We start from the raw sequence: 66,419 nt of genomic DNA, 5'->3' as shown, positions 1-66,419 counted from the left end.
CCACGCCTCTAATAAATAGTCCTCGAAAAAATATTCTTTAAAAACTCCATGCCTCTAATAAATAGTCCTCGGAAAAATATTCTTTAAAAAATCCACGCCTCTAATAAATAGTCTTCGAAAAAATATTCTTTAAAAATTCACGCCTCTAATAAATAGTCTTCGAAAAAATATTCTTTAAAAACTCCACGCCTCTAATAAATAGTCCTCGAAAAAATATTTTTTAAAAAATCCAAGCCTCTAATAAATAGTCCTCGAAAAAATATTCTTTTAAAAATTCATAAATTATCCACGCTTAGTAATGAGGTTTTTTGAGTATTTAGAATTTAGTGTTTCCAAAAATTTTGTGGTTGTCGTCCGATTATAAATATTTATTAAGAAATATTTTTCAAGGGCCAACTGAGGCGTGGATTTATTAAAGAATATTTTTCAAGGGCCAACTGAGGCGTGGATTTATTAAAGAATATTTTTCAAGGGCCAACTGAGGCGTGGATTTATTAAAGAATATTTTTCAAGGGCCAACTGAGGCGTGGATTTATTAAAGAATATTTTTCAAGGGCCAACTGAGGCGTGGATTTATTAAAGAATATTTTTCAAGGGCCAACTGAGGCGTGGATTTATTAAAGAATATTTTTCAAGGGCCAACTGAGGCGTGGATTTATTAAAGAATATTTTTCAAGGGCCAACTGAGGCGTGGATTTATTAAAGAATATTTTTCAAGGGCCAACTGAGGCGTGGATTTATTAAAGAATATTTTTCAAGGGCCAACTGAGGCGTGGATTTATTAAAGAATATTTTTCAAGGGCCAACTGAGGCGTGGATTTATTAAAGAATATTTTTCAAGGGCCAACTGAGGCGTGGATTTATTAAAGAATATTTTTCAAGGGCCAACTGAGGCGTGGATTTATTAAAGAATATTTTTCAAGGGCCAACTGAGGCGTGGATTTATTAAAGAATATTTTTCAAGGGCCAACTGAGGCGTGGATTTATTAAAGAATATTTTTCAAGGGCCAACTGAGGCGTGGATTTATTAAAGAATATTTTTCAAGGGCCAACTGAGGCGTGGATTTATTAAAGAATATTTTTCAAGGGCCAACTGAGGCGTGGATTTATTAAAGAATATTTTTCAAGGGCCAACTGAGGCGTGGATTTATTAAAGAATATTTTTCAAGGGCCAACTGAGGCGTGGATTTATTAAAGAATATTTTTCAAGGGCCAACTGAGGCGTGGATTTATTAAAGAATATTTTTCAAGGGCCAACTGAGGCGTGGATTTATTAAAGAATATTTTTCAAGGGCCAACTGAGGCGTGGATTTATTAAAGAATATTTTTCAAGGGCCAACTGAGGCGTGGATTTATTAAAGAATATTTTTCAAGGGCCAACTGAGGCGTGGATTTATTAAAGAATATTTTTCAAGGGCCAACTGAGGCGTGGATTTATTAAAGAATATTTTTCAAGGGCCAACTGAGGCGTGGATTTATTAAAGAATATTTTTCAAGGGCCAACTGAGGCGTGGATTTATTAAAGAATATTTTTCAAGGGCCAACTGAGGCGTGGATTTATTAAAGAATATTTTTCAAGGGCCAACTGAGGCGTGGATTTATTAAAGAATATTTTTCAAGGGCCAACTGAGGCGTGGATTTATTAAAGAATATTTTTCAAGGGCCAACTAAGGCGTGGATTTATTAAAGAATATTTTTCAAGGGCCTATGAGGCGTGGATTTATTAAAGAATATTTTTCAAGGACCTATAGAGGCGTGGATTTATTAAAGAATATTTTTTCAAGGACCTATAGAGGCGTGGATTTATTAAAGAATATTTTTTCAAGGACCTATAGAGGCGTGGATTTATTAAAGAATATTTTTTCAAGGACCTATAGAGGCGTGGATTTATTAAAGAATATTTTTTCAAGGACCTATAGAGGCGTGGATTTATTAAAGAATATTTTTTCAAGGACCTATAGAGGCGTGGATTTATTAAAGAATATTTTTTCAAGGACCTATAGAGGCGTGGATTTATTAAAGAATATTTTTTCAAGGACCTATAGAGGCGTGGATTTATTAAAGAATATTTTTTCAAGGACCTATAGAGGCGTGGATTTATTAAAGAATATTTTTTCAAGGACCTATAGAGGCGTGGATTTATTAAAGAATATTTTTTCAAGGACCTATAGAGGCGTGGATTTATTAAAGAATATTTTTTCAAGGACCTATAGAGGCGTGGATTTATTAAAGAATATTTTTTTTTCAAGGACCTATAGAGGCGTGGATTTATTAAAGAATATTTTTTCAAGGACCTATAGAGGCGTGGATTTATTAAAGAATATTTTTTCAAGGACCTATAGAGGCGTGGATTTATTAAAGAATATTTTTTCAAGGACCTATAGAGGCGTGGATTTATTAAAGAATATTTTTTCAAGGACCTATAGAGGCGTGGATTTATTAAAGAATATTTTTTCAAGGACCTATAGAGGCGTGGATTTATTAAAGAATATTTTTTCAAGGACCTATAGAGGCGTGGATTTTTAAAATAATATTTTTTCAAGGACCTATAGAAATATTAATAATCTAGGAACCGCAAAAACCCTTCTAACCAAATAAAACAACTTTTCAAGGACCTATAGAGGCGAACATGTTACCTCCTTCCTTCATTCCTCGTCTACAGCCAGCTAGCCAGCCACAAGTTGCCTTATGTGTGCGTGTGTTGTGCACAGGCTCAAACAACGCTTGTACTGGGCGTACATTACATGCTTTTGTTATTCTAAGATGGTAGCCGGGACATTTCTATCAAAAAAATAATAATATTCCAGCCTTATCACAAGACATGAAGTCAAGTCTTTTGATTTCAGTCGTGGGAACTAGAATTTGTTCAAACAAATAATACGCAGACCCTCGATGATATGTTGTTGCACATTTTTGCCTCGGACATTTGGATTAAATTTGTTATCAATATTAAATTAAAAATATATATTTTTTTCTTTCGTTCAAACCTGACCTCTAAAGTTTTGTATGTTGGAAATTAAACATAAATGTTGGGTATATCTCAAAGTTCTCTTTTTTTTCGTTGGTTTGCTTTTGTGGGATTTTTTTATTCTTATCACCAGTTGCTTGTGTTATGTTGTTGTTCTTCTACTCTGAAATAACACACTGCAAGACATATAAATTTGCGCCAGTTGTATAATTTGTTTATATATAAAAAAGGAACATTTTGCAATAATTCTAATTTGATATGAAGAATTACCAGGAAAGGTGATAAGTACTGTTTGGAGTTGTTGTTGTTGCTATTTTTTGGTTTAGGTTTTTTATTTTTGTTATCGAATGTTGGAACTATCCACAATGATTTTCTCACGATCCGACACAAATCATAATCAGTCATTTTGAAAATGAAAGCGTGTTGTTTCATGCAACGGAGATCGCGCGATTGTAACAAGTTGAAATAATTCTGTGTAATTAGTCTTGAAATAGCTTTAAACAAATCTAGTATTGGACCAAATTCTACGTTAATGGATATTGAAGAATATCATTGAATAAAATCGAACTTGAAGGACCCTGCTCGGAGATATTGTCTTCCACTTAATCTTTGCATCGGATTTGTGGCCTTCCCCTTCTGCGTGAGCGATCACTTGGCTCGCTTTTATATGCCTTTTGAACTGGGGCATCCTCATCCATTCTCACAACATGGCCTAGCCAAAGTAGTCGCTGCAGCTCTATACGAGAATATATGATATAGCTCATGGTTCATTCGACGGCGGTATTCACCGTCGACGCAGATCCTCGATTGATCTTTCGGAGAATTTTTCTCTCGAAACACTCCAGAGCTGTCTCATCCGCTTGGGCAAGTACCCATGCTTCAGATCCATACAATGAGTAGTATCAGCGTCTTCTAGAGTGTGAGTTTGGTCTGGTAATAGGTGGCCTTGGTTTTCGAATTGCTTACTCAGGCCATAGTAGCATATGTTGGCCAACACTATTCTCCTCTGAATTTCAAATTTGCTTGCACAAGTACCCATGCTTCAGATCCATACAACAGCACGGCGTATTGTAGAGTGTGAGTTTGGTCTGGCGAGATGTGCCCTTGTTTTGAATTGCTTACTCAGACCATAGTAGCATCTGTTGGCCAACACAATTCTCCTTCCAATCTAAAAATTGATGTCATTAGTTTTATTTATGGTGGTACTGAGGTATATAAAATCTTTGACCACCTCGAAGCTGTCGTTTTCAATTTCCACAGTTAGTCCGAGTCTACTGGACACCTTACGCGTTGATACCATCAGCTTGGTCTTCTCGCTATTTACTCGTACTGTCAATTCCACTTTGGCCGACTCCTTCTGAATTCGTTTAAAGGCGGCTGCTACCGCTCACAATGTTCGATCCATTATGTCCGATCCATCGGCTTAGGCGAGTAACATATGCTGTTTGGTGTACCGAGTGCCATTTCTGTTCACTTTTGCCTCTTGTATGACCTATTGCGGCAGGACGTCAAAAAGATAACACGACAAAGTGTCACCTTGTCTGAAACCTCGTTCGGTATTAAAGAACTCCGCGGGGTCCTTTTCGACTTTAACTGCTGACCTTGTGCCACTCAAAGTTATCCGGCATAGCCGTATTAATTTGCTTAACGCAGACATGGCTTTAAACAACTCTGAGCGGATTGGGCTGTCGAATATGGCTATGTAGTCGACGAATAGATGGAACATGTCGATGTGTTTTTCGTGGATCTTTACCAGGATTTGGTGCAGTGTGAAAAACTGGTCTATGGTGGATTTGCCAGGTCAGAAGCCGCATGGACCATACCATAATAATGTCATTGATCATTGGCTTCGGTCGTTCACACAGAACGTTGGATAGCAATTTATATGCGATGGGGAGGAGACTAGTTCTTCTATAGTTGGCACATGTCTTGTCTCATTTTTTTGTGTATGGGACACAGGGTGCTGAGGTTCCAATCATTTGGCATGTATTTCTCTAGCCAAATTGTACTGATCAGCTGGTGCATGCTCCTGACCAGCATCTGACCACCCGTCTAGAACTGTTTGGCTGGTAACCCATTGGCACTTGCTGCTTTATTATTCTTCAACCGATTGATTGATATTCTGACCTCATCTTGACTAGATGCTATACACCCTACACCGTCATCTATTATTGGTTCTGGGGTATCTTCTTCACCGCCACTATTTGATAACATTCAAAAAGCTCCTTCTAAATCTTCAACACGCTGTCTATATCTGTCACCAGGTTTTCATCTTCATCTCTACCGGAGGATGAGCCTGCACCGAAGCCTTCGGTTTGGTGTTTTACTCGGACTTCATTCTGACTCCTGTAAATCTCGATTTTCTCACGCAAATCTTCTTTCTTTTGAAAATACGTTTCTTCTCTCTCCTTTTCTCCCGATAATTCTTTTTCGCATTATGTGTTGCTACTGTCTGCAGGGTTGCCCTATACGCTGCGTTTTACACATCAGTAGCATAACGACACTACTGATCGAACCATGAGTTTCTTGATGGTGATTTTTGGTACCCAATTGTTGCTATTGCTGCAGTTTGCAGGGAGTGAGCAATACTTCTGTATTATTATCGCGACAAGGAGTGCTTTCGACTAGCAAGTGGGTAAGTTGGGCGGAGTAGGCTTGTGCATCCTGTTGTGTTTGAAGCTTTCCGACATCGAGATTCCGTGTTACATTAGATCGCTCATTGCTGTCGCGAAGTCAATTAACCTCATGCCGTTGTTTGACGTTTCTTCATGGAGGCTGAATTTTCCGACGGTGAGGCCAAAGATATTTTCCCTTCCGATTTTTGCATTAAAATCTACTAGAATTTTAATGTCATGGCCAGGGCAACGGTCATATGCTTTTATATGGATTATAGCAATTCGCTCATCTACTGGAGTGAATCTGGAGACGTGGTCTTTTATTCTCCTGTTAACCATAAATCCGCAGCCAAATTCACGTCTGTTTTCATGGCAGCTATAATACATGGCGTAATCATCTGATTTACTTAGGCCAGTCCCTTTCCATCGCATTTCCTGTAAGGCAATAATATCGACTTTGTACTTGCCTCAACCCATTTGGCACCAAATCTAAGGATTTAACCAAATCTAAATTGTTCCAAATTTAGTACCATTTAGTACTTTTCATACTCATAAGTACAAATTTCTAAAACTACATCAATTCTACGCTCTAGCAGTAATCTTAAGTAGTGTTGGCGGTTTATTTGGGATACCATTTGTATTTTGTTTTTGCAAAATAGTCAGGCTGAATGCCAGTTTGTTGTTTTTATAAAAAACAACTATTTATTAGTGGGGAATGTATGGCATTGTTTGCCGAGGGGTAAGGCAGGGAAGACTATAGTTTCGGATCACGCCACTGATCCTCATCAGTTCCCTTAGTTTTTTGTTGGGATATTCTCCCCAGAAGCTATTGCTTCTATACAAAAAACCTTTCATACCCAAATGTCTCTTGTAACAAAGCGAAGTACTTAGCTGACCAACGACATAAACTGCATGAGAATTTCGCTGGAGCATCACTTCGAGGTTAACAAGGCATTTACAAACAATACCACACCTTTCCCACTCCAAAATGTTCAAATGGCACCAAATTTAGTACTTTCTTAACTCCAAAAATGTTCAAATGGCACCAAATTTAGTACTTTTCGTACCCATAAGTACAAATTTCCAAATGTACCTCAATCCTGCTTTCAAATAGTAATTGTAAGTCAAAATTTAAGAATTCCAGCTCTGTCTATTCATAAAAACCAAATTATAGCAGAATTGGTACCATTCTGTACTTTCGTACTCATATTCCAAGCCTACCTCAATATTCCAAACTTGCTTTCAAATAGTAATCGTAAGTCCATATTAAAGAATTTCAGCTCTGTCTGTTCACTAAATTGTACCAGATTTGTACCACAGTAACCTAATTTGCAACTTTTAGGATACGAGTTCTACCCACTCACCAAAGTCCAAATTGTACCAAATTTTGTGCTTTACGTACCCATAAGTACGAATTTCCAAAACTACCTCAGTCATGCACTCGAATAATACCAAGTCCGCATTTAAAGATTCCAGTCAATTCAAGTTGTAAACAAATTTAGTACAATTTATTACTTTTCGTATTTATGAGTTCGTATTTCTAACACTGTCTCAATCCTGTGCTGTAGCAGCAAATATAAGTTTTCCATCTCTATCCTTTCACTCAAATCTAAATTGTACTAAACTTAGTACACATACTTACGCATTTTCAAAACTATCCCCATGTCTATTCCTACACTCCAACCTTAATTTTAATTCCAAATTTTAGGATTCCCACTCCCACAAAACGAATTGTACTATATTTAGTAGAATTCTGTAATTTTCATTCCAAATTCAAGATTTCCACCTCTATTCATTCACTCAAATCTAAATTGTATACCATTTAGTACACATAATGACGAATTTTCAAAACTGACATATCAAACCGACATATCTAAATACTGTACTCCAACTATAATATAAAAATTTCAGAATCTTAGCCCTATCCGTTCACACAAAAGCAATTTGTAGACTGGTCCCAAATTTATTATTTTTTGTTTCTATATTTAAGAATTTCCTACACTCCAACAGTAATTTAATTCCAAAATTCTGGAGTCCAGCTCTATACGTTCACACATAATGAAGTTGTACCAAATATAGTACCATTTAGTATACATAAGTACTATGCTTCCATATCTCAATTCTACACTCCAACAGCAACCATAATTCCAAATTTTAGGTTTCCAGCTCTATGAAAATTTGAAATTTTGAGTAGTTCCGATTGTTAATATTTCCAATTAACTATAAATATTTAAGAGAGCTAAGTAGTTCCGACCCCTCACATTAAATTTGTATTGCCCAATTAATGTTAATATTTAAGAAGTTTGAGTAGTTACAATCGCTCCCTTTTAAATAATATTTTTTAATTTTATATATTTATATTGTTTGATCGGTTTACATCCCTTTTTGAGCAATATTAATTCAATTTGTCAGAATGAATTTTATATTGTTAATATTTTTTACATAAATTTACATTGAGAACTGCGACAGGGTGCCTCCTTATGACGCCAGTGGACCATTTACATGAGGAGGCAATGGTCTTACCCGCACATCGTCAAAACAGGATGTTGTCGATGCAGTACCTGTATGAGTGTTATCGCAGGAATCATACGCTGCATCTCTTTAACTGCCCTGCTAAACCCCCCCATCAGTCTTCGAAATCTCTTTGGACGCAGCCGTTACAGATTGCAACCTTCCTGAACCTGGGAACAGATGAGTCAGAACCAGATTAATTTAATACAACAAACATGTAGATAGTTGCTACAACAACAACAACAACAACTCCAATAGTAGTCCTAATTCTTCTTTTGAAGATTCCATCTCTATACACTCAACTAAATCCAAATAGTACCAAATTTAGTACAATTTTGTACTTTTTATACACATAAGTACGAATTTCTTAAACCTTTTTCATACATCAACACTACTTCCAAACTTGTATTCCTTATAAAATTTCAAAATTGTAGTTTAATATATACAATAAGAACTAAATTTAGTAAATTTTAGTACTTTTCGTACACTTATAGGTCGAATTTCTAAAAACCCTTTTGTATATCTTTCTAACATTTCATCAGTGACCCAAATTCCAGAATTCTAGCTCTTCCCGTTCGCCTAATACAAAGAGTACCATATTTGGTACATTTTAGTACTTTTCGTACCCTTCTAGTTCGAATTTCCACAAACCCAATATTATCTCATTTTATCTTTATTTTTGTGTGATTTTCTCGAATATTACTTGTTATCATTAATGTTAATGTAAATAAAATAATCAATAATTGTTATTTTATTACCTTCTTATTTGTGACATCTACTTTCCGTCTCTATTACAGTTTCCACTTAGTCTGTCTATTACTATTACCAAACACATGCAACCGTTAAACAGCTGATCAAAATAGTTTCATTCATATTTCCGTGTTATTGTTGTTGTTAGTGGTGCTGTTATTGCTGTTGTTATTCGTGTAGTAGTAGAGTTGGGGCACACGTTCTTGGTGTTGGTTTGTTTTCGTTTCATTCGGTTTAGGGTTTACATTTTTCAAAATTTTCAATTAACAATACCACCAACATCATGTTAATACCAAGAATATTGAATAGGGCCACAAACACTTTTCTACAAAGTGGATTGGCCACGAAGAAGACACCATTTGTACCACTCTACAAGAAATTCTACACCACAAAGGCTGAGGAAACTGATGCGGAGACAGCAACAATAACAATTGGTGATGTAACCAAGAACATTAAACCACCCAAGAATCCAGAATTGGTGCCTCAAAAATATAGTAAGTTTGTTGAGAAAATAAAACAATTTCCAAGTATTTTATTAAATGTTTTATTCGATTTTCAGTCCAATATGCCGAAGATGGCACCATGGAACTTACCCAGTCAGCTTTACATCATTTACGTTGGATGCTGCAAAAAGATACGCTGAAACAAGACATGTTTCTGTTGGGTCAACCAGGTGCCCTAAGGCGACAATTGGCTATGCAGTTTTTGGAATTGACCCAACGTGAATTGGAATACATTGCACTGAGTCGTGACACCACAGAAAGTGATTTGAAACAAAGAAGAGAAATCAAGAATAAGGCTGCCATCTATTATGATCAGGTGGGTGTCTAGTGTCACTACTTGCAAGTGGACTTTGTACCCGAGAGTCAATTAATTAATTCTATTTTTTTCAATAGTGTGCTGTGCGTGCTGCCATCAATGGCCGTGTCTTAATTTTAGATGGTGTGGAACATGCCGAACGTAATGTATTGCCAATTCTGAATAATTTGCTGGAAAATCGTGAAATGCATTTGGAAAATGGTAAATTTTTAATGGCTCCCGAACGTTATGATAAACTATTGGAGGTGAGTGTAATGAAGGTGACTTTCTTAGTTGGAGGTTTATTAATGAATTGTTTTTTTTTTCTTTCAGACCTACTCCAAAGAGGAATTGGATTCATGGGGCTTATTGAGGGTCTCGGAAGATTTCCGTGTTGTTGCCTTGGGTTGCCCAACACAAAAATATAAGGGTACTCCTTTGGATCCTCCTCTCAGATCACGTTTCCAGTCTCGTAATGTTTCACATTTTTCATTTGAGGTAAGTCTATAGAGCAGGGATGCTCAAAAATTCTTAAAAAAGTATGAATTGACTTAACAAAGAGATCACAGAGTTCTCGAGCATGAGCAGCACTGGTATATAGTGTTGTATGAGGTTTTTGGTCAGGAGGCTTCAGTAAATCTCAACAAATCTTGGTGGCCTACTATGATCACCTGTTCCCACAGCCAATTTGGAAATCTTTTAATTGACACAAAATGGCCCAACAGTTCACAAGAAAACATTGGAAAACATGGTTAACGGTTTGAGTGAATTAGAAGAAATATAGAGGTAGGCTAGCAAAACTTCATGGATTGCTGCCACAAATGAGGTTGTGAATGTTGTCAAACATTTAGAAATGTATCCCGATGAAAACATGTCCGAATTGGTGGGTAATGTTTGAATTTCGACGAATACTAACCTGAAGCCGTAGAACAAACACAGGCCAAACACGGCTTACTCATTGAGGGAACTCTGTGATCTCTCTCCTTAAGTCGTTCTATATGGTAGATTCTCAATAACTATGCCGCAAAGAGTTGTATGCTCTTCGTAAGGAGAAGAAAATGCAAATGACAGAGAATCGAAAAAGTGGTTTAGGTGTTTCCGGACAAATGTCCCATGAAGTTTTGCTGAATTACCTCTGTTCCACACATGAGGTTGTGAATATTCACAAACAATTAGTAAAGTATCCCGATGAAAACATGTCCAAATTAGTGGGTAATTTTTGGATTTCGATAAATACTAACTTGAATCCGTGGAACAAACATGGTTTACCAATTGAGGCCTAGGTCGCAATGAGTTGTATGCAATTCGTAAGAAAAAGAAAATGCAACCGACAGTGAATCGGAAGTGTGGTTTAGGTGTTTTCGGACCAAAGTAAAGTAGAAGCTGGAATTTGACATTCTTGGGGGGATGCGCATCGTTGCCCAATATCATATGGGCAATGATGTGTATGTATCATCCATATAAAGGCCCCACCTAATTTTAGATCGTTTCCTCGACAGAGGCATTTATGACACTACAATTTATCTACATTTATTTATTTCCTTTCATTCCAGGAAATGCTTATCGACTTGAGATCCAAGGCTGCCAATGTACCTGTGGAAAATCTAAAATCCCTGCTATCATTTGGATTGGCCATACAATCAGCTGATTCTGCTGCTAATCTACCCGATTTCCCACTGGACAATGTACATTTGGTGGCTAAAATGATGGTAAGTGGAAATACCCCACATTCGATTTAATAAAAAAAAATTAACTTTCTTTACCTTTACAGAATTCCAATCCAAATTTGACCACCTATGATGCTCTCAATCGCCTCTACCCCTACCGTTCCGCATTGAAAAAAGAACAACAAGATCGTATAAAGAATCTGTTGAAATCATTTAAAATCGATACAATGGCAACCAAGGCTGTTGGTGAAATTACCAACAAAAAATTGGAGAATTCTCAAAATATGGTCGAATTCCATATTGATGGTGTTCAGGTGAATGTTCCCGGTGGCAGCCATGTTACGTTGACACAAAAACAAAAAGATTTTGTTGATCTAGAACATCAACGTAATATTTTGGCACAAATGATACAGGCCATTGCTGTGAGTGATATTTGCCTATTGGGTCCAAAAGGTGTTGGTAAAAATACCTTGGCTCAACATTTAATGCATCGTTTGCAACAATCCTTGGAGCCAATGGTTTTGTATGAGGATATGACTTCGCGAGATTTGATTCAGCAACGTATTACCACACAGGAAGGTGACACGGTGTGGAGAGATTCACCACTTGTAAGGGCTGCTAAAATGGGTTCTGTTGCACTCTTGAATGGTATCAATCGTGTCCACAAGAGTACCATGACAGTGTTGCAACGTCTCATACATGATCGTGAATTGCAATTGTGTGATGGTACCACACTTTTGGGTGGAGAACGTTATGAATCGTTGCTGCAACAAGGTTTTACAAAATTGCAATTGGCCGAGAAGGGTATTCTAAAAATTCATGATAGTTTCCGAATTATTGCCCTGGCAGAACCACCAAATCTAAATTCTCCCTCCCAAAATTGGTTGACACCCGAAATGATGAGTTTGTTTTTGTTCTTGGAAGTACGTCCCTTGCAACAATCCGAGGAATTTACAATTATGAAGAAATTATATGGCAACATTGATGATAGCATCCATAAGGTCATTGATTTATCTCACACCCTAAGAGATTCCACAGATGCTACTTTGCAAAACTTGGCCGGAACATTGTCCACTAGACAATTATTGAAAATTGCCCGACGCATGTCTTCCTACCCCACGGATGTTCATGAAATTATTCAAAATACTTTCCTTACCAAATTTATGCCTGCCCTACCAAGAGCTGCATTGGAGAATGCCATGAGACAGGTGGGCATTGAACCAGATACCTCAAGTCATGGTGGCAAACGTAAGATAACCGTGGAGAATGGTGTCCTTCGGATTGGTGCAACTGAAATGAAATTGGAGCAGGCCACCGAGGAATCCAAGGTGCCCAGTACATTGTTCTATGAAATGCCTCAGCATGTGGCCTTATTGGAACGTCTTCTCCAAGATTTCTTAATTGGTGATCATTTGCTGTTGGTGGGAAATCAAGGTGTGGGCAAGAATAAGTTGATTGACAAACTTCTGCAGTTGATGAACAAGCCACGTGAATATTTGCAGTTGCATCGCGATACCACGGTCCATAGTTTAACGGTACAGTCCACATTGCGTGATGGTCAAGTAGTTTATGAAGACAGTCCTTTGGTAAAGGCAGTGAAATCCGGCCACATCTTGGTCATCGATGAGGCTGACAAGGCTCCCGTAAATGTCACCTGTATTTTGCGCACACTCGTTGAAAGTGGTGAAATGATGTTGTCCGATGGCCGTAAAATTGTTGCTCCCGGTGATAAGGCAGCTGCTTTGGAAGAGAATCCAGCCCAGGAAATAATTGAAACCCATCCCAACTTCCGTTGCATTGTTTTGGCCAATCGTCCCGGTTTCCCATTCTTGGGTAATGATTTCTTTGCCTCATTGGGTGATGTTTTCAGTTGTCATGCTGTTGATAATCCCACACCCGATTCGGAAATCTTTTTATTGGCCCAATATGGTCCCTCTGTGCCAAAGAAGACCTTGGCCACATTGGTTAATGCTTTTGGTGAATTGCGACAAATGGCCGATGAAGGTTTACTGAACTACCCCTACTCCACTCGAGAGGTTGTGAATATTGTCAAACATTTAGAAAAGTATCCCGATGAAAATATGTCCGAATTGGTGGGTAATGTTTTGGATTTTGATAAATACCAACCCGAAGCCTTGGAACAGGTTACCACTGTTTTGGCCAAGCATGGTTTACCCATTGAGGCCTATGCCCGCAATGAGTTATATGCCCTCCGTAAGAAGAAGGAAATGCAACTGACAGTGAATCGGAAAAGTGGTTTAGGTGTTTCGGGGCCCAAATATGGCAAAGTTGATCCCAAAAATGATCCCCATGTAGGTGGTAATACCTGGGCTGGTGGTAGTGGTGGTCGTGACACTGCCGGTCTTGGTGGTAAAGGTGGTCCCTTTCGTTTAGATTCCGGTCATAAGGTTCATCAACTTTCCGACGAAGAGAAAGATGACATCCCCGAAGAAGTTAAGAAGGCTGCCCGTGAAATGAATCGTAAATTTTATGAAGAAAAGCTAAAGGAAATTCGCATGTCAGCTCATGATCATCAATTGTATGCCCAATTTAGTGATCCCATACGCAAGCAGGTACAACAGCTTAAGGCCATATTGGATGCTATGCAAACCAAGAGTAAGGAGAGGCAATGGCAAAAATATCAAACCCATGGCGAGTTAGATGATACTCGTCTTATTGAGGGTATCACTGGGGAGAAGAATATCTATAGACGTCGTGCTGAAGCCAATCCCTGGGCTGATCACGTCCAAGAGAAACCAAATCGTTTGAAATTGGTTGTAGATGTGTCCGGATCCATGTATCGTTTCAATGGTTACGATGGTCGTTTGGATCGTGAACTGGAAGCTGTTGTTATGGTTATGGAGGCGTTGGAAGGTTTCGAAAAGAAGGTGGTCTATGACATTGTGGGTCATAGTGGAGAGGGCTATGAAATTCCATTTGTTACCAAGAATAGTCCACCACGCACAGATAAGGAACGTTTCGAAACGATTCGTATGATGCATGCTCATTCACAATTCTGCTGGTCAGGTGATAGTACTGTGAAGGCTGCCAAAGAGGCTGTGAACACGTTGGCTGAAGAGGATTATGATAATTCGATTGTGGTAGTGTTGAGTGATGCTAATTTGTCACGTTATGGTATCCAGCCAAAGGATTTCGCCAAGGCCCTCATGAATGGCGAACCTAAGGTTAAGGGTCATGTGATATTTATTGGCAGTTTGGCCGAGGAGGCTGACATGTAAGTAAAAAAATCGATTTAATTTTAATTTTTTTTAATTATTCAAGTTTTGAGAATAAATTATTTAAATTGTTTAGATTTAGATTCCAGATTTAAATGGCAAATTTAATGTATTTTTAAAAAATAATTTTTAAAATGTCTTTTAAACGCCTTTTTTATTTAAATTTCTTATTTCTCTCTTTACAGCATTAATTCCCAAATGCCAGCCGGCCATAGCTATGTCTGCATGGACGTATCAACATTACCGCAAATTTTGAAACAAATTTTCACATCATCTTTATTGTGATAGATTGTGTACCTACCTATCTACCTATCAAATGTTAGCTGTTAAGACGTAAAGAAACCGAACCTAGTGGAATTAGAAAAATTTTACAAAACTAAATAAAATGTATATTTAAAAAAAAAAAAAGAAATGTTAAAAATGTGTAAAATGTTGTTATTTATATCTATTTGTTTAATATAAACAAACAATTGTGTGTGTCTATTTTTATATATTTAGAAACGAAAAAAAGATAATATAAAAATTGTATAGACTATAAACCACCAGTAATGCATTTATTTTATTTACCTCTACAACAATTTATACACATGATGATAATGAAAACGACAAAAATAAATTTACAAGTACAAAAAAACACAATTTTTTCAATTGGTTTTAATTTAATGTGTTTTAATTAAAAATAGACTTATAATAGAAAAAAATGTTTATTATAAGACTTGTATCTGTAGGTGTTTGCGACAACTTATGACACATGTAATATTAATTTCATGTGACTTGGTAAAAATATCAAGATCGTGTAATTTCTAACTATTTCTTACTTACTATTAAGATTCACCATTCGCTTTGTGGGTATAAATATTCTGGACGTAAAACCAAGAAGGGGTTCAATTAGGAATTTAAAATTTATCATCGAATAGGAAATATACAAGTTATTGGCCATGAAATAGTCTCTAGAAGGTGTGACAATAGCTTCTGATTGAAACCCGCCAACAAAAAGGAATAGAAAATTAACATTTGACGAAATCGACCAACATGAAGATGCTTCAAATAATCTACGCAATAAAATCTGAAACTTGGGCAAAAACGCCAGAAATTTGGTATAGCACAGGCTGTCCAAATCGTGTAAACTGCATTTTTTTACATTCACTAAAAAAACAAGTCGATATTTAAATATTTTTGAACTTTCACATTTTGCTAATTTTCTCTTATTTAAAATAAGTTTTATATAATTTGTCAATATGGAATAAAACATTAGTGTCTACTTTGTTTATATTTCACAAAAAATAGTCAATATTTTTAATATCTTCGATCTTTCACATTTTGCTAATTCTCTCTTATATAACATAAGTTTATATATATGTTGTCAATATGAAATAAAACTTTAGATTTCCCTCGAACCATGTGTGCAAATTTTATGAAAATCGGTTAAGTCGTTGCTGAGTTATTTGCATTTAAAGTTGACGATCTTCCAAAATATAGCAACTGTTCGGTGCTGTTCGCCTATTACCTGAAAACGAAAAACCACACAAAAATTAGACTTGTAAAAATGGTTATAGCTACTGTACATACACGGCACAGTTGTACAGTTGTGTTACATTCAATTTGCGCCTAAAATCAGTCGCCTACTGTACACACACGGTACATTTGCACAGTACACAAATACTGGGGGTTCGCCTAAAAGTATGCTACAATTTTCTTTATAAACCAGCAGCAGCAAAAAAATTGTCATTTTTTAAGGATGCAATTTTGGTATGTTTTTCATTTTCAGCTAATAGGCGAACAGAACCGAACAGTAGCTATATTTTGCAAGATCGTCAACTTCAAATGCAAATAACTCAGGGACTACTTAACCGATTTTCATAAATTTTGCACACATGGTTCGAGGGAAATCTAAAGTTTTATTCCATTTTGACAAAATATATATAAACTTATGTTATATAAGAGAGAATTAGCAAAATGTGGAAGTTCGAAGATATTTGAAATATTGACTTTTTTTGTGAAATATAAACAAAGTAGACACTATCTTTGCATAGCGTATTGAATTTAGTCCAGAACGACCGGTATCCGGTTGTAAATCGGCCATGTTTTTGTACATTCCGCCTTATGCAGAATGATTGTATACATGTAGACTATGCTTTGTGCCTCATCGAAATATTGGTTTTAGACCTAATGTTGCTTTGGACCAAATCCATTTGAGACAATTTTGAGTCGATTTACAAATGTCCATACGTCCGTCCGTCTGTCTGTTGTTGTTGTAGCAGCCCTATTGTTTTTACACAATGGGCTGATGTGACAGACGTTGGCCGAGAAAGATTCGGGTCGTTTTGGATCGTAGACCCCTCTGTCGTAGAAACGCCGTCTGTCGAAGGGAGTACCGGATTTCATCCAAACTTTGCACATCGTAATATTTCTTTCAAACTAAGTTCAAGTACCGTGATGGGGAATATCGGTTAAGTCCGTATTGTACATCCCACACAAAATTGTCAAAAATGATATATTTGAACCAAATTCAGCACAATCTATTATTTTTGGTACCTCCCCCACAAAAAGTCAACATTTTACTAACCTGTAAATTTAATTTGAAGCAAAATAAATAAACGATCTAATTTTTTGTCTTGCACATCCAAATATGTAACCAAAACTACTACTTTAAATTCGAAGATGGGATCTTAAACCATGCTGAAATCCTCAACACAAAAAAAATATTCAAATAGATTTAACAAAATATATATATATATATATATTTATTTGGTTTTTAAATTTTTTCTTACATGGTATACATTTTTTAAGTCTTTTATTTACAATATTTTGGTTAAAATTATAGCAATATTAATATATTATATGTATATAAATATTTCAATATTATAATATTTTTTCCTTAACTTAATTAAAATGTTTTTTATTTAAAGCAAAACAAAGAACTAACAAATTATGACAAAAAATAATTATAATAACATAGACTGTTGACTAACTTTTTTACATATACGCTGATTTTTATTATCTTCAGTTATGGTTTAACATACTGTTATTACTGTCATATAACATATAACTTAAAGTGTATTTACTGAAGACAATATAAACTAAGCGCTGAAATAATTTGTAATGTTTGTGTGTGTATATTCAGATTCTCTTCGCTAGAGGTATTCTAACTACAAGCCCCTTTAAGGGGTCCCACAGAAAACATATATGAGGTCCTCTGTCTATCTATAGGAGATCTGTATGATTTATTCTGTCTATCAATGATCTTCTGTGACTATAAAGGACCTGCAGAAAACCTGTTGGAGCTATTCAGTCTCTAAGAGAACTGTAGAAGGCCTTTTGTCCCCAGAAGATCTGTAGAAGGTATTCTGTTTCTAAAAGAACTGTAGAATGATCCATAAAATACATGTGGAAATGCCTGTCTCTAAGAGTTTGCCTGTCATTAGAAAACTTTTCTTTTTATTTCTTTTTTCGTTTGAAGAACTGCAAGTGGTCTTCTGACTATGGTCTTCTACTCTTTTAGGAAGGCCAACTCTAGTGGTCCTGTATAAGAAATCCTTCAGTTTTTTTTTTAAAAATTCCTTTTTTCTTCTATAACAAGTCCTTCGGGTCCTTTATGAGGACCTATATTTAGGATGTAAGTGTATCCTTTCAGAAACTGTAATATCGAATTACACCCAACTGTGATTTACCCAAAACTTTCAAATGAAAAACTAAATAGGTTCCAAACACATTCAACGCCCTGCCATGTTGTTATTATTCAGAGACGTTGGATTCAATCTGCTCTTAGCTGTCGTAACCAAAATGGAAATTGAATTGAATTTTTGTTATGACAATGTTATTAGGGCAGTTTCTTTGGGTGGAAGCTGCCCAATATTTAAGAGAACCCATATAGAGCAGACCTTTCTGATGACAGATATACCTAACTGTGGATCAACACTGATCATGTGCAAAATTATATATTCACCGAACAAAGGTAAGATCCTTGGTGCACCATTTACCTCAAAATATCAGAGGGAGTGGACTAGTGGGTCCCATCTTCAAACTTGATATAGGCTTGGTAAATATACTAGGTTGTACAAAGTTTGGTTGATATTGAACTTATAAATATTGAAAATTGTGACCCTTTGTGGGCTATTTCGGGTGAAATCAATTAATCCCTTCTAGAGTTATCGTGTGCACCAGCCGGTCAGGCAGACATATCTATCTATACTAATAAAAGAGTACAGTAATTGACTGACTTAACGATTCATCAACGCCCAGACGAAACGGTTGAAGGTAGAATATTGAAATTTTGGGTGAGGATCACTCTTGGTCCAAAGGTGACAGATAAGGCTGGGTTTTTGGAAATTCGTACTAGAGAACGGTACGATAAGTACTTAATGTGATACCATTTGTATTTGGCAAACCGGTAGAGCCAGAACTCTTAAATTTTAAATGAGGGTCGCTGATGGAGTGTAAAATAGATAAATAACACTTGTGGGTACTAAATTTGGTACAATTTGAATTTTAGGTGAACCGATAGAGCTAGAATCATGAAATTTGGGGTCAGGATCACTGTTGAGGTGTAAAATTGATATATGTAGGAAGTTTTAGAAATTTGTACTAATGAATACTAAATTTGGTACAATTTAAATTGTGAGTGAATCAATAGTTGAAAATAGTTGGAATCCTGAAATTTTGATTTAGGACCAATGTGGAGGTGTAGCATTGGGGTATGTAGGATTTTTTAGAAATCCTACTAAATTTGGTACAATTTAAATTGTGGGTGAATCAATAGAGTTGGAATCCTGAAATTTTGATTTAGGATCACTGTGGGAGTGTAGGATTGGAGTATGTAGGAATTTTTTTAATTTGGTACTACTTTGTACTAAATTTTGTACAATTTGAATTGTGGGTGAACCGATAGAATTGTAATCGTGAAACTTTTAGTTAGGATCACTGTGGGGGTGTAGGTTTGGGTTAAATAGGAAGTTTTGGATATTTGTACTGCTGTGTACTATATTTGGTACAATTTTAATTGTGGATGAACCGATAGATTTGGAATTCTCAAACTTGTATTTATGATAACTGTGGGGATGTGGGTTTGGGTTCAGTAGGAAGTATTGGAAATGTAAAAACATGTATGTGAATGAGAGAACGAAGGTCGACTCGATTCTATCGATATAAGAGGATGTATATGGGGTTTTGCCAGACTATGGATTTAGCTTCAGAGTATGTTAAAGTTCAGTAGTACAGTCGAAAAAAATTATAACAAAGTTCAAGGGACAGGCGGAATTGGTCGCTATAAGTAATAATCGTTATATAAGCTATGAAATAAGGGACAAAACTTGTTTTTGGGTCTTCTGGATACTCTCATTATACCTGTTATGTAGCTAAAAATGGTGTTAATATGAACGAATTCGAATGTCATATGGTCAGACCTGGGCAAATATACTACTCCTCTTACTGGAAACATACATTTTTAATATTTGTTCGTATTTGATTTTTTAATAAAATTTGAAATGGAGTTAATCAGACGGACATACAAAAACCGATTAAAAATATACAATGCAATGATAAATAGAGGTTATGGGTCTATATAAAATATGCAATGCAATGATAGAGGTTATGGGTCTATCTATTCTCATATGTATACATTTTGTGGCTTAAAGAAAAAAAAATAAATATATCCATCATCAAAAACCATCGCTCAGTATCAAAGAATTCTATTTCCTAAAGACTGTACTGGCTTTTAAAAAGGAGCCATCGAACAGCATTCTATGGATCCGTCATTCCAAAATGGTTATTGTATGCCAATTGAATGTAATTGGTTTACGATCAGCACGTAAAGCACAGAGTAATCCTCAGTTTTGAGTTCATTTCCATCCCTAAATACACAAAACATTACGAAACATTAAATTATCCTAAACAAAACTAAACAAAGAACATACATCTCTCCTCCTCCTCAAAATTAACTTAATTTAAATATACATATAAACTTTTAAACTAAAAAACAAATATTAAGCTTATAACGTTCTTATAACCTGAGATCACATTCTTAGAATATTATACACAAAAGATGCAGAGAGAAGACATAGAAGGAAGGGACATCATATAATCTCCTCAAGAAAAGACGGAAGCATAAGAAATGCATTTCATCATACATCACGGCATATATCATTTGTCGATATTATACTTTCCATAAATTCATCTTCCCGTGGTTCATCCGGCTGCATTTCCTCTTCGTCCTCCACGGCCGAATACTATGAATTTTGATTACGTTGTATCACCACCCAACTATCATCAGTTACTAAATCGCCATTGGCATTTGTATCAGAAACACCGGGTACATTATCTTCGGGTGGTTGGGAGGAGGAACGCATAGTGTCCCAATGCTGTTTGAGATTGTTGTACAATTCCAATAGTTCTTGCTGGAAATTCAAAAAAAAAAAAAGGAAAAACAATATTTTATTATATACCTATATTATAAATTTTAACAATTTAGTTGACACTTACCTTCTCTTTGATTTTCTTTAGCAGTTCCTGTTTCTCTTGCCTCTCGCCTGGATCCATTTGCATTAGAATCCGCTCTTTGATATCCTGAGCATAGTATAATTTCGTATTGACTTTCAGATATTCCATTGCCAGTCGCCGATGTTCTTTAAATATTTCCTGTGATTCGGCATTATCTGGTATTGGTTGTTCCGGTTGTAGTTCAGGATCTAAGAGCACCTCTAGTGGTTGACCATTTTCATCATCTTCATCTAGATCGGTGTCATTCGAATCAATGGGTAAATTATTGGCATTGGTGATTTGATCGACAGATTTTATAATCGGTTTCGCTTCGGTAACCATTATACGTTCTTTACCATCACTTTTTGCTGGAAATAGACAAGAAAACAAAAGGAAAAAATGACAAATATTAATATGGTACTAAATTTCTAATAATTGGTTCAATATATAAGTTCTAACTTATTAGACAATATCAATATCAGGACTATTAACTTATATATTTATATATGTGAACTATATCCATATCAGAAAGTGGGTTATGTCTAATGAGGATATACACTGGTGGCCAAAACTAAAGCAACTAAAATTGCAAAGTTAATAAATGACGCATAACATTTTCAAAAATAAAGATATCATGTTAATTTTTCAGTTTTAAATCTGCTACTTTTTCACTGTTAAAAGCGTAAAAAAACTAAAAGTTGCATTAGTTTTGACCAAGCAAAAAGTGTGTCAACTTATTTCTAAAAAAATCCGTTCTTTTAAAATGTTTTTTAATGAATAAATTAGCTATTTATTTCTGAAAAAACTTTCACTATAAATCTATTTTCAAAAGAGTTACCGGTCATTTATTCAGTTTGCAATCTTAGTTGCTTTAGTTTTGGCCACCAGTGTATATATGTGAACCGAAAATATTAGACCCTCATCCTTATGTGAAATGACGGCAAAAATGCGCTTCATCGAAATATGAGTTCATATGAATTCTAAGGGGAATCCAATTCCATCACACAAATTATCAACATTTTCAAAATTTTTAAATCCGAAATATTTTTAACAAATCTAGATGACTTGCAAAGATGGGACCCAAGGTAATGGAACCCATGTCAGGTTTGATCAAAACTTTGCAAATCTTATTTTTGAAAACCTCAAATCAATTCCAAAGATGGGAACCATTGGTTCAAAACTTCTGCTACCTCCCCACATCAAGTGGCAATATGTTGAAAATTCCATATCAAGTGAATGAAGCATCCGGTTTTATCTATAATTAGGGATAGATGGTCGAGTTCAAAAGTCGACTTTTATTTACTTTTTTTTTGCATTTATCTAAAAAGACGAATTTTCTATCTTTCGATTTTGCCAGACCTGTTCAAAATCGATTTTCGACTTTTACCAACTAATGCAAAATTGACCAAAAATTCGATTTTTTTTTATTGAATTATTGTCAACAGATAACAGAAAGTTCTGGAATGTGTAAAACTTATGAAGAAAATCGAAAATCGATTTAGAAAAGTCGACAAAGCCATTTCCTCAAAGATCAAAAGTAAACTTCGACTTTTAGACTTTTCAATACAAAATTTTTTAAATCTGATATCAATCAAATGAATGAAGGGTCCGAATTGATCCAAAGTGTGCTCATCGTAATATTTTTTACCAAACCTCCACTATATCCGACCGTAATATTTACACTAACCATAGATTTAGTGCAACCATCGGTTATGTAGGGCCATCATCTTTGACACCACCCCTCACAAACTGTCAGAATTTTACAAAATTATAAATTTACGACAAAAATTGTTCCACCTCGAAACTAGGCTATTATAAAAGTATGAATAGGTGTATACTATATACGTCATGGGCTAAAGGCAAATATGTCAGTCGGAAACACCGACTGAAACTTTTTTCTTGTTTAGAGTCCCCGATAAAAATTTTAAAAATGTGGAAAGCTTGTGAGAATTTTTAAAAAAACAGTGGATTAATAGGCACCTTCTTTGGACTTGATCAATGGCATGGGAAATATTACGATGTACATAATGGTTGGATCAAATCCGAAACATCAGACGTTCAACATTTTCAAAATGAGTGTAGGATTATATAGAAGACCAGGAGGTCTTCTTCTATAGAAGTATATGAGACATTCTTTCATACAAGACTAGGAGTCAGTGTTCGCAAATAAACGGTACACTGCCGTAGTGTACCGTACCAGGAACACAAATACTAAAAAATTTTTATCGTTAATTTTCCGGTACACAAACATTAAAAACTATTTTAGTGTTACTGTCCCGGAGCACAAGGAAATTCGTAGTGCTTCACATTTAGTACACTAAAAACGTTGGGTACCGCAGTCGGAACACTAAAAATCGCAGTGTACCACGGTCGGAGCACTCACCAGTAAGGAAAGTAGTAAAGTCGGACGGGGCCGACTCTATGATACCCTTCACCACTTTGCGTATATTCAACAGATGGAATCCTAACAGACGTCGCATTTTTGAAGGACCATTAACATGAAATTAAACATGTAATTCTGCAATGTAAATAAATTAAAAGCAAAATATCGAAATCTAAACCGATTTCATCGAAACTCGTCACATGTTAGGTTACACTTATTTCAGTATGTTTTGTGCATTCGGCCACAATTTGAGTTCTTCATATACTTATAAATTCAAATTTCGTGCAAATCGAATGATATATAGGGACTTTGGTGCACCATTTACATAAAATCGGACGAAAATATATATGCGAGCTATATTCACGAAATTTAACAAACATCATTCTAGACATAATTCAGTACGTTATGCAAAATATCGTACAAATCTATGGATATATAGTGACTTTGGTGCACCATATGCATAAAATCGGACGAAAATATATGTGGGAGTTATATCTAAATCTGAACCGATTTTCACGAAATTTAACATACATATTTCTAGACTTAATTCAGTACGCTGTGCCAAATTTCGTGCAAATCGAAGGATATATAGGGACATGGGTGCACTATTTACCTAAAATCGGACGAAAATATATATGGGACCTATATCTAAATCTGAACCGATTTTCACGAAATTTAACGCACATCTTTCTAGACTTAATTCAGTACGATATGCCAAATTTCGTCCAAATCTAAGGATATATAGGGACTTTGGTGCACCATTTACATAAAATCGGACGAAAATATATATGGGAGCTATATCTAAATCTGAACCCATTTTCACTAAATTTAACACACATCGTTCTAGACTTAATTCAGAACGCTATGCTAAATTTCGTGCAAATCGATGGACGAAATATAGGACGAAAATATATATGGGAGCTATATCTAAATCTGAACCGATTTTCACTAAATTTAACACACATCGTTCTAGATTTAATTCAGTACTCTATGCCAAATTTCGTCCAAATCTAAGGATATATAGGGACTTTGGTGCACCATTTACATAAAATCGGACGAAAATATATATGGGAGCTATATCTAAATCTGAGCCGATTTTCACTCAATTTAACACACATCGTTCTAGATTTAATTCAGTACTCTATGCCAAATTTCGTACAAATCGAAAGATATATAGGGACTTTGGTACACCATTTACCTTAAATCGAACGAAAATATATATGTGAGCTATATCTAAATCTGAACCGATTATTCGCATTTTCAATAGGGTTCGTCCTTGGGCCAATTAAGCGACCTGTGCCAAATTTCATCCAAATCGGACGGATGGACAGACGCATCTGGCATAAATCGACTCAGAAAGTGATGCTATCTCGATTATATTTGCCTGTTACAAACATATGCACAAAGACATAATACCCTGTACCACACTGTGGTGAAGGGTATAAATATTACGATGTACAAGAAATCAGAAACATCAGTTGTTCAACATTTTCGATATGTGTCTAAAGATTTTTTGGCCATTTTGTGGTGAACCGTTAGCTAGGATAATATTAGAAGACCAGGAGGTCTTCTTCTATAAAAGAACAGGAGGTCTTCTATAAAAGACCAGTAGGTAATTTTTTTATACGTAGAGATATAGAGATTTCAATCACAACATTTCAAAATTATTATTCTTATTGGTCTTATTATTATTCCCTTCCCTTATCATATAGCCGTACACATTGTTTATATTTTTATTAGATTTGACCTAGTCGTTCGCATTCATGCAACATTTTATGAGTCAGCCGGCAATTGTTGCATATAGTAAGTTGAGCAATAGCAATTAATTTCAGTGTAAGAAAATTCGGACAAAAAAATGGGATCATTATAAATTAACAGAATCGAGTAAACAAACAATAATAATTAGAATAAGAAGAAGAACAAGAATAGAATGCGAAGAAAATCGTAATCCTTCCTTACTATAAATAAACCAGCAGCTGTGTAAATCCGTTTGTTTCAATGGCGCAATCACTGCCGTTGTCGAAGAATCACACATTTCCGAAAATCATTTGAAAAAAAAACACAGACACACATACACCAATTTTGTTGATATTAGAACACCGAGAGGGAGAGTACACTTTATTTCCACGTTTATTAGCTTTATTTAGCAAATTGGTTTGGGACACAGGTGATCATCTGTGGTCGTCATTTGCAAGATATAACAATTACAACTGTGCCACAAATAATACACATATGTTATTAATTATTAAAATACAATTCAAAATGTTTTGATTTTGTTTTTTTTTTTTTTGGTAATTAAAAAATAGTTTTAAAATTCAATTTTAAATAAATTTCGTTTCTTGGAATTTACAAACATAAAATAACCACTTAGTTTTTTTGAAAGAGTTTTTTCCCCGTTTTTGCATTTTTTTCCTAAATAATATTTTATTTCTTGTTGTTGTTGTTGTTCTTTTGTCGATTATGTTCTGAATTGAATTGGTATTGATTGTTGTTATAAACAATTAGTTTGTTATTCTTTTTATGGTTTTTGTTTTTTCCATATTTATTGTCTTTATAATTTGTTTATTATTGTTACGTTTCTTCTTTCTAAATATTGCGTATGTTTTGTTAACCAATTTTTTTTTCTTTTGGTTCATTCACGTTACGAGCCGCAGTCGATCGCGTCAATGTGTGATCTCCAACTGATTTTACTAACCAATACAAAATTTGTTCGAAGCAGCAGCATCCCACCACCAAACCATTAACATTAATTTTTTGAGAACAATAGAATGAATGAATCTTTCGGTCGATCTCCCTCTCTATGAATGAGAATAAAGAATATTCTCTGGACGTACGTATTTATTTATTTATATGTAAGTTCATACATATGTGTACATATATATAGAGAGAGGGAAATGTAAATTTGTAAGAGAATAATCAGATGGTGAAAAACAATGATGTTATTTTAGCGGTTTGAAAAAATCAGTAGTGTTGGCGGGTTATTTCGAATACGATTTGTATTTTGTTTTTTGCAAAATAGTCGGGCTGAATCCCTGTTTCTTGTTTTTATAAAAAACAATTATTTAATAGTGGGGAGTTGAAAAATTTTTTTTTTATTAATTCGAACCCATATTCAAGTATATAACATTAAAATTACAAATATTCGTGAAAATATAATCGATTTATGGTGGGAGCGTTTAGAGCGTTCTTATATACAGTGGTAGCCAAAACATATGCAACAAATATTAGTTTTTTAAGAAGTTCTCTAAAAAATATTTTCTAAAGGAAACAAATGGAACTTTTTATACATTTTTTACTTCTTTTTATTGGTTAACAGAAAATAAAATTGAATCCATACTTATAACAAAGAAAACATAGAAAATTTATAGATATTTAATATAATCTAATATTTGGTTGGTCAAAACATATGCAACCAATCATTTCGTCAAATTGTTTGTGCAAGAATCTTAATATTTTGTAGCAAATCCCTTATTTTTAATAACAGCCTGACATCGGCGATGCATGGACGATAAAAAGTTGTTAATAAAATATTGAGGAATCGAGGCCTCTTTTAACCTGTTGTACAAAATATTCGAATTTGTACAATTTTCACGATTGATTCTTCGATTTACGATTTCCCAAACGTTCTGCAACGTTATTTTGTGCTAACCACGATTTAACAACTCTTGAAGAGTGTTTGGGATCGTTGTCGTGCTGCAATATCCATCGCAATGGCATCCCATACTTTGCATACGTTTCCAATATTCTATTCTATTCCATTAATTCTATGCAATGGACCAGCTCCTGAAGCAGAAAAACACCCCCACACCATTACGCTGCCTTCTCCATGCTTCACTGTCTTTGTACCGCTTATTAGGTGGTCGCCGTACATAACACATACCATAGCTACCAAATATGTTAAATTTGGAATCGTCGCTTAACAATACAGTTCTCCATTTCATTTCTGTTCAATGTAAATGCTCCTTTGCGAACTGCAAACGCTTTTTTGATTACGTATGGAATATAGAGGTTTTTGCTGGCTGGCGTGCAGGAAGGGAGACGTCATTTAGACGTCTACGAATAGTTCGATCAGAAATTTGTATTGGGAGTGTTGCAGCAATTTTTGAGGATGTGATAAAAGGATCTTTTTTCACTTTTTGGATTATAAAATTGTCCATACGACGAGTTGTTTTACGAGGTCGACCTCCGCGGTATTGTACCGTAACATCCGAATTCTTTTAAAAATTAGCAATAATGCGAGAAACCGAACTTTTATGCACCTTGTAATTTAGTGATATGTTTTTTTGTGACATCCCTTCGGAAAAATCGGCCACAATACGCTTTCTTAGCTCGATTCCGAACATATCCCGCGCCATAATTAAATATCTTTTTTTACTTTTAATCCAAATTCCATCCATGCACAAATAAGCATGGTTATGCGTGATTAATGCAGTTTCAACAAATATATTATGAAAACACGTGAGAAAAAGTGGTAAAAATACCGTTATCCGAAAATGATCGAAGAGTTGCATATGTTTTGTCCATATCGATTTTTAGGTTATCGATAAACATGAAAAAATCGACAAAATCAAAACCAAATGTTTGTTCTGGTACATATGATCGGTGTCTAACGTATTGTCCAGTTGCATATGTATTGGCCACCACTGTATACCATTCATTATAATAGTCAGAGACTCCATAAAGTATTTTCACTGGTGCTCAAAACTGAAGCAACTGAAATTGCAAACTGAATAAATGACCTGCAACTTTTTTGAAAATAAAGTTATAGTGAACGTTTTTTTCAGCAATTAATAGGTAAATTATTCATAAAAAAATATAAACTCAAAATGTATTTTGAAATAAAGAAGATCAAATGGAAAATTAAATTGACCCAATTTTTGCATGGTCAAAACTAATGCAACTTTCTTGATTTTTTTCTTATAAGTAAACAAATTTTGCTTGTAGTAGTAGTAGGTAATTTATTTTATTTATATAATAGATGACGATATAGAGCCAAGATGAGGTCAGAATGGCTATCAATCGGCTGAAGAATAATAATGCAGCAGGTGCCGATGGGTTAGAAGCCCAACTATTCAAGACTAGTGGTCAGAGATGCTGGTAAGGAGAATCCACCAGCTGATTAGTACAATTTGGCTACAGGAATACCTGTCCAATGATTGGAACCCTCAGCATTTTGAGAAGGAGACAAGACGATATGATATCAATTATAGAGGAATAAGTTTCCTTCCCATCCAGCGTGCTGTGTGTGAACGACTGAATCCAATGGTCAATTACACTATTGGACCACACTAATGCGGCTTCAGACCTGTCAAGTCCACCATTGACCAGATTTTCACTCTGCGCTATTCCAGAGTGAAAAACACATCGACCGATACCACCTATTCGTCGACTATAAAGCCGTATTCTACAGCCCTATCCGCGTTCAGAGGTGTTTAAAGCAATGTCTGCGTTTGTCATTCCTGCAAAATTAATTCGGCTATGCAGCATAACCTTAACTGACACAGGGTTAGCAGAGTTTAAGTCGGAAAGGACCTCTCGGAGCCCTTTAATAACGAGGAACGAGGATTCAGACAAGATGACAGTTTGTCGTGTGATCTTTTTAACATCCTGCTGGAAAAGGTCATACAAAAGGCAAAGGTGAACTGAAATGACACTCTGTACACCAAACAACACATGTTACTCGCGTACGCCGATGACATTGACATAATGGGTCGAGCATTGAGAGCGGTAACAGCCACCATTGAACAAATTGAGAAGGTATCAACACGCAAGACTTCCAGTAGACTCGGACCAACTGTGGAACTTGAGAACTACAGCTTCGAGGTAGTCAAAGATTGTATATATCTTGGTTCCGCCATAAATAAAACTAATGACATCAGTTTTGAAATTCGGAGATGGATAGTGTTGTGGCCAACAGATGCTACTATGGTCTGAGTAAGCAACTCAAAAGCAAGGTCACCTTCCGCCAGACCAAACACTGATACCACCCGTGCTATTATATGGATCTGAAGCAAGGGTACTTACGCAAGCAGATGAGGCAGCTCTTGGAGTGTTTGAGTGAAAATTTCTGACGTTGAATATCGCCGTCGAATGAACCATGAGCTGTACCAGATATTCACCGACATCGGCATTGTTAGACGTATTGAGCTGCAGCGACTACAATGGCTAGGTCATGTTGTGAGAATGCCCAACAGGCATATAAAAGCGAACCAGCTGATGGCTCACGCAGAAGGTGAAGGCCACGAATAAGATGGAAAGATCAATTGGAAGACAACATTGCGAATATGATCTTTCAAACTGGAAAACCTGCGCAAAAGACCGACGCGCCTGGAAATCTTTTTTAAGCTTGGTTTATGGAATGAAAGTTCTGTCACAAGCCAGCTAAGTAAGTAAGGTATTTTATTTATTTTTAAAACACTATGTGCGTTTAAAAGAAATTCTTGAGATGGAATCTGAGAAAAAGTACCAAGGACGTGTATTTTGGGTAGCTAAATCCAAAGTGCAGCTATGTAGATGGTAGCTAAATTAAAACTACTGTTCTCCAAAGATTTGTCTGTAGGGTAAACATGTTTTTGGTGTATGTTTGACGGTTATTGTCAAGCGAAGGGAAAATAATTTTTTCCAACACATTTGTATAAACAATCCGATCCATGACATCATAAATCTTGTAAATATTATATATCGAAATTGATAAAAACAAAAACAGCCCAATACCATTATTGACCCTGCCTCCACTCCATGCTTACCAGTACATGGCATGAGCCATTAATTTTTGGACTTTCTCACGGTATTTATACCCTTATGCATAGAATCACTTTCTAAGTCCATTTATGCATGTCCGACCGTCCGTCTGTCCATGTTAAATTGTAAACAAAGTGCAGGTCGCATTTATGATCCGATTTGGATGAAATTTGGCAAAACTCACTTATTTGGCCCAAGGACGAACCCTATTGAAATTGGGAAAAATCGGTTCAGATTTAGATATAGCTCCTATATATATTTTTGTCCGATTTTATGTAAATAGTGTACGAACGACCTTAAATTTCCATCGATTTGCACCAAATTTGGCATAGCATACTGAATTGAGGCTAGATTGATGTGTGTTAAGTTTCGTAAAAATCGGTTCAGATTTAAATATAGCTCCCATATATATATATTGGTCGGATTTTATGTTAATAGTGTACGAACGACCTTAAATTTCCTCCGATTTGCACGAAATTTGGCATAGCGTACTAAATTGAATCTAGAGTGATGTGTGTTAAGTTTCGTGAAAATCGGTTCACATTTAGATATAGGCCCCATTTATATATTCGTCCTATTTTATGTAAATAGTGTATGAAAGCCCCTACATTTTCTTCGATTTTCACGAAATTTGGCATAGGGTACTGAAGTAGGTCTAGAATGATGAGTGTTAAGTTTCGTGAAAATCGGTTTAGATTTAGATATAGCTCTCATATATATTTTCGTCCGATTTAATGTTAATGATGCACCAAAGGCTCTATATATCTTTCGATTTGCACGAAATTTGGCATAGGGTAATGAATTAGGTATAGAATGATGTGTGTTAAGTTTCCTGAAAATCGGTTCAGATTTGGATATAGCTCCCATATATATTTTCGTCCGATTTAATGTAAATGGTCCACCAAAATCCCTATATCTTTCGATTTGCACGAAATTTGGCACAGCGTAATGAATTGGGCCTTCATTTTCATTTTACAGGTCCTTTAAAAATGCGACGTCTGAAGGGAATCATATAGTCGGCCCAGTCCGACTTTACTATTTTCCTTACTGGTTTCATTTACTTTTGTGAAACAGTGTATCGAAAAAATCCGTTTTTTCGAGTGTAGTTGGCTGCATGTTAGCATCACTTAAGTCGTTTTGAAATGAGTGAGTAAGCAAACATTTTCAAAACAACGACATAGTACCAGACAAGAGTGCTACATTGTGCTGATGATCTTTCTACAAAACTGCTGCTGTTTTCGTTGACAGAGCTGTTAAATCATAACCTACGACACCGATTTATTTATTGATAAATGAAGCTACGAATATTTAATTTTTTTATAAAAATTCATGTTAAATTTCTATTATAATATCTATAATATTTGACAGGTTATTATAAATTCAAATTTTTTAATAATAAGAAAATTAATTAGATACCATTAAAAAAAATTACTTATCGGAATATGAAAAACCCCAAAGCTCAAAACTTCCACATTAAATGAAGGCTGGATTTTTTGGTGTGTAATGGAATTTCCATTTGTTTTGAGTTGCCGCTTAAATATAGGTTTTGTGTTTAGAATATCGCCATCCCGGTGTTGTGTTAAGAATGGCATGTTAGAGCGTGATGCAAAAAAAATTCCTTGAAATTTTTATGGATCAGCAAAGCAGCAAGAACGACGCAAACAAGTAAAGAATTTTGTTCCCACTGCTGCATTGTTGTTGGGTGACTTAAACAATTCGCTTGAAAAACTAATCGTTCGTTCAACTTGAAGCTGTTGTTTTTGCTGCTGGAATTTTTGGTCGTCAAATCAAATAAAAATAATTTATTATTTCATATTATGAAATTTGACTCAAAATAGTGGGATTGAATGACATCATAACGCATTGAGCAGAAATGCAAGCGTCAAGGACCGTTAGACCAACAAACGTGTGGATTTTGTAAAGAATTATTTTTTCAAGAACTATAAGAGGCGTGGATTTTTTAAAGAGTTATTTTCAAGGACTATAAGAGGCGTGGATTTTTTTAAAGAGTTATTTTCAAGGACTATAAGAGACGTGGATTTTTTTAAAGAGTTATTTTCAAGGACTAGAAGAGGCGTGGATTTTTTTAAAGAGTTATTTTCCAGGGCTATAAGAGGCGTGGCTTTTTTTAAGAGTTATTTTCAAGGACTATAAGAGGCGTGGATTTTTTAAAGAGTTATTTTCAAGGACTATAAGAGGCGTGGATTTTTTAAAGAGTTATTTTCAAGGACCATAAGAGGCGTGGATTTTTTAGAGTTATTTTTCAAGGACTATAAGAGGCGTGGATGTTTTAAAGAGTTATTTTCAAGGACTATAAGAGGCGTGGATTTTTTAAAGAGTTATTTTCAAGGACCATAAGAGGCGTGGATTTTTTTAAAGAGTTCTTTTCAAGGACTATAAGAGGCGTGGATTTTTTAAAGAGTTCTTTTCAAGGACTATAAGAGGCGTGGATTTTTTAAAGAGTTCTTTTCAAGGACTATAAGAGGCGTGGATTTTTTAAAGAGTTCTTTTCAAGGACTATAAGAGGCGTGGATTTTTTAAAGAGTTCTTTTCAAGGACTATAAGAGGCGTGGATTTTTTAAAGAGTTCTTTTCAAGGACTATAAGAGGCGTGGATTTTTTAAAGAGTTCTTTTCAAGGACTATAAGAGGCGTGGATATTTTAAGGATTAATTTTTCAAGGACTATAAGAGGCGTGGATATTTTAAGGATTAATTTTTCAAGGACTATAAGAGGCGTGGATATTTTAAGGATTAAGTTTTCAAGGACTATAAGAGGCGTGGATTTAAAAAAAAATTTCAAAGACTATAAGAGGCCTGGATTTAAAAAAAAAATTTCAAAGACTATAAGAGGCCTGGATTTAAAAAAAATTTCAAAGACTATAAGAGGCCTGGATTTAAAAAAAAAATCAAAGACTATAAGAGGCCTGGATTTAAAAAAAATCAAAGACTATAAGAGGCCTGGATTTAAAAAAAATCAAAGACTATAAGAGGCCTGGTTTTAAAAAAAAATTCAAAGACTATAAGAGGCCTGGTTTTAAAAAAAATCAAAGACTATAAGAGGCCTGGATAAAAAAAATTCAAAGAATATAAGAGGCCTGGATTTAAAAAAAAATCAAAGACTATAAGAGGGCTGGATTTAAAAAAAAAATAAATATATTGTATTTATTCAAAATATAAGTTGTGTTCTTGACATCCTAATAATCATTAATCATCTTTGTTTCTAATATTTCCCTTAACAAAAATAATAATTACTGTTTGCACACGTTCGCAACACTAGTCACGCCTACCCTCTTCGTATATATGGCAAATTTTCAATAATTTGGATAATACTGATAGTATGGATAATAAGAATAGTATTTTTAGATGGTTATAAAAAATACATTTTGTATTGTATTTTTTATAACCATCTAAAAATACTATTCTTTCAAACCAATATAAAAGAAAATCCGCAACAACAACATTTAAAGATTAAATTTATTTGACATTAAAAAATCAACAAATAAATAAACACGAAAAAGTAAAAGTGAAATGACACGTGTGTCATTCAAATAAAAAGAAAAGAACATTAAAAAATAAAAACGTAATCCGCCAGAATTCTAAGAAAACAAATGCTAAACCGAAATGAAAACCAAAAAGTATAAACTTATAAAAATCGTCTTTATTATAAACATACTTTGTATATTCGTGTGTCCATCTGTTTGCTGGCTCGTTTGTCTGTTTTTTTCACTTTTCCCAAATATTGTTGTTATGATTTGGGTCAAATCCCATAGCCGTAGTATATATACATAAGAGGGTTGAGTATTATATGAGAGAAATGCGAAATTATTATATTGCCATTGAAAAGAATGTTATAGTTACTCAAAAATAATATTCAAAAAGTTCACGCCTTTTATAGTCATTGAAAATTAATTTCTAAAAAAAAATCCACGACTTTTAGAGTCATTGAAAATTATTTTTAGAAAAAAATCCACGCCTTTTATAGTCCTTGAAAATTAAGCTTTAAAAATGTAACGCTATTTATAGGCCTTGACAATAAATATGTGAAAAATCAACGGCTTTTATAGTCCTTGAAAATTAATTGTTAAAAAATCCGCGGACTATAAAAGTCCGCAAAAAAATCCTCGAAGTTTATAGTCCTTGAAAATTCATTTTTAAAAAAATCCACGACTTTTGCAGGCCTTGAAAATTAATTAAAAAAATTATCGACGTGTATAGTCCTTGAAATTTCATTTTTAAAAAAATCCACGCCTTTTATAGTCCTTGAAAATTAATTTTGAAAAAATTCCTATCCCTTGAAATTTTTTGAAAGAGTACCACATATTGGTCCCATATAATTCTACAAAAACATTCTGAATATTCTTGAAAGTCATCAACATTTAACGAACAAACCACGAGAACGATGGCGATCCAAAGAGGAGACATGTGGTCATTGAAAATGAATACTTGGCCGGCATGACTCATCGGCACCATAATTTTCACTTTTATTTTGATTTCTGTTTTTTTTTTGTTTTTGTTTTTTGAAAACCAAAAAAGAAAATGAAAATACAAATTTCTTCTAAAAGCCGAATACACACAGTTAGTCATATAGGCCTTCGTTCGATACGTAAACAGTATTCGCCGAGATTTTTATTGAGAAAATAATAATAAGAATATACAGCAGCAACAACAACAACAAAAAGATATATGGCTGACACACTGAGATCATTAGTGGTTGCCAAAAAAAAAAAAAAAACTGAAACGAACATATTTTTTTGGCATAGGAAATGATCGGCTTTTATTTGTGTATTAAAATTTTATACCGAACATTATGTCGAGGCCTGAAATATTTTAGATTTTTTTATTCGTTTGACTTTGTAGGCCTCACATTTATACACACACATACACTTACGTTTTGTACATATATAGGGCAAATGTTTGACAAATGACTGCTTGAGTATATTACCTAGTTAGCCTTGGATACGAAAAATGGGGATACCCCTTGTTTGGCCAAGAGATTTATGATGGTGGTGTTGATGATGCTAACACACATAGCTATGAAATGTTGGTTCTCCTACCGTACGACCTCTATTGAATTTTGTCATCGACAGCTTCTCCATGTCATTGAAGGAAACAAAATGATATATATTTTCATATTCCTCAATAATTATTTTTTTTTAAATTTTCCGGACATGATTTTCCTTAATTTCCATTTTATAAATAAGCACAATAAATCCATAACATATGACCGATCGATCGACAAGTGAGCAAGTCTAGGGAGAAGTAAACAAAACGCGTCAATGGCCACTGTGACGTCTGTATTTGTGGCCGCAATAAAATTCTTTTAAGGGAACCCCCCCCATTCTCGATTTTTTATTTTTAAGATTTTAAATGGGCTGGTAAATGAATACCAATGCTTGTTAAGGTTTGTAACTTGGCACATATATATTTGAAGATTTAAAAAGGAAGAAAAATAATTTACAAAAATTTGTTGTTGTTGTTTTGTTGTTGTTTTTTGGGTGCAAAGAAAAGTCCACATTTTCGATGGCGGGCATGATAACTCCTCACTGAAACATCGGAATCCGAAAATTCCAACTGTGTTAGAAAGAGGACATGTCTGGCTCTCGTATGAACTAGGATTATTGACTTCGCTCTAAAATTAACAAAATGGTGGACCTTTGAAAATTTTTTTTTGGAAAATCGCCGATTTTTTACCAAAAACCATGTTAAAAAATAAGGAAGATCTTCACCGATTGGCTTTATCCTAGTTCATACGAGAGCTATACACTCTCAGAGAAACGCTGCAAAATTTGGAACCGATTGGATTATTGGTTTTTGAGTTATCGTGCCCGCCATTCACAAAAAAATGTTTAGAGTAAAACGCGTTTAAAGTTTGAGAAGCCCTTTAGCCGTCACTTAATGTTGATACAATAAATCGGATATATCTTCAAGACTTCTTGAGATTTTCACTTGAAATTTTGTTGAGACATTCCTTAATCAGTGTAGATTCGAATTATATCAACAAAAATTTTGACACCGAGAATGGGGGGGTCCCCTTAAATAAAATCATCTGAAGTGGTGCAAATGCATTGGCGTAGATATAGGGGAAGCTTCCCTTGGGAAATGTTGAATTAATAAATATATTTGTTGTCAAAAAATATATATGATAAAAATATTTTTAAAAATATTCTGAAATTTGTTTGTTCTTTAGATATATTAAAGAGTTTTTAAAAAATTTACACCTCTGATAGGCCTAAACAATACAGTTATCTAAAAATTATGTTTAAAATCCACGCCTATTATAGTTCTTGAAAATAAGTTATTAAAAAATCCACGCCTTTTATTGTTCTTGAAAATAAGTTATTAAAAAATCCACGCCTCTTATAGTTCTTGAAAAAAAGTGCTTAAAAAATCCACGCCTCTTATAGTTCTTGAAAATAAGTTATTAAAAAATCCACGCCTCTTATAGTTCTTGAAAATAAGTTATTAAAAAATCCACGCCTCTTATAGTTCTTGAAAAAAAGTCTTTAAAAAATCCACGCCTCTTATAGTTCTTGAAAATAAGTCTTTAAAAAATCCACGCCTCTTACAGTTCTTGAAAATAAGTCTTTAAAAATAACTCTTGAAAAAATACACGTCTCACATAGTCCTTGAAAATAAGTCTTTAAAAAATCCACGCCTCTTACAGTTCTTGAAAATAAGTCTTTAAAAATAACTCTTGAAAAAATACACGTCTCACATAGTCCTTGAAAATAAATCTTAAAAAAAACCACGCCTCTTATAGTCCTTGAAAATAACTCTTTAAAATCCACACCTCTTATAGTCCTTAAAAATAACTCTTTACAAAATCCATGCCTCTTATAGTCCTTGAAAAATAATTCTCAAAAAAAATCCACGCCTCTTATAGTCCTTACAAAATATTCATCTGATTTCTTTCGATTATGATTCACAACAATTAATCATAAATATTTTTTTTTTTTTTGAATCGCGAAAATTACCATTCAAATTAAAAATTGTAATGCGTTCTCTGTGGGAAAAAACTGTTTTTCTTGGCAGGCATTTATTTATTTTTTTTCTTTTGTTATTTTTATTATTTTGTAAACAGAAAAATAACTCAACAGAATAGTCGAGACAAGAAAGCGAAAAAAACAAATAATTATTATTCTTGATTTTACATCTTCCACCACCACCACCTTGGTGTGAATGAAAATAAAACATATCGCCGCCAAGAAATTAAGTGCTAAATATAATTCGGAACGCAAAAATACGCACCGCTGAACGATAATTATAAAATTTTATTATTAAATATTGTTTATAACAAATGAATGAGCAATAAAAATAATATCTATTGTTAATTACAGTCAAACATGTTTATAATGGCCGAGGGTTATGAACATTTTAAAGGCGACTTGCTCCTTATAGAACATTTATGTTTAAAAAATGTACGCCATTTATAGTCCTTGAAAAATAATTTTTAAAAAATCCACGCCTCTTTTACTTCTTAAAAAATAATTTTTAAAAAATGTACGCCTTATAGTCCTAGAAAAATAATTTTTAAAAAATCCACGCCTCTTTTACTTCTTGAAAAAAAAAAATTAAAAAATCCACGTCTCTTTTGTTGCTTGAACATTTTTTTTAAATCCCCGTCTCTTCTGTTGCCTGAAAAAATATTCTTTTAAAAAATCCACGTCTCTTTTACTTCTTGAAAAAATGTTTTAAAAAATCCACGTCTCTTTTACTTCTTGAAAAATAATTTTTAAAAAATCCACGCATCTTTTACTTTTTAAAAAATCCACGCCTCTTTTATTTCTTGAAAAATAATTTTTAAAAAATCCACGCCTCTTTTAAACCAGTAAGGAAAGAAGTAAAGTCGGACGGAGCCGACTATATGATACCCTTCACCACTTTGGGTATATTCAACAGATGAATTCTAACAAATGTCGCATTTTTAAAGGACCAGTAAAATGAAATTGGATCCATAAACATGTCATACTGCAACCTATAATTTTTCATTTGGTCAGATATAGAAGCTATATCTAAATCTGAACCGATTTTCAAGAAACTTAACACACATCATTCTAAACCTAATTCATTACGCTGTGTCAAATTTCGTGCAAACCGAAAGATGTTAAGGGACTTTTTTGCACCATTTACATTAAATCGGACGAAAATATATATTGGAGCTATATCTAAATCTGAACCGATTTTCAGGAAACTTAACACACATCACTCTATACCTAATTCATTATGCTGTGCCAAATTTCGTGCAAATCGAAAGATATATAGGGATTTTGGAGCAGCATTTACATTACATCGGACGAAAATACATATGGGAGCTATATCTAAATCTGAACCGATTTTCAGGAGACTTAACACACATCATTCTATACTTAATTCATTACGCTGTGCCAAATTTCATGCAAATCGAAAGATATATAGGGACTTTGGTGGACCATTCACATTAAATCGGACGAAAATATATATGGGAGCTATATCTAAATCAGAACCGATTTTCAGGAAATTTAACACACATCATTCTAGGCCTAATTCATTACGCTTTGCCAAATTTCGTGAAAATCGAAAGATTTATAGGGACTTTGGTGCACCATTTACCTGCAGCTATATCTAAATCTGAACCGATTTTACCCAATTTCAATAGGGTTCGTCCTTGGACCAAATAAGTGACCTATGCCAAATTTCATCCAAATCGGATCGTAAATGTGACCTGTACTTTATTCAGAAAAATACATGGACGGACAGACGGACGGACATGCGTAAATGGACTCAGAAAGTGATTCTATGCATATTCTCAAAAGGAACCATGTGTCTCTCTCGTTTCCTTTTGCCTGCTACAAACATATGCACAAATACATAATAGCCCTGTACCACAGTGTGGTGAAGCGTATAAAAATCCACGTTCCCCAGAATTACCTAGATACCACATAACCAAAAAAAAAATTGCGACTATTATTAATATTTGAAAACGGAATTTGTTTATGTCTGGCCGGTCATATTTAAGATTTTCAATATTATTTTTATTATTAGAAAAAATATTTTGTTGTTGTTTATTCTATAGCATCACAATATTTTTCATACGGCCCATAAAATATTATTGCCGTGAATCACACGAATGAGTCTGGTGCCGCACAAATTTCTCCTCTTATCTGCTTCTAAAAATTGAATTTGCCAAAATAAGACATTTTGATAAATTCTAAAATACAAATCATATTTTTGTTTAGAGAGAGATTGCTGCTAACCATCCAATATTTTAATGTGTTTTTATGTCTGTCTGTCTGTCTGTCTGTAGGACTCTTCTCTTGGTCGTATAATAAATATTTCTATTTTACTAATTAATCGATAATTTATGTTTTGAAAAGAAGGTGTTGAAATGCCATAAATTACAATTGAAATAATTGATAAATGATGTGTTTAAAATTTTACGATTGTAATAATTTTTTTGTATATATTTGGTGTCTGGGATTTGTTTTAGGTATTTAAAGGAATCGAGAATCTTAAACGTATCGTTGTTTATGAAATATAAAAGGGGCACTGATGAAGCCGTTTACTTCGGTTGAAGTCGGTTGCATTGTTGGTGTTCCTATTGGCCGGAAGCCTATAAATTCCATTCAGTGTTGGTCTCATTCCTACGCATGATGCCAATATATTTCTCTCCCACATTCTAATTCTTTCCATTTGGGCTGACGATATATCTGCCCATGCAGCAAAGGAGTGATGATGGGACGAATCACTTGCTTGTATATTAGCAACTTTACCTCCGAAGAAAGTAATCCTCGCATTCGAAAGATAGGCAAAGTTCATCTTTTTGGCCTTTGAAAACACATAATCCACATGGCGACAGAAGTCTAATATTTCGTTGAGGATGATTCCAAGGTATTTAATCTTGTCTGAAACTCCAATGAATTCATTTCAACCTTTATAGTTGGAATGTACTTTCGGAAGCCCTTCGCAATGGACTTGGGTTTGCCAGCAACTTCTTGTATATTCTTCGCTCTTTTTTTAAGTACGAAATATTCGTCGGAGATCTCATAAGGTATATTTATTACTCTAAATCGAGATCATCAAAAGGACTTTTCATCGTCCTATTCGATTCGAATATCGACTTCATGTCTTTGAGGACCCTATCTAAAATCTTATCAGCGACAAGTTTTTAGAATCTCTTCATGTAGTATTTAATTTAAGGTTCAATAAGTTAATTGGTTAATAACATCACCACTGGTCGGTTTAAATACAGTAGATCAACAATATATTTGCTATTGTTGTTGTATCAAAATACATTGAAATTTATATGTTGTTGTTGTGGCGTGTATTTTGAGTCAGCATCCGAAAGAAAAACAAATGAAAATAGAACAATTATCCTATATTTAATTGTTTTTGAAATGTGGGTGTTAAACCAAGACAAATGATTTGAATTTATATTTGTCACAAAGTGACACAAATATGATGAGGTAGTCGTGAGGGTTACGTTTATGGACACACCCTGTTATTTGTTTTGTTTTTTCCACAGTATTGTTTTAATAATTGTCATTTTCATTCCAAATCAGAATGACAAATTAACATTAAAAAATTCTTCCGAGTTGTGAGCTCAGTTCAAACACCCAAGCACCTAAACAGCGACATCAATCACGGTGGATTCTATGTTGATGTCATACAGTATACTGGGAAATTCAAATCTTAAAGCAGGCTCCTCGTTGGGCGTCAATGTAACAGACCTCTTGTTGGAAGACACTGAAAGCGTAAAGCGTCAATAAAACGCGTTCCAGGTGCGGCGTTAATGAAACTGGCCCCATGTTGGGCGCCAATGAAACGTTGGCTATATTGAATGTCTGCAAAATGGCATTGCTTCGCATTTGTAGCGATTCATAAAGAAAAGCGAGGGTTTTGAAATATACACTTTATTACTACTCTGCGCAATCTTATCAGATGGCTACTATGCATCCTGTTTGAATGGAGATTGCGGAATGAGCCGCTCTAGGTAATTTATTCATACTCTATGGAATCTTATCAGATGGATACTATTCAAAATTGACATTTTTTAGAATATGTACTTTCGGGAGCTCTTCGCAATGGACTTGGGTTTGCCAGCGACTTCTTGTATTTTCTTCGCTCTTTTATACCCTTTTCTGGGTTACAAAATGTATTTATCGTTATAGATAATATTCTTAAAATCTACTTCGGTTGAAGTCGGTTGCATTGTAGATGTTCCTATTGGCCGGAAGCCTATAAATTCCATTGCTATTCAGGTTGGTCTCATTCCTACGCATAATGCCAATATATTTCTCTCCCACATTATAATATATTTAAATTTGGGCTTACGATATATATGTCTGTCCATGCAACAAAGGAGTAGGTGATTATGGGACGAATCACTTGCTTGTATATTAACAACTTTACCTCCAAAGAAAGTCTCTGATAGGCAAAGTTCATCTTTTTGGCCTTTGAAAACACATAATCCACATGGCGACAGAAGTCGAATCTTTTGTGCAGGATGATTCCAAGGTATTTCATCTTGTCTGACACTCCGATTAATTCATTTCCAACCTTTATAGTTGGAATGTTCTTTCAGAAGCTCTTCGCAATGGACTTGGGTTCGCCAGCGACTTCTTGTATTTTCTTCGCTCTTTTTTAACCTTTTCTGGGTTACAAAATGTGTTTATCGTTATCGATAATCTTCTTAAAATCTACTTCGGTTGAAGTCGGTTACATTGTAGATGTTCCTATTGGACGGACGCCTATAAATTCCATTGCTATCCAGTGTTGATCTCATTCCTAGGCATTATGCCAATATATTTCTCTCCCACATTCTAATCCTTTCCATTTGGCCTGACGATATGTCTGCAAAAGAGGTGATGATGGTTGCTTGTATATTAGCAACTTTACCGCCGAAGAAAGTCCAGTGTTAGTCTCATTCCTACGCATGATGCCAATATATTTCTCTCCCACATTCTAATCCTTTTCATTTGGGCTGGCGATATGTCTGCAAAGGAGTATTTTCTTCGCTCTTTTATACCCTTTTCTGGGCTACAAAATGTGTTTATCGTTATCGATAATCTTCTTAAAATCTACTTCGGTTGAAGTCGTTTGCATTGTAGATGTTCTTATTGGACAGACGCCTATAAATTCCATTGCTATCCAGTGTATCATTCCTACGCATAATGCCAATATATTTCTCTCCCACATTCTAATATATTTCAATTTGGGCTGACGATATGTCTGCCCAAGCAGCAAAGGAGAAGGTGATGATGGGACGAATCACTTGCTTGTATATTAGCAACTATACCTCCGAAGAAAGTCCTCCTCGCATTCTAAAGAGTCTCTTATAGGCAAAGTTCTTCTTTTTTTAGGCCTTTGAAAGCGACAGAAGTCGAATCTTTCGTGCAGGATGATTCTAAGGTATTTCTTCTTGTCTGATACTCCGATGAATCCCTTTCCAACCTTTATAGTTGGAATGTACTTTCGGAAGCTCTTCGCAGTTGCCAGCGATAATATTCGATATTCGATTCGCAGTCGATAATATTCTTCAAATATCGATAACATTCTTATATTATTTACAGAGTGGTAGTTACATAATTTTAAACTGGAGTTGTATTAAATCTAATCGGAAATGAGGTTTGCATAAAATCGTCGTAATCTCGATTTGTTTAAAAATAGTGAATTGCTTCAATTTGTTGAAATCGTTCTATCAAAATGGGTCTAAAAAAATTAAGCCCTCGCCAGAACTGCCCAATTAAGGATTTTTACTATATTTATAATAGACCATACTATTTATAATATATATATATATATATATATATATTCGATTCATCATAGATCATACATTTTAAATGCAAACAAATTGTAATTAGACCAGAAATATTTAAAAATTTTAAATATGTACGAAAACAAAACTTTATATATTTTTTATAATTACAAAAAAATACACATTTTTTTTGTCCCAATTGTGATTGTGTATTTTTAAAATTCTCATTTAGTTCAGTAATTATGACACATCAGCAGAGATCATTCCTCGATAGCACAAAACCATAACAGCAGCCATAGCTTTTGCTGCAAAACTGTTTACAAAATTGCAATGGTCTGAAGTGTAAAAAAATGTAGTCGAAACACCATCGAGAAAACTGGCCACAATATGGACGGACAGGCACCATCGGACTATTTCGTCCCCGTTACCCTAACCCACCTCAATATTGGTTCAAAACATTTGACAACATTTTTTTTGTTTTTTGGTTTTGTACTATTTTGCAAACAACACATCTGTTGAATATGATTTGTGAACAGAAAAAAATACAATATAAAAATATTCAAATGCAACAATTTTCATTTAAATTTATGATATAGCTGCAACACATGATGATTTTTCATTTCGTTGTTTTTGTTATTACATTTCAAGGAATTGTTAGAAAATAATAAAAATAAAGAAAATGCAGAGAAATAGCAAATGCTGTGTTGAATGGCTTTAGAACGATTTCATCATCATCGTCTCAAAATAAATTGCATCAAAAAAAAAAAGAAGAGGTTATTTTTTTATTAATCAAATTGAAATTTTGGAGCAAACTTTTTTATATACCCTGCACTAAATTACAGCCTCCAATATGCGCCTTTGATATTCAAAATGCTAGAGTTGGGTAGTTCGGGAACGAACTAGTTCATTGGAACTATTCCGAGAAAGGAACGATCGAAACTAGTTCCAGCTCTTTAATTAATATAGTTCCTTTTTCTAATCTCGGTTCTTTTTGACCTCGTTATTTTGCTCTTATCTCGTTCCTTTATTCCCATATTCGTTCGTATTTCAACTATTTCAAATTGTGTAAATAGTAAAATTTAATTTTTTATTTTTTTGTTTTAAATATTTTTATTTATTTATAAAAAAACAGTATTTTGTGCTTATCGTCCTGCAGTTGAATTCTGTAGCTTCATTTCCTTTTTTTTTTTTTGCATTTTTGCACAATTTTCAATTTTTGCATTTATTAACAAATCAACACGGAACTATGTGAGCGAAAAAAAAAACAAAATGAACGATGAAAGAGAGAGATTCAAAGGAACTATGTAGGAGTCGGAACTATATGGAGCAAAGGAACTATATATGGAAAAAAACGAAAAAAATAACCATGGAAGAGATTGGAAGGAACTACGAAGGAGTCGGAGTAGCAAATGAACTATTTGGATCAAAAAAATTGTATCGAGTAATGGAACTATATGGAGCAAAGGAACTGCATTAAGGAACTAGTTCCTTTTTTAAAAAAAGGAACGGGAAAGATCGATCCGCTAAGTGAACAAGATTGCCCAACTCTACAAAATACTTTAAAGATGATAAAATCGTAATCCCGAAAAGACATCCAGAACCTTCAATATTCCTACGGTACCTTTATTGTGAACCATTGAGTGGAGCCGTAAAATCGGACATTTCCCGTCTATGTCTTTTCGGAATAAATTTATTTGAAAATCCGTACTACAAAAATATACGTAAAGTATATAGAAAAGAATGTTACTGTATATTTTAATTCATAGTAAATTGTTTCCCATTGTACATGTACATCACAATTAAAAATTATTAAATCATCAATATTATTTCCAATATATGTAAACTTGTCATTAATATCACAATTATTTTTCTACTTCGCTTTATGTTACTACTGACTTTCCTCTCACTCGATAGTGACTAGTTTTGCATTCCATTGTTTCAGACACTCTCTCTGCAATGCTGTTACAAAATTCGCATATGTATTTTCCAAATTATTTCGATATAAATGCTAAATACAATATATCAAATAAGTGTTGATACTAACGACAATCTTAACCGAATATTTATCATTGTATCTGGTTGTTCTATTGACGTAGAATATGAACATGTAAGTAAATAAGAATAAACGAGACAAGACATAACGATAAGTAGAGATAAGTAAATCGACTTTGGATTAGTCGATTAATCGATTTTTTGTATTGAAAAGGAGTCTGCCAAAGTGGGTCTGGCAGTAAACGGCGAGAAGACCAAGCTGATGGTATCAACGCGCAAGACGTCCAGTAGACTCGGACCAACTGTGGAACTTGAGAACTACAGCTTCGAGGTAGTTAAAGACTTTATATACCTTGGTACCGCCATAAATAAAACGAATGACATCAGTTTTGAAATTCGGAGAAGGATTGTGATGGCCAACAGATGCTACTATGGTCTATGTAAGCAGTTTAGAAACAAGGCCACCTCCCGCCAGATCAAACTCACACTTTACAAGACGCTGATACTACCCGTGCTATTATATGGATCAGAAGCATGGGTACTTGCGCAAGCAGATGAGGCAGCGCTTGGGGGGTTTGAGAGAAAAATTATCCGAAAGATCTACGGTTCGATCTGCGTCGACGGTGAATATCAGCGTCGAATGAACCACGAGCTTTACAATTTATACGCGGACATCGATGTAGTCAGTCGTATTGAGCTGCAGCGACTACGGTGGCTAGGCCATGCTGTGCGGATGAATGAAAATGTCCCAGCTCAAAAGGCATATAAAAATGAGCCTACTGATGGTTCCCGTAGAAGGGGAAGGCCACGTATTAGATGGAAAGACCAAGTAGAAAACAACATCTTAGAACGTGGTCTTCCAAATTGGTGGACTTGCGCACAAGACCGTCGCGCTTGGAAATCTTTTTTAAGCTTGGCTAATGGAACAACCGTTCTGTAACAAGCCAGCTAAGTAAGTAAGTAAAGTCGACTTTTCAAGATCGACTTTCGATTTTCTTCATAAATATTTGGCTTACTATTACAAGGCCTAAATAACCCCAAAACAACAATTTGACAACTAAAATTAAATTTTTAGTCTATTTTGCATTAGTCGGTAAAATCGATCGAAAATCGATCGGGCGTGAGTTTTATGCTTATTTGGGGGAAAGATCATTCATGTAAATGTTTTTATTTATTTCTCTTTCGAGATGAGCTGCATGGCCGAAGAAGTTGCTTTTTGCAATACATTTTCAGAAGCGTCATTTGATGAATTCCAATTGGAAATTTGTATTAGAATTATTACTAAAATCGACTACAAAAAATCACGAATTTATAACAAAGTGGATTTTAGTCGAGTGTTTCTTAGGTAGGATAAGACGAATGTTTGACTTTTGGAACCCACATTTTATGACGATATCAAAAAATAATTCTCAACATATTAAGTTCGATATTGTCGCACAGTGTTTATATCTAAATATCTCAACAATCTTAGTCATAAATTTTTTGTTTAAAAATAACCTATTTTTTTTGTTTTCACATTTAGTCATGTTTAGATGAAAACGCAAAAAAAAAATATATAAAAAAAAATTCAAAAATATTTCAAAAAATCACAAATTGTTGAAAACAAATATTTAAAATATTATTTCTACTCAAAATGTCATTCAGCATTCAAAACAATCGAAAAAAATATTAAATATAGACGTTTTTCTAAGAATCAATTTCACAAACACACACAGATTCATAATCGTCACAGTGGAGGTTAGTGGTACGGAAAGTGAATAAAAATAAAATTGAAATCTACAAATGGACTCTTTGGATAAAAGAAAATGAAATCTCAAGAAATACTTATTACGATTTGTCGATTTCCATTCCAGGAAATTCCAGGAAAGGTTGTAGAGTTTAACCTTGATAGAGCTTCAAAATTTTGCTCATACAAATTATCCAATCCTAATTTCCTAATGAGGCTTACAAAATTTTACTTTTCGGCTTTTTGCAAAGTTAAAACAGGCTCGCCAAAAAATTTAAATATAGGCCCACATTTGCCTTGTCTTAGCTGGCTTGTGACAGAACATTTGTTCCAAACGCCAAAGATTTCCAGGGGCGTCGGTCTTGTGCGCAGCTCATTCAATTTGAAAGACCACCAAGATGTCGTCTTGCACTTGATCTTTCCATCGAATTCGTGGCCTTCCCCCTCTACATGAACTATCAGTTGGTTCGCATTTATATTCCTTTCGAGCTGGGGCATCCATCCACCCATTCTAACAACATGACCTAGCCAACGTAGTCGCTGCAGTTCGATGCGTCTGACTATGTCGATTCGTGGCCTTGCCCTTCTACGTGAACCATCAGTTGGTTCGCCTTTTGAGCTGGGGCATCCATCCATCCATTCTAACAACGTAGCCAACGTAGTCGCTGCAGTTCGATGCGTCTGACATATGTCGATGTCCGAGAATAGATTGTCCAAAACACATAGTTCATTCACCGTCAACGCAGATCGGTCCATAGATTTTTCGGAGATTTTTTTCCTTCAAACACTCCAAGAGCAGCCGCATCTGCTTACGCATGCACCCTTGCTTATGATCCATACACCTGCATGGGTAGTATCAGCGTCTTGTAGATTGTGAGTTTGGTCCGGTGAGAGGTGGCCTTGTTTCTAAATTGCATCTGTTGGCCGACACGATTCGCCTCCGAATTTCAAAGCTGATGTCATTAGTTTTATATAGGGCCTCATCTGCCTTTGGGCAGAAGAAGCTTCTTTCGTGTCAGCGGGTCGTCATGTTAGCATGTTTGCCTGTGTGTCGCAATGTTTCCACAGAGGCGTTGCAAGTGCTGCTTGGCGCCGAGCCGCATGATCTTGAGGTGAGATGTAGGGCTATACGTATAAGCTTAAGCGTGGCTTGCAATTGGGATATTAGGCGGTACAGCACTATCCTTCGGGAGTGTGTTGTTGATAGGTGGACGACCAGTGACAAAGGGAGGGTGATGTACGAATTTATTCGTGACGCAATGTTCGTAGTGGGCCGGCCAGACTTTCGATTCGGCTTAAGTACTGGTTTCTTACTGACGGGGCATTGTTCTCTCAATGTGTTTCTGCAGAAAAGAGGCTAGTCCCAGAGGGATTTATGTGGAGGAATGCAGTCACTATGATAACATTAGAGATTTAGCAAATATGGGTATATCGAATGGAGGGACGGGTGGGATTTCAGTAGGGCTCTTGATGACAATCGGACGTTTAGTTGTTTAAGTAGTTTTGCTCGTGAAGCACTTCGGAGAAGGACAGCACTTAGTGGAGGTGGTCCTCGTGCATAGCCCTCTTGCAGGTGCGCTCGGCCGGTTGCACCGGGTGTTGTTGCGGTAGGTTGTGAAGAGCTTGTGACTGCTGATGTTTTGCATCGTGGGTGGTTTGCGGTCTTCCTGCTTCACGAGGTTCACTCCTCTTGTGGATGTCGTGAAGGGGAAGAGAATGCCTTCTGACTGCTCTCCGATTGGTACATCACTTTGGTGCTGCTACGTTGGTGGGCGTAATTCCGCCTGTGGCTCAACCACTGTGAGGGATGCCAATAGACAGGTACTCACATAAAACCTCTCAAGATATGGCGGTACTAAGATATATAAAATCTTTGAATACCTCGGAGCTGTAGTTCTCAAGTTCCACAGGTGGTCCGAGTCTACTGACGTCTTGCGCATTGATACCTTCAGCTTGGTATTTTCGCAATTTACTGCCAGATCCACTTTGGCAGATAAATTTCGACCCTTATGTCGATATCATCGTATGCTGTTTAGAGTACAGAGTGACATTTCTGTTCACCTGTGCATCTCATATGCCCTTTTTCAGCAGGATGTTAAAATGATCACACGTCAAACTGTCACCTTGTCAGAATCCTCGTTCGGTGTTAAAGAGCTTCCAGAGGTCCTTTCCGACTTTAACTGATGACCTTTTAAATTGCCCTCATATAAACTTTTAAAGTAAGTAATAGGAAAAATTTCCATCCGAAGTATCTGTAATTTAGTATTTCGTGTCGTTTTAAATTGCCCTCATATAAACTTTTAAAGTAAGTAATAGGAAAAATTTCCATCCGAAGTATCTGTAATTTAGTATTTCGTGTCGTTGCTGGATAGATTTAAAATGCATTTTCCAACTGAAGTGACTATAATTTCTTATTTGATATTCTAGTCTTCATCGCAGAAAATTTTTAAAATATTTCCGCAACATTTTAGGTTTTTTATGTTGATGCATTTTTTATTTAAAATTTAAAAATATTTTTTTTTTAAATTTATAAATTTGATATTAATTCAAAAAATTGCAGAATAGTTCCTTCCATTTATAGTGGTGGTCACGCTCTATTGGCCATTGAATTTTCTTTTATCAGCCATACACGCTATGAGTCATACACACTACTAAATTTCTATGATCGGGAGAAAAAAAACAGCCGCAACAAGCATTTCAGTGGTTTTCTTAATTTTTTTTACGATCTACGCCAAAAAACGAACATATTTTTGATACAATGGCAGTCGCTAGCAACAACAACAACAACGAAAAACTACAAAATATCATAGTTTTCCCGAACATGTTGTTGTTGCAATGAATTTGTTCTCAACTCGTGATATTCTTCTTCTGACGCATAAAATTCGCCGAATATTTAATTTGAAACGACACACATAATTCGCAATTCGCATCTATCAAAATATGAAAAACAGTGATGAGCACAAAAACAAACAGCAGCAACAACAACAACCGAAAGAAAATCAACATTAATTGGATGAAAATCTCAATGATGTTTCGATGTGTTCATTCTACACATTTTTTATGGTTTATGAGTCGTCTAATGCGTTCGATAATGGTCGATTACGCATTTATTTCAAAATCGTTGTTTGTGATGTTTCGAGTGAAATATTAATATCAATTTCAGATAATGTGATGACGATGTGGACTGAAATTTGTTTTTTTTTTTTTAATTTACTTTGAAAATGCATCAATATTGATGATTTTATGAAAATATGAGTCAAAGTTTGATTATTTAAAAAAAGTTTTGATGCTAAGAAGACCATCTGTATTCCATATAGAATTGTGCTTCCATTTTTTGAAAACCCTACCATTCATAAAGGATGTAGTATAGCTTTCAAGGGTACCAAACATATTCCATATTTTTATTTGCATCCTATTATCATATCCATCAACAGACCACCCAACTTCATAACTTCTGAAAGCCGTACTTTCATTAATCATGGGAAAGCCAATTGGCAAGAGTTCAGATATTTCACCAATCGTCGCTTCAGAGAAATGCCCAATCGTTCTGATGATCATCACTGCTGCAGACGCTCTCTATATACCTGCGGGGAGTGTACTCGAATTGAGACCAAACTTCCCAGCAAAGGTAGCGGGATTAGTAAATTATATTTTTAATTGTTTCCTATTATCATAACCATCAACCTACCACCCGACTTCATAACATCTGAAAGCCGTACTTTAATTAATTATGGGAAAGCCAATTGGCAACAGTTCAGAAATTTCACCAATTGTCGCTTCAGAGAAATACTCAATCTTTCTGATTGTCCGGGTATCATTGACGATATAAGTGCAAGAATTTCCAACTATTTAGCCACCAACTTCTTCCGGGAGCGCAATCTAAAATTATCCACTGCACTTTTCACTTCCTGGACGCAAGAAGTCAATTTAGAACTTGACATTTCCGTTGAAGGTGGGCGCATCCCCGCCGTCCATAATCCGAAAATCCTTGGGGTGATCTTCGATAACCTCCTTCATTTCTCCTCGCATTACAATTACTTCAATCAGAAGGTAAAAACTCGGAATAAAGTTCTGAAAGCTTTGGCTGGCAAGGATAATGAAACGTTGATAACGAAATTATGCTGCCCCTGTCTGGACTTCTTTCCTTAATGACACACAATGAAGATCATTGCAAACAACTCAAAATAATGCACTCCTAATTCCAACCGGCTGTGTCCAGATGACGAGCGTCGATCACACTCATTAGGAGGCCAGGATGCAACATAATATGTTGTTGACTAGACAGTTTCTTCTGACATGCTATTTGTCAACAGTGATCACACAGTGATGGCAAATCCACCTCCGTGACACATAAGCCAGGACTTCAGGCTCTATCGTGATGGCATCCAAGACGTCATTCCATGAAATCCGTGCATCAATTGGCGGTCTCCGAAGCCATAAAGGCCTAAGCATAATGCTCGCGTTGAGCCATCCGTCGCGTTATATATTATCGAAAATACAACAACCACAAGGAAACTATATGCGTTTGTGTTATCGTTTCCTTGTGGTTGTTATATTTTCGATCAAATATAACGCGAGCATTCTGCTTAGCACTTAAATGGCTACAGATGTAATAAAGTCCTACAACAACATCCTACTGCAATTTCGAAGAGTAAGAGGCTTCTTCCTAGGCAAACCCGTTCAATTCTGGCACAACTAAGGTCCGGGGATACAGCAATGTTCTCAACTCGTATCGAGAGCGCATTGTCCCCGAAACCCTAAAATGGTGCCCCTCCTGCCTTCGATCACATTTCCTAATATTTAATTAATATATTTTCCTTCTTCCGTTTTTCTATAAATATTTTCAGGAAAGAAATGCTATCAACAGCCAACCTGTTACAACAACATCGAATCAGAGTTGTCTTGGCACACTTGAGATCAGGATCGTGTAGCCGCCTAAATTCATATTGGGCAGGAATTGACGGCACGGTCAATAATATCTGCCCGGCATGTGGTAATGGTCCACATGACACGCTACACCTATGCAACTGCCCAGCAAAAATCCACTCACCTAACCCCATCCTCACTTTGGACACATTCGATACATGTCGCAGCCTTTTTGAACATGTAGTTAGAAGCAGAACCAGGTTAAGAAGAAATACACCGCAGTACAAGCTGCTACAACAACAACAAACCAGAGCGGTCTTGGCACAATTGAGATCTGGATGGTGTTGCCACATCAAGTCCAAACCCACTCATCTAACCCCAGCTTCACAGGTCGCAGCTTTTTTGAACTTGGACTTAGAAGCAGAACCTGATTAAGAATAAATTTACAGAAGTACAAACTTCCACAATAAAAAATCTTTACTAATGGATCTTCATGATCGGGTGAGAGAGGTCCAAATGTACATAAGACAGCCTCTAGATTAACAGGCCTAACAAGCAGGATTGAGTCGTATTCAGGCGGATGCAGTTGAGGAAGCAATTTGAGAATATCTTGTGAATACAATCCTCGGTGATCATCCGCCTACGATAGCTGCAGCTACTTTGACAAACCGCCTCAATTCATATTGGGCACGAATTGACGCTGCGGTCAATAATATATGCCCGGCATAATAATATATAATATATGGTAACGGTCCACATCGCTTTGGACACAACCGATACAGGTTGCAGCCTTTTTGAACTTGGAGTTAGAAGCAGAATCAGATTAAGGAGATTAAGTATACACACCAGTACAAGCTGCTACAACAACAAGAAACCAGAGCGGTCTTGGCACAGCTGAGATCTGGATGGTGTAGTTGCATCAATTCCAAACCCACTCATCTAACCCCATCTTCACTTTGGACACAACCGTTACAGGTCGCAGCTTTTTTTAACTGGGCCTTAGAAGCAGAACCAGATTAGGGATAAATACACAGTAGTACAACAACAAAATTATGTAAATTGTTCCTGGTAATTTAGTCTGAGGTGCAGCGACTAGGATGGATGGATTGCCTCTTTAAAATTTCAAGTGAATATCTAAACAACGCTTGAAGGTAGTATAGACGATTTATTGTGTCAGCATCAAGCGACCACAGTAGAGCTTCTCAAACTTTAAACGCATTTTTACAGATGACGGGTAGAAGATAACTCAAAAACTAATAATCCTAACCGTTTCATATCGTATATACCTATCGCTTTAATAGATTTTGTCACTGAGTAAGGGTCCATCTTCTTGAAATTTTAACTTTTATGTCACAGACTGATGTTGTGTACAAGAGTTCTCAACATATAACAAACAATAAAATTAATATATTTACCCATTGTGCTCCAATTCAATGAAAATTTGAATTCTTGGGAAGCCACGATGATATCCAGAATTAATTTTTTATTTGGAAATTCAAATTTATTTATATCGATTTAGTTACGATGAATAATAAAAACCAAAAGATTAATATTTTCTTTTTAATTTTTCTTAAATTTTTGCCAAACAGAAAAATATTTAATTTTTATTCCGAAATCATAAAAACTTATTGAATTATTATACAGAAAAATAACATGTCAAGAAGGCGCGATGAATTTCAAATAGTTCACGTGAATATGTAGCTATTGTATTGAGAAATGCCGAAAATTTCTCGAAAAAAATGCAACAATAAATTTGAATAAAACAACAAACGATTGCACATTTAATTGACGATATGAAAAGCGTTAAAAATCGCAACAAAGTTTTCTATTTCGAAGAAATAAAACAACGCGCGAATTCATGCAGTGATTATCGGCAACTGAAGGCGGCAAACAGTATTTAAATCTGTGACAGCGGAAACAATTGCACGGCGGACGAACCCCCAACAACTAAAATGTCTCAGATGAAAATGATTTTGAAGCCGGCAAAACGACGAATGTTTAAACGACAATTGTAAATCGATTCGATGGGAGTGTTGTTGGCGGGGAGTGGAGGGAAGGGTCAACACATGGTAAATATAGGAAGAACAAATGGCTAGAAATCTATGGCTGGCTGGCTCGCCGGCAGACATAAGGCATTTACTATGAAAATGACGCATCCCACCAAACAATGCCAACTTAACCGACTATCCTGCTTGCCTGCCTGGTTGATAGTCAGTCATCTAGCCGCCAAGCCACCAGCTGCTGCTACCACAGCAATTGTGGCAGACAAACAAAAAATAAATGTGGATACCAAATTGCGAGACATCAAGACGTTGGTGCATCCCACACAGATTGTTTGGCGTTGATATGTAACAAAAACAAGTCAGTGGTGTCAACAAATGTTGACCAAATTGTAAATTGTTGTTGTTGCTGTTGTTGTTGTATGAACAACAATGTTTTCTTTTTTTATTTGAAGAATATGGACGCACTTTTATTTACAAATGATCATTTGGAATCTGACTGAATGATTCACTGAAAGAACTGGGGATGCACGCAACACCCCACTGTGTTACTCATTGCGTTTTATTATGCGTTGTACAAAGTCTAAGAAATGGGCCACCAGGTCGGAAATATAATTAGGTTTTTGAATAATTTTGAATTCCAACTCTCAATATGTCGAGGCAAATCCAAGCAGATTCTGAAGTAGAGAAGGGCCAGTTTTTGAGTTATGACGAGATACATTTTTGAGGTTAATTCTAAAACCCTTGAAGAAGGTTTTCGGATAAAGGTTGAAAAGTACGATGGGAACATATCGAATATCGATTTCTTGCCTTTGGTGCCCCTTAAAAATTTGTTCTCAAGGTATATTTCTCCTTCTGGGTTATTAATATACTCCCCATGACCTTTCATACCCATAAGAAATATTTCACCCTCTAAAATCTTGTGGCACAGCGTAATATTTTCTAATTTGGAAATGACAAAATAACTTGCGAACCTTGATACAGATTTATATGCTGCTGTTGGAGCAGTTTATATGAATATTGATCGACGAAATTTGATTCAGCCAGGTTCTGTCTCCAAGTTATGAAATGCAGCTATTCTAACTGGCTGCAACCACAGATCTTCAGGAGTAAGTCGGGTAGATTTGACAGAACAATTGTGAATACGTGTAGTGTGGTATGGGGGCCCGTAGCACATGCTAGGCAGACATTTTGCACCTGGTCATCAATCCGTGTCCAATACGAATTGAGATGACTGCACTATCCTAGACGTAATTGAGACAAAACTATTCTGGTTTGTCTGGGCAACTGACGTTCTTCAGCTGCGGTAGGTGGGGGTGAGCTCCGAGAACTGCATTCACCCTGTATTCGTTCAGCGCTGCGGCAACTGTATCAGTATGAATGCTATTTAGACCTGCCCAATAGGCAACTTGATCTAGAGGTTCCCTTTTATAACGTTGGACCTCTCTCTTTCTCTCTCGCTCTAGATCATGTACATCCTTCCTTCCAGGCCTGTGTGGGGGAGTCTTATCCACTATATGATTGTTATATGATTCGGGTTCCTGAATCACCCGAGGAGGTACTACATATTGCTATGCTGACGTAAAGCTGGACCTCTCTCTCTAGATCATGTAGATCCTTCCTGACAGGCCTGTGTGGGGGAGTCTTATCCACTACATGATTGTTATATGATTCGGGTACCTGAAACACCCAAGGAGGTACTGCATATTGCTATGCTGACGTAAAGGAAGGATCTTCGTATCATCATGAAGATGGTGCACTGGTGTCATGAGGAGGCACCCTGTCGCAGCTCTCAGCGTAGCGTTCTGACAGAGGTCTGAATACTTCTCCATTGCCTAACACTATCATTCGCAGATCCCATTGGTATCGCATAGCTAGTCACAGACCGCCCAAAGTGCTACCGGCAAGCGACTTGCGGACCTTGTTCCTACTTTTCAACTTATCGCAGATAGATGTAGTTTGAGCGACCGATTTGAACATGTTGTCGAATGTGACCCCGAGTATTTTGGGGTAGTTGGTGGTAGGAATTGTATGCTCCTCGACCTGCATATTCAATGGCATTCTCATCTCCGCAGTCCATGTGGTGAATAATATGACCGACGACTTCGTGACGGATATTTTCATATTTTTCGCTTTAACCCTTTGTGGCCCAATGTTGCCCACAGACAACAAAATGTTTTAGAGGTTATATTTTATATGCAGCCAGTAGATATGTGTTACTTGGATTTCATATGTCAAGACCTGATTATGGACGACACATATCAAAAGAAAAATCAAAAAAATTCAAAATTTTGGTAAAGTTATGAGCTTTTCAATATAGAGAAGAGGGTAAATTTGTGTACAGTACTAATTTGTGTATACAGTCCAAATTATTTAAATCGCTTCGTATTCAAATTGTACAAATTCTACGCTCAGAATTATTTTTGATTCTTGTAAAATTGAATATAGAGAATAATTTAAAATGATTTTGCATTTGGTTTTCTTGATATTGGACTTTATTTTTTCCGAAAGAATGTACTGTATCTCCTGAATGCAGGTATATATCGATGTCAAATTTTGTACATATCCTATTTAGGATAGTTGCATTAAATCCGTGAACAGAAATTTGTTCTAGGATTGCGGAAAAAAAATCGGGGCTCAAAGGTTTAAAGAAGGCTGTTCATTCGGCAAGATAGGCGTTCAACCTCACACATATGTCCTCAACTATAGAACCCAACGTCATGATCGTACAATCATCTGCATATGTAACAACCTCGATGTCGTCTGAAGGGCGTGGAATACCGGCAAGGTTGTGTCTGGAGATATCACTCCACACTGGGGAACACACTGCTTCACTCTATGGGGTTTGGATTTCTTATACCGGAACTCCACATGCGACTGGCGTTTCAATCTTGGCCGGAAGGAAGTACTCTCGATGTCCTAAAACAGCGTGGCATGTTCGACTGACTGTATCAAAGGTTTTTTGATAGGTCAAGCGCTACCAACACTGTTCTATGGCACGGCCGGGTCATGTTCAGTCCTCGATTTATATGTTGTTGTTGTAGCAGCCCTATTGCTTTTACACAATGGGTCAGTAAGCCTCGGGACGTTTCGGATCGTAGACCCCTCTGTCGTGGAAACGCCGACTTATATGTATGGAGATAGCGTGCAACGCTATTGTTATGCTGTGTTGCTTACGGAATCCATGTTGATGATTAGCAACTAACCCCCTAATGCAGGGGAGGATTTGTTAGCATAGTTGACTGGCTTCAGTAGCGAGACCACTCTGCCCATTGTGCAGGCTTCGGGAACGACGTGGGTGGCTATCGACAAATTGAGGACTTTGGTCAGGTAATCAAGTATATACAGTATATACATAGATATTCCGTCAGGGCCCAACGCTTTGGATATCTTAGCGCTACGGATGACACATACATTATCCTCGGCGGGAAGAGATCTTAAACCACGCCGTCGCTCTTGGGATATTCGGACAACTGTCGCTTAAAATAACTTGCGGCGTTCAGAGATAATAAAATCGGTCGGTCTGCTTATAGAGATTATGGGTATGGTCACCAAAAGTGACCATACCCATAATAATTTCTTGTCGTCATACACACAGAGCGTATGAGTAATGAGTTGCCGTGTTGCTTTGGAAATGTATGATCTAAAATTGTTATTGTTTAATAAATATAAATTTGTGCCACTGCCTGTCCCACCCATTAACTCTCATGTAGTCTTTAAATTATTTGCATAAATAGGTGCAATTATTTATGAGGTGTTAACAAAAATAAAATACACGCCCAGTTTTATATTTGAATAATTTAATTTCAAAAATGTTAAATTCAGAGCTGAACTGTGCAAACGTAGACACAGACTAATCGGACTTTCTCCACATAATTCAACACAGATCCCATTGAAATGATTTCAATGATCTAGAATTTTTTAAAATATTACTATGTTCATTTATGGGTCTTCAGTGAATATTTCGAGGTGTTATAAACATAAGTTCACTCCTCCCCATGTTGAAGAGTATAAAAGATAGGGGATCACCATAAGAATTGGATAATATACTGGTTATAGTGATCCTAAAGGGAATTATTTTGAATTAAAAAAAATGCACTTATTTTAAATTTTATATAACAGCCAATCTCCCCCAATCTAACACTTCTACACAAACAAGACAAATTATTCAATGATTAATTAATTTTCTCACCATATATCATTGAAAATAAACAAATGTCTTAAAATTGCATTTGAATCGATAATTTTATGCAAATGAAGTAAATTGTTGGCACGACGACGACACAACAACGATCAAAACAACAACACACCATTCATTTGCAACAAATCTAAATGTAATCGACAGAATGCATCAGTAATTATGGCAAAAGCTCGTGCACGCATACAAAATTGTCGTAATTGGAATTTCTAATTGCAGTGGCGGCGGCAAATTCGATACGATGCGAGGGCATTCCTTACAAATGACAAATTTACAAAAACAACAAAAAGCCGCCGAAAAAATATTTCAAACTTTTTTCGCCGACGATCATTGATTTGCAGGAGATAAAATGAATCATCACTCATTGATAATTTAGTTTTGTAGTTGCTGTTTTTGATTTGATTCGTAACGCGGCACGATATGTCACGATACCAAATGTCGACATTAATAATTGAATAGTTTTGTTTGGATGTGTGTGGGAGGGTGATGTGAAGTAGCTTCTTACCTATTGACATATGGGATTTCAAAATTTTTGCGTAATTTGAAATTATTAATAAGGAATTAAAGTATATGGTATCAGCTTGAAGAGAATTTTAAATTAAGGAGTAGTTAATTATTGTAAAAAAAATAAATATAAATATTTTTTTCAATAAAAAACAAACTTTGATTTTGTTAAGAGGGTAAACAAGTAGAGATTACGCCACTACTAACCAGTAAGGAAATATCAAAAGTAGGACGGAGCCAACCACCTATACCCTTCACCACTTTGGGTACATACAAGACATGATAATGTGTACAATATCGTGTAGATAGTGTCTCGGCTATCTACAGGATATTGTACACATCTCTTGAAGACCATTGAAATGGAATCGGGGGAAAATTTGTGATCCACATAGATATTTGAACCAATAAAAACCATACACATATTATTCCGAAATCTATGAAAAATTGCATGCCAATCGGGTAGACTTGGATTTTTTTGGTGTAACATTCGTATGAAATCCATCAAAATTATATATTGGAGCTATATGTAAATCTGAACCGAGTTCAACAAAAAATCACAGACGTCAAACTAGACTGGATTCAGTACGCCGTGCAAAATTTTGTCTCAATCGAACAAATATTGAGAGTTTGGTGCACCATTTACCTAGAATCGGACAGAACTATATATGGGAGGGATGTGTAAAACTTAACCGATCTAAGCAAAAAATCACAGACGTCAAACTGAACTTAATTCAGTACACTGTACAAAAGTTTATCTAAATCGGAAAAATATTGGGGTTTTGGTGCACCATTTACATAAAATCGGCTAAATATATATATATGGGAGATATATCTAAATCTGAACCGATCTAAACAAAAAATCACAGACGTCAAACTGGACTTAATTCAGTACGCTGGGCAAAATTTGATCTAAATCGGACAAGTATTTGGAGTTTGGTGCAACTAAAATCGGACGAAACTATATATGGAAGCTATATGTAAAACTGAACCGACCTAAACAAAAATCACAGATATCAAAACTGGACTTAATTCAGTACGCGTCAAAATTTTGTCTCAATCAGATAAGTATTGAGAGTTTGGTGCACCATTTACCTAAGCTATATCGAAATCTGAACCGATTTCAACAAAAAAATCACAGACATCAAACTGGATTTAATTCAGTACGCTGTCCAAAATTTTATCTAAATCGGAAGAATATTGGGAGTTTGGTGCACCATGTTCATATAATCGGACGAAGCTATATATAAGAGCTATATCTAAATTTAAACCGATTTCAAAAAACTTTACAGACATCAAAATGGACTTAATATTGGGACAAAGTTTGGTGCACCATTTACATTAATTCGAACAAAAATATATATGTGAGCTATATCTAAATCTGAACCGATTTTCTCCAATTTCATCCTTGGGCCAAATACGTGATGCGACCGGCACTTTGTTTTTAATTTAACATCAACATATGGACCGACAGGCGGACGGACATGCATATATCGACTTAGAAAGCGATTCTATACACATTCTAAAAAGGAACCATGGGCCTATCTCGTTTCCTTTTGCCTGTTACAAACATATGCACAAAGACATAATACCCTGTAACACAGTGTGGTGAAGTGTATAAAATATGGAAAAATTCCAGCTCTTGGGGAAAAGTGAGAGATGTGAATAATAAAACCGTTGTACGTCGCTGAACAACTGGCTATTTAAATTCCAACGCCAAAACACACCAGGGGGTTTACTCTGTATTGCGTTGCGAAAGCTAAGTGCGTTAAGAGTACGATTTGGTACTCTGTAACGCTCACGCAAACGCATTCGCAAACTAAATCGAAAATAGGACAACACTGTCGCCACAAAGTAAACAATAACGAAGAATGACAAAAGGAAACGTCAAAAAATTTGAAATGAAAACATATTTTTGTGTGGTACGTGTGTTTTTTTAAACAAAAATGATGAACGAATTAAAAACAAAAAAAAAAAAAATTATGAGATCGATCAAATATATTCTCCCTAAGTGACCACGGGTATTAAAATAGAAGTACGAATTATGTGACAAACGTTTTCAAATATTTATAATACATTACTTTTTCCAACCACCGACATCTTTTACAGGATGTCAATTTGAATTGAGGTCATCAGACAGTTTTGTCCACAAATTGTTGGCGCGTTGTTTCGCATTTGAACTCTGCAACTGTCCCTTTGCCAAATCACTGTGTTGCCCCATAAAATCTACTTAAGTTGGGAACTGACGTTGCTGAGTCTACATCTGTGACTTTTTTGCCTTTTACTTAAAATAATTTACAATTTATATATAAATAAAAAATTTAATTGAGCTTACTTATATGTTTCGCTTCCTTTGCGTTTGCTATTTTGTTAACGCAAGATATTTGCGCTTAACGAACGAGTTTGACATGCGTTTTCGTATTACAGAGTGCGGTGATGCCACATTTGCGTAAACTAGATGCGAAAGGAGATACGAAAACGAATTAGAGAGTACCAATTACGCGAAACGTTACAATTTTTCTCACGCATCGCAATACAGAGTAACCCCCCAGAACATCATGTATGATCTGTGGAAAGAAAACATTCCGATTTACCTCTGGGATGATTTCTTTTGACAGATGAGGATGGCGACATGGATACAACAATGGCTTCGAGGTGGCTTCTACAAATCAAGGAGAATCATCGAAGGCAGTAGGAAGACTGACATCAACATTTTTTATTTTAGGTTCTTCAAAACACCCTTAGAGATCGCAAAATCTATTAAACTCAGACTCTCAAAGAATTTTCAAACTAATATTTCATGTCATACATATATTAAATGTTAATATTAAAATCGTTATATTCCTACATGTCAATGCATTAGACACATTGGTGCCAAATAAACCAACTCATCGACCCAAAAGAAGAAACATGAATTTCTATTTTAGCTTTTCTAGAAGCAGAGTCGACAGACAGCATGTCTTTTGGATTGAAATAAAAAAAAAGAAAATAAAATATAACATGCAGTCATTTATTATTCGCTATTCTATATTTAGTTGTGTGAAAATCTGTTTTTAAAACAATGCAATAAATTAATTTAAATTAAATATGACATAATTTGTTGCTGTTGCTGCCTTAACAACAGCAATTTGAAAATTTGGCAAATCATCATTAAGTTTGTTTCTATTTCTTGGCTTTGTGTATTAGCCAATGTCATGCTAAAGTTAATGCACCATTTGCCACATTTTATTTTTGTTTGTATAAAAATAATGCAGTGGGAAATTTGCAATATATTTGAAAAATTTAATGGCCTAGGAAATATAGTTGTCAGCGATGTTGTGTCAGTTACAATTGTTGTGTTGTTATTAGTTGAAACCCTTACGTGTTGGATAGATAAAAAAGCAGAATTATAAATTCAAATGTTGGGGAGACAAAAAATCAGGAAAAAAGAAACTAAAGGTACGTCTCAGGGCGGTGTGCTCCCACCGTTGCTGTGGCTATTGGTAATCAACAATATAATGATGGAGCTGGACAGGTAGGGTATCAAAAGTCTTTGCTTATGTGGACGCGCGGTGATATTGATTTCCGGTAAATTTCCGTCAATGCAAAGAGCCTTATCTACGCTGTCATGTTGGGCCAAGGCTAACGGCCTTGGAGTTAATCCAACAAAAACAGTAATGTTCACCAGAAAACGTAAGTTCTACGTCTTTGTTTCGCCAACACTGGATGGAATGCAGCTTCATCTCTCGCCAAAAGCAAAATATCTTGGCACGAACCTGGACAGTCAACTACGCGGGAACAGGAATGCTGAGGTGAGGGCAAAAGGAGGGCAGATTGCACTCTATATATGCAAGAATTCCATTGGAAAAAGTTGGACTATATACTGGATATATAACATTTATCCTATGGATGTCTTGTATGGTAACACTGCCTACCCCATAAGTCGACATCCAGCAAACTAGACAAGGTACAAAGAGCAGCCTCGATTCCTATAACTGGAGCCCCAAGTAACTCTGAACGAAATGCTGAACTTAAGGCGTAGTGCCCTGAGGCTGCATGAACAAAATCTTTGGGGAAATTGTGCTTATTGGCATGAATTTATCCTGTACGACCAACGTGGAAAACTAAGCGACTATATACCACCAACACTGAGATGTTACGATATAGATGATGTCGTTATCATCAGTAGAGACGATTGGGAATAGTAGTAAGAACCCTCTGGACGGTCTGGCTTTTTATACAGACAGATTAAAGATGGAAGAATGTACAGGGGCTGTCGCCTACTGTGAAAGACTAGACCTTGAGCTTACCTACAAGTTGAATAGCAAGTGTAGTGTTTTTCAAGCTGAAATCTTCGGGATTTTGAAGGTAGCCGAATTGATAAAAAGTCTGGATGCAGAGCTCGTTGAACCGGTGACTATCTTTGTAGATAGCGGGCGGCTCATAAAGCCATCAAATCCTGTAACACCAAGTTTGAGGTTGCCCTCGAGTGTAGTTTTGGAAACACTAACAGCTATCGGCTATGCTGTATACCAGGACACAGTGACAGCATGGGTAATGAAAAAGCAGACGAACTAGTTAGACGAGGATCTTAATCTACAGATCTAGCAATTTATGACTTAATTAAACCATCCATCTGTCACCTTTTCCGGAATTTTGAGGGGCTCTTTGGCGAACGAACTTTGGCACAACGAATCTAGGTGCAATGTGTCAAGATATATCTGGCAGATTCTGTCAGCCAAAAGAACAAACTCACTGCTGAACCTGAGCAAAGCTGAAATTAGAGTAATGGCAGGAGTCATTACTGGTCATTGCAATATCAGGGCAATGATATATAAGTGAGACCATGATGTTACTGATTACTGCAGACTCTGTGACGACGGAGTGGAGAAAGAGACAATTAAACAGCTCCTGTTACCCCTCCAGTTCAGTCCTACAGACGGCATAGATCGACATCGACACTTTTTACTACGTACTTCTTTATTAGCTACTTGTCTTCTCTATGAATAACGTAACCTATGCATGGACTGAACGGTTTGGTAGATATTTTCTACATCATCCGTTGTTCCTCTCACTCTTTGCTACGACTTTCCATAGTTATTTAAATTAGTATACCAATATAATTTTCGATCAATCCATACTAACGTTGTAAAACATGAAAGAGGTTCAATCATGCCTTTTTTCAGGGCTCGGAACCGATGTTGATCGGTTTATAAGGAGAAACAAAACCCCATGTTCATACCCACAGCTTTATGGCTGCTACGACTAAAAAGGTGCCTCAGAGAAGTATTGGATTTGAGACCCTACATACCTTTTGAGCAAATTCGTTTTAGACATTTTGGACTCGATTTTCACATTTTTACCAGTCCTGGAATATGTCCGATGATAGGTCTCCTCTGCCACAAATCTATATTTTTTGGGTTAATTTGTATTTTAATTTTTTATTTTGTGCGATAAGCCCTTGGTACTAGTTCTGCACTATTCAATTTTTTCTTGAAATCCGTAAAAGACTGTCAAGACGTTCTCTTGCAGATTTGATTTAAATTTTTGATAATTCTCTTCTTAATGCATTTTTGTTCTTATTTAATTCAGCTGATTGTAATATCCCCTACCTATATTTATAATAATATGTATAATTTAAATTTCTTCACTTACCAAAATTACTTGCAAGATTGTCATTATTTTCTAGTTCCCAAGCATTCTGTGAAACAGAAAAAAAGGAACGCAAAAAAATAATTTAATAAAAAATTTCAATTACCAATTAAAACTTACCGGATCAACATCAATACCCAATGGGCCCATTGTTACATTGGCATTATCCAACATATTACTGCGTATGGTTTCATAACGAGCCTTTGATTCCTCCGATGTAGTTAAATTAAATGTTTCCACTGGTTTATCCGATTGATCACCTGTGGCCTGATTCGATGAACTTTCGGAATTTTCTTCTTCTTGTATTACATCCCAACGCATAGAATTAATATGAGCTGGAGGTAAAAATGGATTAGTGGGTGTAATAGATGTGGAACGATTGCTACTACTACTACCACCAGAATCGTCGGTGGTTTGGCGTGTTGTCACTTGTGTATTCGATGTACCAAAACTAGTTGAACTATAATCACTAAAATCTAGCACAAAACTATCATCATCATCATTTGTTCCATCAACACTGGGACTGATAATCTGAAGGAATGAGAAAAAATATTAATATTTTATGATAGTATCGAAATTTTGTTTGTTTACCCACCTGTTGATTTACAAATTCATATTCCAGTGGCTCATCTGCACCAGGAAATGCCTGCACCAATTCATTCATAACCTCCACAACCAATTGCATTGACGGCCTTAAGTCGGGTCGTGTTTCCCAACATGAAGTCATTAAATTCTGTATGGGCAATGGCCATTCGGGTACAATGGGTGGTCGTTCGCCTTTATGTATTTTCCACATAATTGAATATGTATTATCGACATCTTTAAAGGGTTTTTGTCGTGACAGCACTTCCCACAATACGATGCCCCAACTGAAAATATCACATTTTTCGGTATACTTGGAACCTTCAAACACTTCCGGTGCCATCCATGCTGCTGAACCTTTATTATTTGTCATGAGCGTTGATTTATCGGCTACTGTACCGAAATCACAAATTTTCAAATGGCGTCCCTTATTGGTAAGCAGTAGATTGAGAGGTTTTAAATCACGATGTATAAGAGGTTTTGGTTTCATAGCATGTAAATAGGCGACCCCCTGTAAAGAAAAGGGGAGAGTGATTGCAGGTGTTTGAGGAAATGAAGATTTAGATTTACATATATTTTATTGGTCTCTCATCATCAGCAAAAATTAAAATATAAATAGGACCGTTGGTCTAAAACCTTTCAGACTTAGTGTTCCCGACTGTTAATAGCATCTATCAATTACTTCTAAATATCTGCACTTCAATTTTCTTGTGCCATACTTGTTCCTACTTTTACAAATATATTTAACGGCGATTCTGTGATGATCCTAAAGGACTTTGTAAAGAGAGGATGGTAGAAAAGAAAAAGACTGAAGGGAGATTTAGATGTTGGGGTTCTTAGCTCGTTGCTATTTTCTGCGGCATTCTGACGCTAAAAAATTGCATCACTTTTCCGACAGTTCGCAAAGCAGAACCAATCGAGCAGATTTATAGATGTGCAATAATCCTATGCGCGAACTACAATCGTTATCCTTCACGTCAACGATGTAGATGAAATAATCCCAACCCAAAAGATATTCCTGAGATAGTGGTTGAAAAGATGCCGGGTAATGCTAGGTCCTAGTCCACATGCAAACACTCCTTCCGCACCCGGAATCCTATCCATGACGACAATAACACAGATACAGGTATTGATCATCTCTCTTTCTCTCTAGATATGTATCTTCTTCCGCACCCAAAAGGGGGAAGCCTATCCATGAGGTGACGACAATAACTCCGATACAGGTATTGAATCGACAGCAGCTTGTTGTGCGGATGTACGGATGAGACCCCTTACGTCCTTATTTTAGTATAGTAATGTAAGTGGTCTATCAGCGTAATGAGGAGACACCCTGTTGCAGTTGCAATGGAGTATCTCGCCAAGGACTTACGTTAGACCGCAGATCAGTCGATCGCTTAATAGGTTGCCAACAAGGGTTCTTTTCTGTCAGCTCTCCGAATACTGCCGGCTAGTGACTTGATAGTTGTGGTGTTCGCGGTCGAAATCTAGAGACTATCGTATGAGACATGCAGTGAAGAAATGTCTAAACATGCCAATTCCTTTCGTTCCTAATTTGCAAGGAGTTTAGTCCCAATGACGAGCGACAATCACTTTCATGAGCAGACCTTTCTGGTCAAATAACATAACTGTGTGAAAATCACGTTCTCCGATTTATCCCCATACTCTATGGGCAATATTAGAATTTCGCCATCTATTATCTTTTATTTTCCCCGTTCATAATAGACTTTGCTCAAATTTTCGTTTCATCTATTTTTCAAACGAATTAATCTGACCTCATCTTCATTATTGGTATTGGTAGCCTCATGGCCAACTAGGGTAGATACTACATGCTACGAAATCTTGATTTTAGACCTTAAGTTTCTTTGGACCAAATCCATTTCTGATCATTTGGATTAAATTTGCAAATGTCCCTCGGTATGATGTAATCGATTTCATCCAAACTTTATGCATTGTAATATTTTTTCGAAACATAAATCAACTTCAAAGTGGAAAATATCAGTCCTCTCCTTCTGGTACCTTTTGAAAATTAAGTACCCTGACACTTCCC

General features: G+C 35.7%; 2 protein-coding genes across 2 annotated transcripts; one reads left to right on the top strand and one right to left on the bottom strand.

Annotated features, from left to right (window-relative positions):
* Positions 1-9,127: 9,127 nt before the first annotated feature.
* On the top strand, positions 9,128-14,837 carry LOC133332966 (von Willebrand factor A domain-containing protein 8-like). The gene is made up of 7 exons (XM_061541330.1): positions 9,128-9,338; positions 9,404-9,663; positions 9,741-9,908; positions 9,976-10,140; positions 11,196-11,351; positions 11,414-14,544; positions 14,731-14,837. The coding sequence occupies exons 1-7, from the start codon at positions 9,128-9,130 to the stop codon at positions 14,828-14,830; spliced, it is 4,191 nt and encodes a 1,396-aa protein (XP_061397314.1). The 3' UTR covers positions 14,831-14,837.
* A 5,827-nt stretch (positions 14,838-20,664) lies between these two features.
* On the bottom strand, positions 20,665-64,883 carry LOC133332965 (mitogen-activated protein kinase kinase kinase 7-like; the record flags this gene model as incomplete). Its single annotated transcript, XM_061541329.1, has 6 exons — positions 20,665-20,769; positions 20,818-20,937; positions 21,023-21,387; positions 63,794-63,839; positions 63,911-64,266; positions 64,382-64,883. Coding segments are annotated over 6 exons (1,494 nt in total), but the record flags the coding sequence as incomplete, so codon positions are not given.
* Positions 64,884-66,419: the final 1,536 nt, after the last annotated feature.

The sequence above is a fragment of the Musca vetustissima genome, unplaced genomic scaffold, assembly GCF_032173495.1.
Source record: "Musca vetustissima isolate MV318-11 ecotype Yass unplaced genomic scaffold, APGP_CSIRO_Mvet_v1 utg56658, whole genome shotgun sequence".
NCBI classification, from domain to species: Eukaryota; Metazoa; Arthropoda; class Insecta; order Diptera; family Muscidae; genus Musca; species Musca vetustissima.
The sequence above is the reverse complement of the archived record's forward strand: the minus strand, read 5'-3'. Positions and strand labels throughout refer to the sequence as shown.

Bases quoted from the DNA above. Each gene is read 5' to 3' on its own strand.
- LOC133332966 (XM_061541330.1), top strand. From the start codon at position 9,128: ATGTTAATACCAAGAATATTGAATAGGGCCACAAACACTTTTCTACAA. The intron at 9,664-9,740 runs GTGGGTGTCTAG...TTTTTTCAATAG, and splicing joins CTGCCATCTATTATGATCAG to TGTGCTGTGCGTGCTGCCAT. The intron at 10,141-11,195 runs GTAAGTCTATAG...CTTTCATTCCAG, and splicing joins TTTCACATTTTTCATTTGAG to GAAATGCTTATCGACTTGAG.